Source organism: Athene noctua, chromosome 2 (assembly GCF_965140245.1).
Source record: "Athene noctua chromosome 2, bAthNoc1.hap1.1, whole genome shotgun sequence".
Classification (NCBI taxonomy): Eukaryota; Metazoa; Chordata; class Aves; order Strigiformes; family Strigidae; genus Athene; species Athene noctua.
Window position 1 is genome coordinate 107,842,210 of NC_134038.1, and position 71,905 is coordinate 107,914,114.

The following is a 71,905-nucleotide window of genomic DNA, read 5'->3' on the forward strand; positions in this document are numbered from 1 at the left end:
TTTCTCTTTGCACCAAACAGCTGGTCGAGAGAGCAGACTCTTCCCTCCTAAAGAAGGATATTTGTTATTCAGAACAAAATATTATGTTGCCGTGTTATTTAATCAAGTCAAAATTCATAGGCAGTATCTATGCAGGAGATAAAATGTTTCGGGACAGCTTAGTCCTTTTCTTATCTGAATGATTACGGTTATGTAAAGATTTTTCTTTCAAACACAGAGATGGAGTTCCATAAGCAGGGGACCAAAATAGTGCCAAGTAGCCAAGCATCTCCCCTTGATCATACTGGATTAGTACAATTAATCTGTAGGTATTAGTGACAAACAGGGTTTTGCCTGAAGGCTATAATATATATTTATTATTTCATATCTGATTTCCCCCAAGAGGTAGAAAATTCAACCGTGGGCTTTTCTTTTCTTTGTTACATTTTTGCAAATGGGGTTGTGGGATTTGGAAAATTACTGACAGGCTCCTGATCAGAGCAGGGACAGCTAGCAAAGGGAGGAATGAGACCTCTGCTCATATTTTATATCTTCTGAGAAGGATGCAATTGGGAATTGCCTGCTGGATGAGCACAAATCGGTGTGGGACCTCAGCCAGGACCTGCTGGGGGTAGTGGGAGGATAATAAATATCCACCAGTATAACCAGCCCTAAAAGCACTTTCCAGACACTCCTAGTACTGCTGTCCAACATTGGAGGAAACCAAAGCTCAGAAATATGGAATTATTTACCTGGGGGAGGATCAGGAATCCTTATTCTCATGCTCCTGCTCAGCTGCTGTTAACAGCATGTCTTGTATAAATACTCTTTTCACTATCATGAAGCCTTTGAAGAAAGAGTAGAGCTTTGCTCTGTTCCCAGAAAGAAAACTGAAAAGGAAAGTCCCAGACAAGGTTTCTTTGCTTTGGCTTTTTGGGAATAGGTGCTGAGGCTTTCTTGCTTTTCTTACTGCAAAACAGCTGCATTTCTCATCAACTTATAAATGAAGATGTAAAGGCCTGGTCTGAAGCAGCACCTGTTTAACCTGATTACAGATCAATTGGCTTAAATGCTACTCTTCGCACTATATCAGTTAAAGGTTGGCAAAGATGGATTTAGCTTGTGTGAGTTGATTTGTGTGATGACTGCTGGGAAAACAGTTGATTATAACTCCAGTTCTTCCCTAACCTCCAAGTAAGTCTTCATAGAGCGACCACCAGAAGATGCAAAGCAAAGAGAGGAAGAACAGCACAAATATACACAGGGATCTTTCCTCTGAGTAGGTATTCCAAAGCTGTCACCTCCCAATTTTATTGATTATTCACCACTTCTTGTATTAGAAGACAAGATTAACCTTTCTTTTCTACTTCCCTTCTTCACACAGTTCCCAAAATTGGGGATGACCCCAAGTGCTGTCTAAATCCAGAGCTAGCATCCCAGTGTTGCAAGCCAAGATATTACTCAGAAAAGACCAATTGGCTTTGTCAGTGCTTTTCATTTTTTGCAGCTTTATGAAATGAATGAGAAATGTTCTCCCATCCTCTTGCAGGGAAGATAGCTGCAGATTATAGCAGAAAGCGGCATGTTACATGATCAGCTCTGATAGGAACATGGAAATGAGTGTGGCAGAGTGGTGCAGAGTTAGATTGAGGTTCAGCAGCCCCCGCTTATAAATACTAAACTCTGCCTATCTGGCGCAGAAGGTGAATCATAGGTCACAGCAAAGATAGGAATCAAAAAGCTTTAAGCTGAATTGTCAAAGTACATCTGTTCAAGCAGTCTTTGTTAGGATAAGCCTGTCACCTTCAGCTTTTTTTTTTTAATCAGGAGGATTTTAGCAACACGCAGCCTAGGTGAGGTTCATGATGCTACCTTCAGGTGTTGTCTGTGCTCACGGGCTCCCCACCATCCTACTCTGTCAGCAGAGCAAAACCAGCAGTTCATGATGCCTATTTGCAATGCCCACTTAGGACTGAGACAAACTGTGCCCCAGACTCCACTGATCACGGAGGCTGCCCAGAGGCTACAACCATCTGTGCTGTGAATAATTGCATTTAATCAGATGGATCCCCCCAATTCCATAAGCCCCTAGCAGGGGGACCCAAACTTCACTCTTAGACCCCAGCTGTGTGCTTCCCTGAAGATGAACTATTATGAACTACATTACTAAGACTTTCTTAGGATTGTCATCTTGCACTAAAATCACGGCTGCAACATCATTTTCAGTCATTGAATTAAAAAAGAGCAATGCAGTGCTGGAGGTCCAGGGCTGCAGCACAACTGAAACACCTAGAAGAGTTAAAAATAAAACATATGGTTTCAGCATCTAAATACCTTCCTTGTGCTTGCTATTTTCTGCCTGACAGCACCCTCTTCTGGGAAGCGGGTGCTGCTTGCTGAAGGGCGTGCCACACTCAGCTTGCATCAGATCCTCAGTATCTGAGTACCATCAGACAAAGGGTAGAGCCCTCCGGGCTGAATTTTAGGAGAGTGGCATTATACGATCTTTTCTTAGAACCACATACTGGTTTGGGTTGGAAGAGACCTTATAGATCATCTAGTTCCAACCCCCCTGCCATGGTCAGGGACACCTTCCACTAGACCAGGTTGCTCAAAGCCCCGTCCAACCTGGCCTGAACACTGCCAGGGAGGGGGCAGCCACAGCCTCTCTGGGCAACCTGTTCTACCCTCACAATAAAGAATTTCTTCCTTTACTCTTTCAGTTTAAAACAGTTACCCCTCATCTTATCACTACAGTGCCTGATAGAATCCCCTCCCCATCTCTTCTGTAGCCCCCTTTAAGTACTGGAAGGCCACTATAAACTCTCCCTAGAGCCTTCTTTTCTCCAGGCTGAACAACCCCAACTCTCTAAGGGAGGTGCTTCAGCCCCCGGATCATCTTCATAGCCTCCTGTTGACCAGCTTCAGCAGGTCCATGTCTTTCTTATGCTGGGGTCCCCAGAGATGAACGCAGTACTCCAGGTTAAGTCTCAGAAGAGCAGAGTAGAGGCAAAGAATCACCTTTCTGAGATATTTTCTGCAGTTCCCTTTGAAGTAGTTTTAAGATTGCTGCATGATCGAGTGCTGGTCAGTCACAGCACCCAGTTATTTGGTACCCACTAGCTGATGGGTGCAGCTCCCAGCAGCCAGCAATCAGCATGGACACCAGTGAAGCCTGGCAAATCACTGCTTTGAAGTGCTGGAGCAGCAGGTAAAATCTGCACCATTCTGGTGATGACTGCCCCAAAATGTTTAATTAAGTATGTCCTCAGACAAGTCCCAGATTTTTTAATTTGTTCTTTTGAAACATGGGTGAGCAAGCATCTTTTTGGAAATGATATGTGTATTAGTCAGGACAAGAACACGTGTGTTCAGTTGGCTACATCTCATAGCAACACGGGCTGTGAGCTAAGAAGGGGCACGAGCAGCTCTGCTTCCCAGGGACACCAGGCAGGGCTGGGGCAGCCACCATCAGCATCCATGTGGCAGGGTTCCAGATTCCACCTCCTCCAAAATCATCCTCATCCCTTGCCCCCTGCAACAGCAGGAGCGCCTCGCTTGTGCCTCCACTGAACAGATTTAACATTGTGCAGCTGGTTCCAGGGCTTGTTTGTATTTTAAATAACAAGGTCTTTAACTTCAAACCACATGCAGGGCCTACCGGCATCCTGAGCTAACAGTCTCATTTGAAGGCCAAGCAGGAGTCACAATTTGCTGTCTAATTAGTTCCCTGGCGATGGTTTCCTGCTCATGGCTGCAAACTTTTATCTGTTATCTGTTCTTACATGAAGGAAATCGTACTACTGCATTTTCCACAAGTGTGGGGCTAATTACCTTCTTCAAGCATGGACAGCAGGAGGGGCTGGGGACATGGCTGAAGAGGAGCTGACTTGACCTCCCAGCCACTAGTCAAAAGGCGACGGTGGGCAGCAGAAGCAGTTGCGGGTCTGACACCTGCCTGGAGACAGGCAGGTCCTTCAAAGTAGCCCAAAACCCGGGTCATCTCAGGGCTCTGCTCAGATCCTCCAAAATGGGGACACCCCAAAGCACTGATCACTTTGGAAGGCCCTGCCTGCCCTCTGTACTTCTCCCTGCCTGTCAGTTGCTGGCTGAGTTTTTACAGCATCTGGCACACAGACACAGGGGCTTGTTTATCAGTGTTTCACTCTAATAACCAGGCTTCATTTACTACATTAACTCTGTGTGTCTTGGAACATTTGCCAAAGAGGATGAGCTTTGCTCACCCCAGCACAGAGGAAACTGATGCTAAGAAAGGCTCCTAGCAGGGATTCACAAGCATACATCTCCATGGCTTACACGTTGCAAGTACCTGAAGCAGCCCCAAAGAAACACCCCAGTGTACTCACCTTGCTTCAGGTCAGGCACCTCTTTCAAGCACAAGACAGACCTATAAAACTGCAGTTTAACTCACGGATGCAGTTTGAGGAGGAGAAGGACAACTTAAAGTGGTGCTGTCACCACCAGGATGAATTCATGCAACCAAGCCCAGCAAAACAAAACGAAATCAGCACCACAGCAATTTATGCGCATGGTGAAACCCCCACCCCCTGCACCAGTGTCTGCCCCTCCTTCTCCAATGCCCCCGATCCATCTGCTTCTGAAGACTAAAACTAAAAGGAAGTTACTCAGATATGTTCACTAATTACTGTTTGCCTGTCAATCTGGAGAAGGTATCAGCCAGTAGGACAGCTAAAGCAGCTTTCAGTCACACAAATCAATTGATGCTTTCAAGCATCCTCTTCTGCATTTCTGTTTTTAAAGCCTTTCCTTGATGAGTATCAGACCTGCTTATGCAGGGCTAAAGTTTGCTAGGAGGTTTACACATGCACAGCTGACAGACCCAGTAGTGCCAGATGCCTGATTTACCCCAGAGCTAAAGAAAGGTGAGGATCAGGCCTCAGATTTAGCTAGGAGGGACAGACAGGCAAGGGCTGGCATGTAAAGCGCAAGCTGTAGCTACGCTGCTCAGGTTCTTCCCCTTGAAACACCAACTCTGCTTCTCCCCACTGGGAATTTGGGGAATGTTTTAGGGCATCAGAGCAAAACCTCTCAGGAGCATCCAATTTATTTCATACTAAAGGCTCTGTGATTCAGAGAAATTTATTATTAGTTATTATTTTGGCTAAAGCTCTCAGCTCACCATCTGATTTCACTGTGCAGCATTGCCTGCAGTCGTTTTAAAAAGAGCTCTTACAAATGTGCAAAAGACTCAGCCAGTGCAACAACTTCCAGCTCAGCTTCCCCTGCAGCCATGTCGGAGTCACTCCCGGGAGCCAGTCATAGGCACACGGCAGGGAGAGGGTCATGGCTGAGCCATGCCTGCTGCCAAGGCTCCTCGAAGCTGCATGGTGCCTGCTCTCCCAGCCCAGCACATCACCTACCCTAGCAGATCTCTAGTCAGCTACATCCAGCACAGCGCTAGAGATCATTCTCTAACCTCTCTTTAAACGAGTGTTTTAAACTCAAGCAAAAGCTTGGAGCAGAATGCTTCCCTACCCTCTGAAGGGGAGGTTTCTAGCCCACAGACAGAAATCCCTGGGATGGCAGTACCAGAGCCCTCTCCAAGGGCTGGAGGACATCCGAGCAGGCTAAGAAATGACACAGAAAGAGACAAGACCTTGCCTCTTCGCTTCTCAGTGACGAGAGCCTGAAACACAAGTGGGTACAAGGCCTCTCCTAGCTGGTCCGGGGCAAGTGCCACTCCCACCTCCAGCTGGAGCAAGGCATGCTGACAGCACACAGCTTTGAATTTCCACACTGCCCACGAAGTCAAAGGACAGTCTCCAGTTTCAGTCCTTGCTGCCAGAAGACATTTAACGAATAAGTGACCCTGCCAGCGCTCCTACTCTCCGTGCTCACAGCTACTCACTCCCTCAACCAAGCAAACCAACCATGCCAAGCAAGAGCAAGAACTGGAACAGGATTTTCCATCCCCTCTCTTCTCCTGCATGCAAATGCTCCCAATTCTGCAGAAGCAGGTATTAAACACCTGCAGACAGAAGAAAGCACTGAACCCATCTCTTAAAGCAGCTGCTTGAAGCACTGCGCAATGGTGAAAGGAGGACTGACACCTTCATCAGCCCTTCACAAACACGAGGCCAAGCAACGAGTACCATCTTGCACAAGAGTCCAAGGTGATCTGAATCCAGATGAAAGGATGTATGGTCCCTGCATTCTTGAGGGGCTGTAATAAACCTTTAACACCCACAAAAACCCGTAACCACCACAAAAAAAAAGAAGACATCTCTGAAGAAAGTACAAGGCTGCATAAGCACAGAGAAGCAAGCATATATAATGGCATTTTTATTCATAATACCTTTAACTTGGACTGCAATTATTTTAGTTTTTGAAATTAAATTCGGGCAGCAATTGAGAAGAAAAGAAAACAATAGTCCCTGTGTGCACAAACAATGCAGCTTTGAATAATACACAGTAAGTTTATGTCATATTAACATGAACAGTAAAAAGTGGACATTTGACAGGATTTTACTTCTGGTCCTTTTCTTTATTCCTCTATTGTGTCCTTTTTGCCAGTCTCTTGTCCCTCAAATTGTGGATACTTTGCCTCAACGTCAGCCCAAGTTAGATAACCGTTCGCCAGGTCACGAATGATGGCAGGAAGTTCAGAGATCTGCAGGCAAAGTCACAAAGACATATGAAACGCAAAGTCATCGGAATCAAGTTGCTCTGTTGGATACTTGGGGAACATGGGTAATATTTACATCAGCAACAGAACAGGTGCAAGGTATCTTCCTGCAAGATCATTTTTGGAGAGGAAAACCATTAACTAAGAGGACATCTTAAATCACAGTCTGTGCCATTTCAGCAAAGACTGCTCAGTTATTCAGGGTGACCCATGAGGGAAATGCAACTGTCACCATAGTGGACCCACAGCAACGTTCATCCCTGGTACTGTTATATTGCAGTTTTGAAAGGGAAAGAAACCAATACACACATCCAAAAGATGCTGTAATCCATGATTTAGCCAGGTCCTCTTTACTGTAAGACCAGCACAAAAGCAGCTGCCAGTTGCCTTTTCTTTGTTCCTCATAGCACGCTACCATTGTGCAAAGGATCAGCTAGAAAAAACTAGAAAATTTGCAGAAATTGAAGGAATCATAGACTGGTTTGAGTTAAAAGGGACCTTAAAGATCATCTAGTTCAACCGCCCTGTGAGGGGCAGGGACACCTTCCACTAGACTAGTTGGTCAAAGCCCCGTCCAACCTGGCCCTGAACACTGCCAGGGAGGGGATCATATCAAAATTTCATTTCTGCTGCTCAGCAGTGAGAGGTGACCCAGGTGATACAGAGACAGATGGGTGGCCCTGAGGAACTGGCACTGCCCCTTACACAGAACCAAACCCATAGCCAGCTCAGTAGCCTCAAGCAGTACAGGTGTTTCTGTACAGAGCAGAGCTAGAACTCAGCCTTGGAGGTGAGCACGAACTTCTCCTCCTACAGGAGCCAAACTGTTCCTGGTGGTGGCCAGGGAGAAAAGGGCATGACAAGAGATGCCAATACTACGCATCCACAGCTCTGAGCAGGTTTTGCTTGCAGACTATGAGATCACCATGGGGAGCTTTGCTATTTGTCTATTATGGCCGTACTAGCAGAGCGTGCTTACAGCAGGCGTGGCTTTTGGGCAATGGTTCACCAGATCCTCTGGTGCTGCACAGGCGACACCAGCAGGAAGCAAGCTTTAAGGAGTCATGTCTAAGCTGTGCTCTGCTAGCCAGCCTGTAGCAGGCAAATATCTTCTGCCTTTTGCTGTCTGTGGATTCAGAGGAACCATGCCTTTGAAGGTGAGACCCAACCCAGCAAACACATTTACTCATCAGCCGTCAGTCAGAAAGAGGCATTCTAAAGAGCAGTGCAATTGGCACAAGGCATGGCTTCCAAGTAAGATCAACACCTCTACATCCAAGAAAAACAAAAGCTTATCCTCACTTTAGCAGGAGGGCTGGCATTTTCTGTTTGACCAGTATCTCTTCCCCAGGGATTTCTTAGAATAGCTAAATTGCCTACGGGAGCTGGAAGCAGCTCCCACATAGACCCGAGTCATTGCTGGATCAGAAACAGCAGCTAATGCTCTCCCCTAGCCTGTAAGAAACAGACTCAGCTCTGTCAGCAGCCCAACCCGTCTGCCTGCCCTTTACCTCGGCTCGGATCTGGCGCATCGAGTCGCGGTCTCTCAGGGTGGCGGTGTGAGGCGTCCGGTTAACGGTGTCAAAGTCAATTGTGATCCCGAAGGCCACGCCGATCTCATCAGTCCTGGCATAACGCCGGCCGATGGATCCAGAAGAATCATCCACCTTGTGAGAGATGCCGTTCCTGGTGAGTGCTTCAGCTGCAAGGAGTAGACAAGGGGGGGATCATCAGGAGTCATTACATACTCAGCAGGCAACACGATCCTAGCAGAGGCCTCCCATATCCTCATGGCACTACCTGAAGTGAGGCACCGTGCATCCTGGTTTCAAGCAGCATCACAGACCATCATTTTTATTTTGATAGAGGATCCAACGTTCCAGTCCCTGCCAAGACTAGAAGCTCGAACCCATCCCACAAGTCTATCTCTACTCTCACAGCTCTCTACATTGTATTGCTCAACTCTTACCCAAAGAACAGTCACTGACTTCTACAACCTGCCATTACAGTCCCACAGCTCTGCTTTAACCCAAAAACACGCTAGCCTTACATGTGTGCAGGGGCATGTCCAGCATGAGGAGGTGAGGTCCCAGGCAGAACTGATGCCAACATCCAAAGGCACTGACTTGCAGCCAATGTTCTATCCTTCACCTACCTATTCACTTTTAGATGGTACACCTGGTTATTCTGACAGAATGTTTGGAGGCCCAGCAGCACTAGGACAAATTTAGTAAATTAGCTGGCTAACAAAAACAAAGAAAATAAGGTTATTAAAAAAAAAAAACAAAACCCAAACCCAAAAAGAAATCAAAACCCCACTGCTCCTGATAACTTTTTCTATGCAACAGGAAGATTTCTTTTTGACACAGAAGGGAAAAAAGAAATGTCTTTTACACTGAAAACCATCATGGGGAAGGGCAGGGAGTTGGGTTTGAGTCCAGACTGAAGAGTTTGATAGATAGCCAAAGCTGACTGATACCAACCAACACAGTTGTTTTAATTTGATGGCTCTCCCACTGCACACTAGAGCGCCACATGATCCCAATGCTATTTTCTCCCTGTAGCACTGAGGAAGAAACCTCTCTTCCCAGTGCACGTCTCCATCAAATCCACAGTGCTTAATACACTTACATAATTCCTTGACAAAAGGCATGAATTCCTGATTCTGGCTTAGAGGAAGAACGGAGCACTTGAACGGTGCTACAACAGCTGGGAAGCTGAAGAACTAAGGAAAAAAGGAAAGCACAAATAAATACAAGTTTAATGGTTACACCATGTTCTTAGGAGGTGAGAATAAGCCCTGACTGAGGTTGGAGGCAGGGTGACTGTTCCAGGGGAGTCACTGGCCTTCTGTAAGCCATTAGCACTCAGGGCCCCAGCCGTAACACCTCACACTGCTGAAGCAAGGTTTTCTTTAACTGTTCTCCACTCCCTCTTCCCTTCCAACAGCCAAACATTACCTCCCACCAGAAGAGGTCTACCACAGCCCTCCCTGAAGAAAATGAACCTCATCTGAATTACAGAAAAATGAAAGGTAAAGGGATCTTTCCAGGAGATTCAGTCTTATGCAGAGTCTAAAGGGAAAAGTTCTCACAATCATCTTCCTGTGATTCCCACAGAGACTCTGCACACACATGGAGCACATACAGCTCTAAGGTTTCCAGAATCCTCCACAGACACACTCAGAAAAGAAAAAAAGTGTCAAAAGGGGGTTGGGGAAAAAAAATTCTTTCCTGTCAATCAGCAAGGCTTGTGTAAGGGTACAGAAGTAACGTAACGGAGACAAACCACAAAACAGAGCAGCCTAGGCTACACAGAAAGTATATGGGTACTTAGAAGATAACTACAATATTTTAGACTTCATGAGCAGTTTGTGATTGAAAGACAACTGTGTCCTAATTTTTGGCTCCCAAACCCTGTTCCTCCCACTCATAACTGTAACTGGAGACACTAAGGAGTGCTGTTGTTCTTTTTTATGAACACAGTCAGAAATAATGAACAGGAACCAGCATGAAGTTTACAGCCAGCTTCCCATGGGCCACCAGCAGTGGTGCAGAGCATCAGTTTGGACACTGGCTGAAACAGGCTGGTGCTCTGTATGTTAACACACACTTCCCTCTGGCCCCTGCTACAGCAAGTTTCAGGACCAGACTTAGGGGTACCCAGAATAAGAGAAGGCTGAATTTCATGGGGAACTGAGGAAACAGTCTTGCTACACAGAACTATGATTCCAGGAAAAGCAGCAGAGAGAAAATAAAACACTGAAGAGATGCCTTTCTCTGAGCAATGGGACATTGCCAAGTGTGAATCCAAAAGGAGGAATTTCTCGCCCCTTGCCAGTAATACAGTGAGAGCCTCATGCAGACACAGCTCCAGAATGCTCTCAGTGCACACGTATAAATAACACATATGCTGGCAAAAACAGCGATTCAACAACCCACCTGGATTTTCCCATCTCTACTCTGTAAAGTGCAGTCTTATTTTAGCCCTTCCCCTGGATATCAGGAAAAGTCAAATGCTTGCAGCTGGTTTAAGCTGAGGCTCAGCCACAGGAAAGCTCACCGTTCTCTGCTCATCTCCGTCCCGAATGTGGAATGTGTGTTCAAACACTGTGTACATGATCCTCCCAATACCAAATGATGGTTCAATTACATTTGGGACGATTTCTTCCACTGGAACACAAAAGAACCCATGTCATCATTAAAAAATAATTCATACACAAAAGAAGATCTATTTACTGAGGCTGCCTTTCTGCTCAGAAGTTCTGATTACATGCAGCTGAGGAAATGGAAATAAAAGATTAAAATTTTCTGCTCTAAATACAAATACCTGAGGTGGAGATTTGGACTTAATCCATGTGCAGAATGTATTTAGGCTGTAAAACACAAGCCAGGGTCCCTTCTCTGGCCCTAAGAGCAAACAGCACAGCACAACTTGCATCCACAGAGATATACCCTCTTCCACTTGACAACAGTGATACCTCATCCAAACTGTTCACTGGGAACAGTCCCTGCTCCACACTGAGCCATAAACTGTCCAGGCATTGTCTGCGAGAGTGCTATCTGTCACAGACCAAAAACTCTGCCAGGGAACAGGCTAGCAATTAAGCAGCCTGGGTGATGGCAGGGCAATGCTCAGTCCCTGGCCCACTTCAGTTGAATGTACAGACACTGCCCCAGCATCCAGCAAGCTGAGCAAAGAAGCATTGAGTTGGATCTGAAGCTCCAATTCCAGCAAAGACTCTCTCTGTACTCTTGAGCCATTCAGCTGCCTGGTTCAGTGCTGCTCCTCTCCCTGTTCTCCACCTCCCTGCAATGTATCACAAGAATGGGAGTGAACAAGGACCAACTAGTAAATGTTTGCAAAAGCTCTCAGAAGACGTGATGTGTTATGTTATTATATACCCGTCATTCTCTCCAGTCCTTGCTACATGTCTGCAAGAGAGACTTTTTCCTCCTTCTCTCCTCTGTATGAAAGGAGCTCAGTGGACAGCTGTTCTGCTCAGACAGTGCAGCTTTTTAGAAAGAGCTCAGATAGTTACTGGAGAAGAAACAACAGTTATAGACATCAGCTGCTTTTGAAAACCAAGGGTAGCATCCAGCTCTCCAGCAATCCACCCTGACTTGCTTCCCACTCTATGTGCCTAAAGAGCCAGTGCTCAATTAAACACCCAACCTAGGGTGGGACTTTACCTTCCAAAAGGTCTTGTTTTATTTATGCATCGATCAGCCAGTTTTCAAGACAAGAGAGAAGAAAACTACAAGCTTTGCCTTCTGCTTGCAGACAGCAGCCAAACTGACAAATGGTCAAATTTAAAGCAGTTCTACTTGCTGGTCCCAGCAATACCACAGTCACTAACAGTTACAACTCTGATTCCTTCTTTGAACCGATAAAGGCAAAGTCAGCACACGCTTACTGAAAGACACCTGAACAACTCAAAGGCTCCGCAGCTGCAAGAACAAATACATTCTGCACATGCTACAAGTTGATCTACTCATTCCTAGAAGCATTTATCATGTTCTCAACCCTGGGCAGGATGATCCACTAGTTACAATATGAACTGGGGAAAAATCTACCTCAGTCTCCAGCTCTGTCAAAGACTTCCCAAACGACCTTGGGTGAGGCGCTTACAGAGCTGGCTGGAAAGACAAGACTTCTTTGAGGAACTAAATCCATGCATTTTGGAAAGTTACCTTCTAGCCCCATTTCCCGTATCAGGACAACAACTCTATGGAGAAGCAGTCACTGACCAAAGCTGATGTGATTATCGACTACCAGAGGAACTGACTGGACTTGTCAGCTTAAAGAGTCTGGTCAGGACGGCAGCCTGGCGAGCTGGCAGATGCCAGAAGACTCGGCTCTAGGCAGCAGAGTGACAACAGGAGCTCTGAGCGCAGAGATCTGCCCCTAGCCCTACCAAAAGACTGCCACATCTGCTGCACTGTAATGGACTTGAAGATCAAAGCTTCCAAAGCTGGTGCACTTTCTGCAGCTCCTCCATCACTTACATGGAACCTTACAAATCCCAGAGCAAGCAACTGAAGCAGCATGAATATAATAATATGCCACTCAAAGTCTATTAAATGAGTTACTGAGCAGACCAGGTGAGAAGCAGGCAGAGAGGCATGCATCAATGGTTGCTGAAATCCCACTGCTGTGTGAAAGCTTTCGAAGTCTCTTAAATTACCAAATTTCGAGGAAATAACATATGGCATTTTTCCTGTGCCATGGTACAGCACTAACAGGACAATGCAACTAGTCAAGTTCACATTCAAAATGTATCCTGATCTGCCTCTTATTTTTGATGATCAAACAACAAAGATAAAATTTACCATGTAATGTTTTCTGAAATCTCTTCACAGTAACCATGTCCGTTGTTAATTTAAAAGTTTTCCCTTCAGTTTCAACAGTGAATTCCCTGCAAAGAAAAAATAAGTCACTTATAACTTGTTTGTTTATTGCTGTAGCTTTTACTTCCTTAATTGCATTGGTCAGTTAGTTGACTTTAAGAGTGGGGTGACAGAAGCCAGGGCAAACCCCCAGAGATCAAAGAAACATGTGGCATACCCATTAAAAGAAATTTCTGTTAATAATAAAATTACTCCATCTACATTAAAAACAACCACTTTCATAATCACTGTGAACTTAGTTGTGGTTAAGAGCCCTAAGCAAACTCAGTTCGGAAATGGAAGAATCTCAGGATGAAGCACATACAGCAAAAGAAAAAAAGGGAGGCACACAAAACAGGCACTTGCTGCAGACTGTACATCTTGTCGAGTACATGGACTTCTCACAAAAACTGACTCGTGTCAGAAAATACCCTGCATTTTCACAGATACCAAAGGGGAAGATACAGCATAGTTATTTCTAAAGCTTTTGATATGGTCCTTTAACTACTTTCTCTTGCTCCTTGCTAACTTCCAACTAGCGCACACTCCTTGCCAAGGAGAATTTAGGCTGTATTGACCTATCCCACTCACAGGAAGCAAATATCTTTATTATTATGTGTCCTAACAGAAAATTGCTGCTGTAAACCTGAGTGCTTCACAAGATTAATTTATATACATATGGTCACATGAAAGGCAGGCCCAACACCCTGACACTGTCAACGTGTACTCCAGCAATGGTACTCTCCCTGCTGAAGTGTTCAGATCAGAATAATACAAAATCCAACATGTTTAAGAAAAGTTTGTGGCTAATCACCTGCATTTGGACCCAATACCAAATGGGCTGAAGTTTATAAAGGCTTTGCTGTGAATACAGCTACAACTGGATGCTGAATTTAAACAACAGCCACAACTCATAGCCCACTATGAATTCAACCTGGGATACTGCTTATAACTCATCTATTGAATCATTTCAGTGGGATTATGAATGAACTAAGTTTACTTTCTTCTGTGTACACATATCCTGCAATAGCTTCTCTCTCCATCTTGAGTGCTACTGTTTTTTTCTACACTTTCACATTCACAGAAATGTAAAAGAAAGAAATCTCAGCTCAGGGGAAAAAAAAAAAGCTAAGTGTTACCTAGAATGTATGCATTGATCCTACACCTTGAATCATTTCCTGTTTGCAATGAAGTTTATTTGTTATTGTTGCACAATTAGCCTTCACATAACATATACAGCTGTTTGACTGCTTCAGTCAAATTTGACAACTGTAGATATCTCTTAGATTTTCAGTTCCTGCATGTGTTCGGAATACAGGCAGACAGGTCAAGGAAAGACATACAAACTGCTGCCCCAATAAGGCAAAGGTTGTAACAAATCCTAAAGCATGTCACTAAACATCGGAAGATACTCACACAAGTTTTGGTTCTCATTTAACTATTTTGTTCAGAGAATTATTTGATTAATATTAACATTAAGTTCAAAACCATCCATCAACCCTGTCAACTCTCAAACCAGAGTAGGAAAGCTGGTAAACACATCGCATTTCACTGAGGTATCTCTTTTATGGGATAATCCTATTAAAGCCAGAATCTCATTCCCATGCAAATAAACAAATATTTGAATACCATCATTACACATTTATGTGCATATATCAAGAGATATGTTGATGGATGGCCAGCAATTACTTGGCAGAAGGGACAGCACTAAAACATTTCAGATGATCCACCCATCCTACTCTCAGGAGGAAGCCGTTTTCTGGTGGCTCAAATTAATCCACCAGCACTTTGGGAACCCTCATCGGAGATGTCAGAGAAGGGTCCCACGCACACACAGCCAGCTCACCCTTTCTCGTTGAGCAGCTGCTCCATCTCAGTGATGTAACACTCATCACACACGGAAAGGTATTCCATCACCACCTTTGCATCCTTCTTATAAGCTTTGCCAATGGCTCCCTTATTTGCCTCAAACTGAACAACGTTGACTGTTCTGTACAAGGCAGTTAAGGAGTTTGAGATGACAGAAAGCAGGGCCTGGTTCTTTTGCTATGTCAAAGCTAATTGCCACACAACACAAAGAAATCTCCCCTGCTACTGGATTAAAAATTCCCTCCAGGACAGGAAAGGAACAATAAAAAGTAGTGAAGGGCAGAAGGTCAAAAATTTTGAAAGAATACAACTTTTTTTACGAGTACAGCTAGCAGCAAAACCATGGAATGACATGGAGTAACCTGGGAGTAACCCCTTGTTCACATTTAAACCATGCTTCACAATCAAAGCAGAGCCTAGCATTAAGCTAGAAAACACCAAGTACAATAGTAAATCCCCTTTGCCCACCTGAGTCACCCCCATGCTCAATTCTCTGCAGGTTACTTCCCAAAGTCATGCTGGTCTGTAGCTCTAGGTCTCCCTGTTAAACTTAACAGATGTAATTTAAAATAGAGCTGCACAGCTCTCCAAGACATCTCACTGTCAAATCACTTTTCACTTCAAGAGAATCTGGTTTATTCTGAAAGGATATAGGTTCTTTGAGAGGCTTCTCAGCTATAAGAGGAACTTTGGTGGCACGGGCATGGCAGGAGAGGTCATAGCAGGAACGATCAGCACAGCCAACAATCTCAATCCAACCCTGAAAAAACAAAAGTGGAAGCTTTCACCAACTCACTTTTTTGTCCACTTAACCATCAAATATGTTTATTTACCCTTAAGCCCTCCCTGCTCCCATGACTCTTTTTTCTACATAATTAGCTCTGTTAAAATAAGCAGCCCTCTCTCACTAGTTGCTCCTTCATTTGAATGGTTCTATTTGTTTCCAGAGGAAACGATCAGTTATCTAACCAGTGCCTGTGTTCAAGGCCAGGTTTTCCACATGGCTTGGCAGAACACAGCACTGTGCCAAGAGCTTGGGGCTGGGGCCAGAGCACACAGTCCTATCACTCATATGCTATAGGCACACAAGACAGCATGCCTCCAGGGCTTCACCACTCCACGAGTACAGAATAGACAGCAGGCAAACAGCCACATTAGAGTGGCCAAAAGCTTGGCTTATGAGCTAGTGAGACACAGATCATATGCAAGGGAAACACTTCTTTCAACATTTCAGCATGTATGGCAAAAAAGAATCTCAAAATATCATTCACACACAGAGAACTGATTAAGTCTTCCAACACTTGCAGAAAATACAACCACCACCTGGCTTTTCCAAAAGACAATCCCATATAAGAAAAGGCACATCAGCTGCTTTCCATTCATTGTCACATCAGCATGGACATACACACAGCCAGATGCTGTGTGGTCTTCCATTCTGCAGCGATATAGCAGGCTGTCAGGAACGGTGTATGAACAGAAGAAATCCCTGTGCCTGAAAAATTAAGGTGTTCTGGAACCTCTTGGGGAATTCTTACACAAATTAAACCATGAGGGTACTACAGCTACTTCTCAGAAAACACAAAATATAGGTTTATGTAATAACTTTATAGAATGGATTTTAAGGCATTCAGAGCAGTTAACTTCTTACTACTGAGTGCTGCAAGTTGGTATAAACATTTTTGGTCAGAGTTAAGTGAGAGTGAGTGTGAGTCTAGCTCACAAAGTGGCTTTGTCATGCCCCTGGGATTTCTGTCTTCACTTCTGAGTGAGGCTGTTGGACATACTGCTCTATGAGTGCAGTCATGATCCGTGACAAGGCTTGCAAAGTTTATTAATCTTATTTACATGAAGTGGCCCACACATGTCCAGCCTGTTTTGGGCTGGCTGGGAAGAGAGGCTGTGGAGTTATGGAAGTCAGCTATCTACATTCAGAGGAAACCATTTCTTCAATCATTTCTGCAGGTCTTTTCTACGTGAAGACAAATCACTCATCCAAGCCGCGTGAATTTTTTTCTAATCTTAAATTTGGTAGGATTTTACTGGCTGCTATTCCTTTAAGTATCTGTAACAAAACATCACCAATGATAAGACTGTTTCAGCTCCTTAAAAGAAAGAGAGAGGAAAGAAAAGAAAAACACATACCCCACACAGACAAAAACACCCCAACCACACACAACTTCCTCACCCTCTAAGTTGTAGGAGGTTCCCCCTACCCATAAATAAGGCTGTCTGAACCATCTGAAGCCTTGACCTGACCCCTGTTTGGCTGTCAATCTGGTCAGGACTGTGGATAGGGTCCACCCATATAAGGGTCACTGCAGTGTCACAGGCTAACCCCACAGACCTCAGTAAAATCCCTTCAATCTTTCAATCCTTTATTGGAAGTAGACCACCAAAGTTGTCTAGATATTTTCAGAAATCTGCACATACCCCAGACTCCTAGGAAAGGCTAACCAGGCAGAAGAACATGTGTTTAACTACACATGAGAGAAGAATAATGAAGTACCTTTTTTTTTTGCACTTCGATTCAACCCAAAAAGTAGATTCTGTACCCTGAAGAGGGGAATGGATTCACAATCAATACAGTCTAGTTACTATGCCTTTTAAGACATTTCTGTTGAAACTATCATTCCAACTGATAACACTTGGCTGAGACTTACTGAAGAGGCTGAAAGCTCTCAAGAAAAATCTAAAATGAGTCTAAGAACCTTGCCCCTAGCTACCTACTGCTGGTTTACCTTAAAGAAAAAAAAATGACACATTTTTCAAAATCCAGCCAACAATACAAGATAAAAACAAAGCACTCAAGGCCTGAACTGAAAAGCTCTTAATGACTCAGCAAGAAGACAGAAAGATCCTTGAGAAATTTTTCCCCCAGCACCAGCTGTCTGAACTGGCAGGAGTGAACTCATTTCTCACAGCTTGGAAGTGGAAAACGAAGAGCAAGAATTCAAGCAGGAAGGAATCTGCCTTGGAACAAGATCTCCAGCAAAACAAAGCCCTCTCCACTGTTGTCACAGGGGTTAAGTCTTTGGAAAGCACCAGGACTTGACTTCCTTTAACACTGGATGAAATTCAAACAGTGAAAAGTCCTGAGGCAACTTCAAGTTTCCAGCAAAGGAGCATGAACAGTTCATAAACTTGTGCAAGCCCACTGCAGAGAGCTGACTTGTCCCCTTAGTCCTGGATTCAGAATATCTGCACTGCAATGTGTTCATACGAACGTGGGACTGGACAGAAACATCAGACTCACAGCCCTAGTTTTAAAAAACAAGAAATAAAACTGAGTCCTTTCCTGCACTATCAACAGATCTGACAGGGAGTGACACTTGCTGTTTCACTTTGCCACTTACATACGATGTTTTGGACTCTGCATCCCAGCAGTCACAGGCATAATGAGCCATCTCATTCTCCATATGCTGTCGGAAGCGCAGCTTCTCTGGGGATACACCGACCTTTACAAGGAAGAGGTAGATTCTGCCAATGAAGTAACCAAGAACGGAGTTATTGATCACACCCTGGAAAAAGGAAAAGCAGGAAGAAAAAAAAAAAAAAAACAAAAACACAGAGCCATTAATTCCTAAGGATGCAAAGATCATGACTTCTTGTACTTCTGCAGACAGCCTGACACATTACAGACAGAACTTCTTGCAGCTGCCTGCAATAAAGTACTAAGTCTCCCCTGAAACTATTACATCTTTTCCAATTCACCCAGTGCCACTGGCAATATCTCCATCTGAATTAAATGGTAAGTTATTATTACTCTAGAACTCATCACTGTCTCTGAAGATCACCTACTTGACAATACCCTGGCTGTATACAACAGCACAGTCACTGGTATTACAACAGTGCATGAGAATTGCAGTTATGGCTCAGGACCCCACTGTGAGCTGCACCCTACAGTTCACAGTTGCAATACAACAGGAAGTGGTGGGGGTTCTTTTTGCTGTTGTCTTCTTTTGTGTTTTTTTTTTTGTTGTTGTTTATGTTTTGGGCAGGGCTTTGTTTTGGTGATTTTTATTTGGGGTTTTGGGGGGGGTGAGGTAGAGGGGATTGGTAAACTTACTCATTTGTAACTTGCATGGATGGAGAATCAGGTAGTGAAACCCCAACGTGCAAGCCACATACTGATGAAGGTCAGCAGCTGAGTATTAGATTCCCAGTCACTGCTGAGCTTTTGGCAGATACTAGTATTCCTTACTGTTCCCCTCCCGTTAGCTGAGTGTGAAGCTTAACTAACCACTATCCCAGCCCCACCTGGAGCCTTTCACTACCAGTAAAAAGAGCCAGGCTTGGATATCAGTCACACCAATTCACTGACTCTTAAATCTGGGAGCAAACCCCAGCTGGCACAAACGTGGCAGTTTGCAGTTTAGCCTTAAGAGCAATACTCAAAAAAGCAAGCTGCATGTGCTTGCAAGAGGAACATTACCTGTTCAACAGCATCTCCCAGCCGCATTATATGGGCAGACTGCCCGCTGACCTGGGCCTTGGAAGAGTACAGGAGGATGTTGAGATCTGCCACATTCTGAAACTTGGTGTGATTTTTCTCACTGGGATCCACAAAGTGCTCAATTTCTGCCATGGTGAATTCCCTGACAGAAATGCAAATGAGCATGTGTAGTAAATACTTCATGTGTCAGCTATAGCCCCTCTAATAAATGATTATGCTTTAGCCTTTCACAAGGAAGTCAGCAGTTTAAAAACATGCAAACCAAGAGACAAGATAATGTACAGACTGGAACATGAACCAGTCTCGACACTGGATTTAGTTCCATCTTCAAATTTCTAATTAAACATTCTACAAATTCATCTAGAGATCTCCAGGCCACAGTTATCACCACTGATTCAGAGCAGGGAACACCACCTTTGGAAATACTTCCAAAAGTTCTCTGGAATTTTTTCAGGCTGCTATTATGCCCATACTAGAAATATATGTTTCCTACAGGGTCAACAAAGACTAACCCTCTGATTAATTCAGTAGCCTTATCTCATATCAGAGGTGCCCAAAATAGCCAGGTGAGGTGACAGTTTGGTGTACATTCCAATTTAAGAATTTTGTCTTTAATACATCTACACTCATACATTGATTCGTGGCCTTATTGCTTGAAATCACTTTACATTGAATTAGCTTGTTATCAAGAACCTTTAAAAAAGCTCTAGGTAATCATTAACTTTAAATCACAGACATCAGGATGTAATTTGCTATGATAGCATAATAACACAGTCTCCAATAAATGTGCCACAGGCATATAATTTATATTTGACTGAAAACGCATTTCAATGAGAAAAGTTCTAATTTCCAGATGTGCAAGAGAACAGGAGGACTGAGAAAATTTCAGAGTTCTCTTAGTGTTAATGACACCACTGCCTCTCAGTGACATTTATGGTACCATATTAATCAATTACCAAGTTTACAACACATTCTGCCTGTGTGTATGGCAGAACCATGCTGACTGCACAAGAGCTCTTGTTCCAAATAAAATGGAAGAGACCCGTGTTCAGAACAGTTCAGTTAAAATACAGACTATTCTTAAAGAAATGCAATAATCACTTTTATCCTGAGATAGAAAGCTTTGAAATTAATTCTCAACAACCCTGAGCTTTGCTGCTTGACTAATTTTGGGACACAAACCCATGTCCTGAGTCAGGTTATCTCACAACTTCCTCTGTCATAAGTTGCAGAACTGTGGAATCTGCAGAACTAAACCAAGGAAATAGTGTTGCAAGGTCAATCACGTTTTGATTCCAGATTTCGGTTTTAAAGGAAATCACATGAACGTAATTAAAGAAGCAAAGCTGCACATCTTGTAGAGAACACAGCTACCTTTAAATATGATTTGTTTAGATTATGATGGAAGCCAAATTTTCTTAGTAAAACTGAGTTTCAACCAGGTGTTGCTAACACAACTACACACTACACAACTATCCTACTTCTCACCAGTCAGGCTTAGATAAAATTCTGCAGTTAAAACCTTAACTGTATGAGTTCACCCATGAACCCTGAGACTCACTGGGCACATTAATCAGGAGTCCTCTAGGAGAAAGCACTAAAGTGAAAAAATCATGTACAAACACTGGAACAAAAGGAGGTGCAACCTGCTCCCAGGTACCCTTATGTCAAAAGAGGAAGTGTGCAGTACCTCACTCTGATAAGGCCGGAGCGGGGTGAGATTTCATTTCTGAAGGAATTTCCAATCTGGGCAGCTGCAAAAGGCAGTTTGCCTTGGTTAAACTCCAGAAGACGTTTGAAGTTGAGGAATATTCCCTGTGCAGTTTCTGGCCTCAGATAGCTGAAAGGAGATAGCAGGAAGGGAAAAATCAGGAACATAAAAGGGTGTGGAAAACAGTGAGAAAAGTAGAACACAGTTACTACAAAACTTAAAAGGTGGTACTTTTTCTCTAGTCTTTTATCTCCAGACACAAAACAATGAAGCAATAGACTGAGGGGGAAAAAAACAAGTATCAGCTGCAGCCCAAACACAGGACTCCCTAGTTACTCCCAAAAGTAAAGTGGGTAGCTTGGCTGCTTTGGAGACGGAAGCATGGAACGGAAAAAGGTGTTTGAATGAAATACAGTGGCCAGTGACATCAAGGAGGCCACAGGGAATGCACCCTCTCTGCCTTTCCTATGTAGGCCTGAGCTATATGAGGCTGCTTACAAATGTGGATTTTGCAGGCAAACCATGACTGCACCTCTGCTGTTACACCAACTGTGAAGTGGCTTTAGTATGAGGCCCCTACAACCCCTAGTGATTTGATGCTTCCACACAGAATACTGCCTACTCAGGCTATTTAATGTACTACACTGGAGAATACATATGATGCATATCTCTGATACCATCCCAGAGCACATGCAAGAATCATATTCTCCACTCTTCAATGGAGGTCTCAGTTTTACTTTCAGAGACCCCAACTCAAGACAACAGCCTCTAAATTCTCACACACTAACTACAAACACCTAGTAAATGATGCTACCGCTGGATCACCCTACTAAGTAACTTCATCCTGAAACAGGTACACTGAAGTACATTCTCTATAGCCATGAAATTGCTGACAACTGGGGACCCAACATTAACTGGCTTTATGGAAACAATCAGTAAGGCCTTGCTGTGATCCACAGTCTGGGTGCTTCGAGGACTTTCAAGATCTTGCAACAGCTCCTTGTTTCTCCTCCCTTTCACTGAGAGTACAAGGAATACCAACCTGCCAAATAAGACTTGGACTGAAAGGCAGGGGAAGGCTACTCAAAAAGAAATTGTATATTTCAATCCTGTTGAGACTTCATTTTTATTCAGTGATCTATGAAGAAGGGAGAGTGTGAGCAGAATGAAACTAGTACCTACCCGGGCATGTTTCCTCCAGGCCCAATGGAGGTCTTGAACATCAGATTGAAAGAAACGGGAGGGGACAGGTCATTTCCAGTGATGGGTGATTTCACGTTGTAGTTCACAAAGAGATCTGCAAGTTCCTGCTGGCCATAATTGTCCAACTAATAACAAAACACAGGAGAATTATTTTAATTACTAGGCAACATGAATTAATTATGTCCTCTTCATATTTTATTGAGCACAATCCACAGCTCTGCATCACCTGCCCAAACTATTCCCTTTTAACCTAAATTTTCAAGCAAGCTAAAGCTTAAGCCAGTGATAGAAGAATACACAGCACATCTGCAAAACCATTTTAATAATATAGGTCCACGACTCAGTCATACGACAGAAAATCTGAAGTCTAGAGAAAAACACAAGCACTGAGCATACGAGTGGGTGTAAAGCAGAAGAGTCACTGGGACTGCATCACCACCCACCAGTAGCTTCTTTTGAACAGTTTCAGCTAAAACATAGGGAGCAGTATTGGGAATGAAAAAATACAGCAATAAGAGAAAAAAGCTAAAATTTCTGCCAGGCTTTGTCAGCATTCATTTATTTTTCTGCTGCTGCATGAAACACAATATTCAAGTTATGCACTAGATGCTCTCTTTTTAGAGCTGTTCTGCATTTTAGTTAAATAGAGCAAAGCTGCAGCACTGGGCTTCCTGGTGAAAGATCTTCCATTTGCTCTGAAAACAATTTGGTAACAACTGGATACTTTCACAGGTGGGGTAATGCCAACCCATTCCAGGACCCTACCTTCCTCTTTCTCTGGAAGATGGGAATCAAGCAGTAGAGCCACAGATCTAACTGCAACCTAACTGCACAAGAGTCGCAATTTCTGGCACTGTTTTGTGTGTTTATGTACTAGCCTTTTGCACATGTACATTTAAATGTAGCTTCTAGACTTCAGTACCATGAATCATCTATAGTGAACAGTACAGCAATGATTTAACACTCAAGTTTAAAAGAGCTGTTTCTAGCATGATCACGATCCCTCATATATCAGAGAAAACTCAAGACAGGAGATAAAAAGAGTTTATTAATAGAGATTCCCCTAAAGGATGGTCAAAGTTCAGTGTTGTAGTGTGGAAAAAATAATGACAGCTGCTCAGTGACGTAACACAATGGAAAAAAAACGTTGCTCTTTCTAGAAAGAAACATTCATTCTATGCATGCCTCTGGAAGCATTTATCCTAGAAGTCATGGGAAAAAGACATTAAAAACAAAGTAAGAAAAACAAATACAAAAATAAAGGCAAATGTCAGTACAGCTGCTCAGGACTGTCAGCCTGAAGGACCAACTATTCTCATGGTAAACACAAGAAAAATCTGTGCGGTGTGCTACAGACAGAGGAACAAATCTCAAGTGCTTCAATGCCAAGACAACTTTAAAACATACCAATTCAGTGCAAAGGTGATTCAGAAAAACCCTGACAAAACTTCTCATCTGTCTCTGTTCCTTTGTATCATAATCCCTCAGTGAGCAATTTACAAAGGTAAAGGGGGGACTCAGAAGAAACAGGCTTTTTGCCAAGATGTGAAGTGGAAGAGAGCAGACCAGCTCCAAGCAGAGAGCTTCAGCCCTAACAATCCAACATCCAAGACATTACTATAATAGCCATAACTCTCCAAAAAAGCAGGAGGGAGATGTAATTAACCAGCAAGTTTACAGTGTTGGTCAACCAGCAAGTTTTCAGTATTTAGGAGGTATCTCTGGGGTAAAGACTTCTGAGCACATTCTGAGACACAGATGGGACATTGCCGCTGGACTTGGTGGACTGCCATTCCCCTGTTAAACACACACCCCAAAAGCATTAATCTCCCCATGCGGGCACCTACCTGTGTAAGAACATTTTCCATTTCTGCCTTTTTCTCTGCTGTGCACTTCTTGTCAGACATAAGCTTTGACAGGTGAGCTGTAAACAAGAAAAGTATGCAGTGAGTTTATACTACAACCCCATCACTGACACCAGTCTAAAGCTTGACAGATCAGGAGGATCCTCCAGCATAAGTGTAAGTATATGTTCACCAGTTGTTTTGCCAGTGTGGATCACGGTAGTTCCACTCACGTCATCAGGGCAGTGCTGATCTACAGCCGAGGAGCTGCACCAGTGCGCTGTACTGGTGTGCCACAGGGAAAAGAACAGGTCCTTATCTAGTTTCTTTCCAGTACTCATTCCTTTAAACCCAAGCAATGGCTTTGTAGTCCCTTTCTCCTTATTTTCTTTCTACACAGACTAGAAATTAAAAGCAACATCTGAACCCAAGCCAGCAAGGCTCATTTTATCCAAATGCACTCAGAGGCACGTACTGAGTTGGTACAGTAGGGTTAGACTGCATTCCATTTTAAAGCACAACATCCTCCATGAGATACAAAGGCAGAAAGTGATGCCAAGACTTCCCACTCTCATTTGAAAAAAAAGCCATCTGACTTTTTAGTGGCAGTAACAGCAGGTGGCTGTTCACCAGCAATGGGCTGCAGAAGAGACAGGGACACCCTGTTTATGATGCTGTTCAGTATGCAAAGCAGGCAGAGGTAAGATGGGCTTCTTTTGCAATTTTTAATAAAACAAAAATTCTAACTATTATGAAGACAGCTTTAATGCCAGTATAGATTGTTCTACATACTTTCAAGGAAAAGGCTAGAAAACTAGAAAGCACAACCCACTTAAATCTAAACTGGAACAATCCTTCCTTTCACAACAGATCTGTACATGAAAAAGTTTTAAAATGTTTCTTATTTCTAAGATTCCACCATGTGATTTTTTTTGTTCTTTTTTTAAACAAATGTTATTCAATAACCAGAAAGAAGTGTGAGGACTTTGCAAACCTAAAGAACACCTGGAGTCTCTTTAGCATTCCCATAAGTCAGCTAAGTTATAAGGTATACAAGTCAGCAGCTGCCGTATAATCGACCTGTGCATAAGGAAAGTCCCCTTATATTGTCCCCTTATATTGTCATTAAATCACTTCTCAGTTATCAACAAAAAGTAACTGAAATTCAAGAAAACTGAGAAAATGGGAACCTTGTTATATAGGGAATCCTTAGCTTAGACAACACAGTAATCTTTCATGGCCTGATGACACAGGATTTTATAAAAAGGGACCCAACTACATTTTTACTAGAGATCCTGTACCTCATTTGAGATACTAACACAACATTTGTGTGGAACTGAGAACTTATGAGATCTTTGCTATGGTATGATCAATGAACTACAAACACATGTATGAAAGACTGGCTATACCAACTGGCCTTCCTTGAGAAAGATACTCTTTCCCCATGTTTGTGCAACTGTAAGAAATCCCCAAGCCCAGCTAGCCTTGGAACAAAACCAAACCTTTCAAGAGATGATCAGCCCGAAAACATTCTCCATTTTTCACATCTTTTACCATGAAGTCAGCAAACTTGTCTACATGGCCAGAAGTCCTAGAAAAGATGATACAAAAAAAGAACATGAAAGCTGTCACCAGACAGCCCCAGGTACTGTGTAATCCCAGTGGACAGATCATTATTATATTCTTCAAACTATATGCCCAAACTGCAGGCTCAGCCTTGATGCAGATTATAGTTTCACATTAAGCAGTATCATTTCACAGAAAATCTGATCTGTGAGAAAATATCAATATATCTAATTCTTAAAATGTGTCACTAAGATGACAGTGCCTTTAGGAACTGCATCATGACTGAAGCAAGACAAAGATGCAGTTGTGACAAATAACCAGTAGTTCAGGTGGACAGATTCCCACTATTTTATACTAGTGATTCATGAAAGCTTCTGTCCGTTATGCCTCAACCCGTACAAAGTAATGCAGTTGACTCAGCTCAGGCTCTCAGTCCAAAAGCACCTGACATATTTAGAAAATCTGTGAGTAGTCTTAGCGGAGATATGTGGAAGCGAAAGGGTCCAGAGTCTGAACTACGCTCTCACCCTGGAAGATGGGTCCCTCTACCTGGTCTGTGGATAAAAAGAGGACTTCAATCCCCAGGGCTACAGAAGCATCATTTGCATTCAGAGCTCAACTAACACACTATGTACTGCCATCCCTCCACAGAGGAGGGAAGGACGGTCAAGCCACACGTCCTAAACCATGACCCAGGTGTCCCAGATTTAGGCAAGTCACCTAATCCTTTTCGTTGTCGTCTTTTACAAGAAGGGATAATGTCAATGTCTTACCTAATGGGACTGCTAGGAGACATTAGACTCTCAGACACAAGTCCCACTGCTCTCCCTGATTTATGGAAAAACAGCTTCTCACACTGACCCATGCACTGATATCTAATTATATTTTGCATTGCAGTGGGGTATGAAATTGGGTGACCCAGTCTGAAGATCCCTGTGGGTAATTTTACAGAAGTCTATAAATCAACTATGACCGGAAATTCCATGCTGCAATTAAAAAAAAAAAAAAAGACACGTATTTACTTCAGAACTGGCTCTGGCGTGAGCATGGTACAGTCAATCTCCAGGATTTGTTCTTCCTGAATAAAGTGCTGTCTCCATGCCTGGATGATGTTGTTCTTCAAAGCACACCCAACAGGCCCAAAGTCATACAGACCACTGACACCTGCAAAGAGAAAAAAGGTAAAAAAATGTGGGAGGTGCAAGACTGTATGAACCTGTATTGTTTGGAGGAAGTGTGCTCCCCTCTCACTGTTTCCATCAGCTGGTTTAATCGGAGGTCATTTTCTGAGTATGAAGCACCAGCTTCTCTGTGCTAAAGGGAATATAGAATGTGGCTCACTGTAGAAAGCTTTTTACATAAAGACTGAAGTAAACTCTATGAAGCACCTAGAAAGACACTGCCCTATACACCAACCAATATAGTTCAGTGGCAAAGCACACTGGGGCATCAGGTAGTGGTAGAAGCTGGAACTGATAAATAGCTGCAACCAACAACTGTAAAAGCCACACGCCCTCCACCAAATTAATTATATTTTGTGGAGAGCTTTGTGGGAGCAATCTGTCTGAAAGAGGAATCTGAATACAGAAGTGACAATGCATGAGCCAAAACAGTATGTTATTGTCAGTAATAAAACATATCTGCTGATCACCAGTTTAGGCACAAAGATTAGAAAAGGAAGAAAAAGCCAATAAAACGATCCAGAGTATTTATTTTACTATCTTAGGAGAAAGAGCAGTAACCACTGTGCTGCTGCTGCCCACCCCAAGCTGCCTCAAAGCAGCTATCTGAAGTTTAACAGCCACATTTGTCCACCTGTTCAATAAAGTTCATTGACAAAGTTCACTAAGGTAATAGGTTCTAAAGTTCACAGTAGTTTCGAGCATTACCTTGTCAAGGAAAGCTCGGATAGAGATGAACGCTTAAAAGGAAATAAGCTGATCACCCCCTCAAGGGCAAAAACACCCTAACCTTCTGCAAAGAAACCATCTTCTACAAAGTAATGCTCAGAACACGCAACCTGAAGTCCACTCATTTACATTCAGAAAGCAAAAGACAACATTTGATGCTCCTCCCCACCCAAAGACTGTAGAAAGGGGGAACTTTCAAAAGGCTTATAGACTCAAGCAGGGAAGTTTAAAGCCAACTTTAAAAACAATTATTTTATGCTGCATTAATGTAACGTTGCAAGAGTACTGTGTTTCACACCGCTAGAAAGACCAGAACATCAGCCTAAAGGAATTAAAAGTATATTTCTTCAAATCCATACCTCCATAAATAGAAAAGGCTTGATCATAGAAAAACCTTCTTTTCAAGGTGTCTTCCATTTTAACTCTGTCCACAACGTCATCTTTGGGCTGTAAGGCTAGCTCCTGTAATTCAAGCAAACCAAAAACAGTTAATAGATCCCATTTCTGGCAGGAGGAAAATCCTCTCTATTCACCACGATAAGTCAAACGTCTGTAAAGACCATTTTGAAGCAAAGGTACCCTGCCAACATGCTCATTTTCCAAAGAGGAATGGTCACACCGAGATTCAAGTGCTCAATTACGAACATGATTGTCTGAATGCAGCATTTTACACACTCAAGGTGGACTCATCTGCCCTAACTTTCAGACAACGACGTCTGAGCTACTTATCCTCAGTTATCTTTACAATCACTGGAAAGAAATGCCAATTTCCAAAGCAATTCTTCTGGCTTATTTCTCTCTCCTGACTATAAGAAGAGCCTGCAATGACTAGCTCAGACTACAAACATCTAACACTCAGCATATATTAAGCCTTCAATAAAGTCTTCCTGACATGAAAGAATTTTGACTAGAAAGATTATGAGCATCATCATCCTTGTGGTCTGCCAAAGGTATGTATTTAGCTGCTTATACAGAGAATACCTATTTGCAAAACATAGGCTTTCCCAGATACGGCAATTTAGTTACAGAGTGCCTAAATGCTCTGACTAGATTCTGTGAAAATGTTTTACAGCAGGCTCACTATTTTATCTGAAAATCTATGATTTTGCAACTAACTCCATGAGCGAAATCAACAGATTGGAGAGATTTTCTTCAAGAAAGACGTTTTGATAATTAAAGCAGTTAAGTGAAGAAGTTCAATAAATTAATTCAGCTTCTCCTAAGTGACTAACACTATCATTTTTAACAGCATTTTGGTTACAAAAAGTATTGTATGACCAACAACTTAAAACTTCTCTTTTTTTGGCATCTATAAAGACAAATAAGCACAGTCTAATTTTAAAAGAACTGTATCTCTGCTGCTCCCATGAATTAGCATAAGCCAAGGAATAACTCTGCACAAGAGACAGGAAGAGTCAAAGACAGAGCACACATGACAGCAAGCACCAGGACAGTACCTTTAAAGCATGGAAAAAGATTCCATTTGGCATTCTCTGACTAAAAACACAGAATCACATTTCACCAGGACCAGGACTTCTTAACAGAAAGAATGGCTTTTACCCAGAGATGGACAGAAGGAGAGCAACAGTGACAGAGCCCAGTTCTGAACTGGCAGGGAGAAATGGCCAGCAGCACAGGAGTGCCTGGAGTAGGTATTCTGTAGAGCCCCTCTTCTACTACCTAAACAGAACAGTTAATGAACTGGCACAGAAGTCAAAAAAAAAGTCTCTTCTACCCAGCATAAATTCATAAACATAAATATATTCATAAATAGAAGGCAGAAAGGTGCCTGTATTAGCCTTCAAGGAGAAGAAAGACCCTGTATAGGAGCAGAATGATCTACTGACTTAATGATACAGTCTGAGGACATAAAGCCAAGGAATTTTAAACACTTAACTGCTCCAGTCTGTTCAAAGCTTCAAATTCAGAGCCATTCTGGTATCTTTAAGTAGGAATCACAGGGCTTGTAAACTGTACCAGCAGCTGTTAAAGCTAACAAGCATTCACAGTGCTGCATTCTGCAAAAGGTGCAAGTGACTGCAATGCATTTCTGGAAGCACCATCAAGAGAGAAAGACTCTATCAATAGAGTGCCGCACTCACAAGGGCAGATGCTGTGTTTGCAAGGTCATTCTCGCACTGACAGGGATAGAGCCCACACAAATTGCGTAACTGGCAAGCACACCTCCACACCACATCCTACAGGCGCTCTTCCAACAGAAAGGTGGGGCTCACAGCGATACCAAGACTCCTAACCTGCCCTGCTGCATCACTCTACATCACGCTTCCGGGGGCTGGGAAACAGAATAGGGAAAACATTTAGAAACGATTTACTCCGGGACAACCTAGCTCTCAATCCAGGTTTCACACAATGATTTCAAAGCACAGTTCTGTGCTGAATAGTAAGCAAAAATGACATCTTTTTACTTGGGTCAAACGTATGCAAACAGGCAGTCGTAACGCCAGATCTAACAGCACTAACTCACGTGACTCTGCCTGACAAGTAGTGTAGACTGATTTCAATTCAGGTATACTAAAATTCTCACAATCAGTTAGTTGCAAGCAGTGGTGCATTTCTTTACTTATTATTCTGTTTTTAAGAGTACCACTGAAGCACAAGTAAAATCTTTTTTATATGAAACACAAATTAGAAGGAACCTCGCAGTTTCCTGGGTGAATCTGCACACCTGTTCTTATGCTTCTGAAGTTTCTTTTTGTTGTTTCAGTCTGAGAAGGGGAGGGAAGCTTGCAGGGTAAGGAAGTGTATTTTTACTTGTTTATTGATCTAGCGAAAAAACAGACTTGATGTTCCATCGTTTCATTTGCAGAAAGACTTTTCAGAGCACAAATGAATTTAAAAGAGAGGACACAATTTCAATACATCCCCCTCTTTAAGGCTGAGGAAAACCATAGGCTATCTGAAACTTTTTAAGCTGTAGCAAAGCTTAAACTGTTTAAGCTGTAGTAAAGAAAATGGTTTCTAAAGAAGCACGTTCTATGCCAGTCTGGGCATTTAAATACTGAAAGTGAAACTTACTACAGAGTACAGCATATCCTCTCACTGTGCACAAAAAAGTACAGTAAACGAAGATTAGTGACACATACACTGAATTTTGGCTGATTATGAACAACCTGAACTCATATTTATTTGTTCGCACACTGTGATTTGATGCTAACAGATATTAGCATAATAGAGAAAGAATGAAATTGCCACTAGTCGGAAACTTGCAAATTTTTTCAGAAGTGATTCAGTCTACCCTGCTATGACTGTTTAGCCCAAATCAACACTGTAAAAAAGGCATTAAGTAGAGATTTCAAGGCTTTTCAGACAAAACTGTGGAACTCAAAATTTAATTTCCAGACTCACCTTCGCTTCTAGGACCCTCTTCCGAGCTTTGAGCTCTGCTACAGCTTTGTCTATATCCACCTGGGGAGCTTTCTCTTCCTTCAGCTTCCTTACCAGTTCTCCCTAGGAGACAAAACACAAGATATACAGATTCTTTCTCTGAATGCCACAGACAAGAACTCTCCTTTCAGCGCCCCTGGCAATCCAAAAGGAGTGTTTTGTCCTGCCTCCCCACTCTCCATGCAGGTCTCAAGAGGATGCTTCAATTGGTAAAAACGAGAAACACGCATTCAAGAGTCAGCAGAACTAGACATCATTATAGAAATTCAACCCCCCCTGCTATTATTAAATCCCAGATCTGTTATTAAATCTCAGTGTGCAAATATGCTCCCATATGCACCACTTCACAGCGTATTTCCACAAATCCTAGATTTCAGTCTTTGAGGATGCACTAAGTGGATTCACAAATGGTTAATACAAGCTTTGTGTTCTCTTTCTCAGCAAGGTTTCTCTTCCTTCCATCTCTTCCCTTTTCTTCAAAATTTATGTCCATTTGGACTTCTCTTCCTCTATCGTATCTGTTCAAAACTGACAAGTACACAAATCTTTAGAAGAAGGTCTCACAAAAGACAGACATTTTTAACCTAATGTCAAAGCGAAGGAGGCATTACATTATCTGTAAAAACTGTTATTGTTTTTAAAACTTGTCCAGTAACTTTGGGAAAGAATAGAGTTTATAAAATACTTTAGAAACACACCAAAAAAAACCAAAAAGCCTAAATATTTCAGAGTAGCAAAACTCTGGAGTGGGCCTACACTGAGGTCTTGACCCAAGTCAAACCACCATCACCTTTTATGGTTCCACAAAGGTCTCTGCCCTGTGGGGACCATTCTCCCCTTTCATCCCAGGGAACTGCTCAACCCCTAAATACCCAACAGCATGCTTTTCTGAACATGATCTTCAGCTGTCACGTCCAACTTGCTCCTGGAGATAAGTTAAGTAAAAGTCTTCCTTTCAGCCCACTCTTCTCCAGCCAAAACCAAGGTCTATCTTGAATTACTGAGGAGGACAAAGGAACTGACCCAGGAGGAAAAAACATAAAGATGTCAATGTCTCCTCAAGTGGCACGTTCTAAGAATGGGAAGCTCTAAATTAATCATTTTTCTTGCATCTTGCACTTCTCCATTGAACAAAAAGAAAAAAAAACAATCCAAAGACATTACATTTCCACAATACCAGCTTTTTCATAAATTCTGAGTTTTTCTGACATTAATATTATAGGTAACTGAGAAACCAAAGAGAAGAGAATACACAGATTGCCATACAGTAATCAGATTAGAAAAGCTAAAAGTACTTCAGAGACTAAGGGGTTCAAAGGCTAATTTTATTAATAAAAGGAGGAAGACTGCATTAAAACAAACACACACAAAGAAAGAAAAATCAGATCCTGTCAGGCTTACTAACTACGTCAGCTACAAGAACAGAATAAACCTGCCGTTTCCTTCCTTTGTTATACCTTTCCCTTCTTTGTTATTCCAAAGCAGGGAAAGTTTCACTTTAGGGCTAAGGACCTCAACTGCCATTCCTGGGTAACGTGGCAGAGGGAGGGATCTGATCTGTTGTGGTTTGGTTTGGTTTTTTTTTTTAAAGTAGTAAGTCCAAATTGCCTTTGTTGAGCTAGGGGGTCGGCAGTGGAAAAACATCAAGGCAGCAGCAAAGCAGCTATACTGCTGACTCAACAGAGCTATCACCCTGCTTACTGCTGAGCATCTAAAGGCAGCACACAGCAACTCTTTGTCCTGATCTAGAAGTGAAAGAGTACTCAGACATACACAAGGGGAGAAAAAAAAAAAAAAAAAAAAAGACAAACACAACCGAAGAAAATAATTACGTTTGCTGACAGGACTCAATCTAATTAAAGCTACGATCTTGAGCCCAACCCAGAGGAGGAGTGCACAGCAGCACTCGATGTGGCAAATTTTGCTGCAGCTTTGTCCCACAGACCAGTAAAGCAGAGAGGGATCCACCCCTGGATCACGGCAGCTTATTGCATCAGGCACTGCTGCAGGAAGATATGCTGCTCACTTTCCTCTCCGTAGGTTTAGAGTCCCTTAGGTTTACTTAAGCCACCTCTCCACATGCTGATACACAGGGTCCTCTGCATTGTAAGGTATCAACTACCCTAATCTTCGTTACTACTCCTTATCCTCTTATGCAAACATGACAGTGAATTACTACTGTCAGCTGTTCGATACAATATCCATGGTCCCAGCTACACAAATTTACCCACAAACCTCTACTCGGCACCCCACACTCCTCTTTCAATCCCACGGGCAGACAGAAAGAAGGGGTGCATTGATACTTTAAAGGCAAATGACAGCACCCAAGATACAGGATTTTAAATAAATAATTGGCATGCTCTAGGGATCATCACCTTATTTATAAGAACCTCTCTTGCCAAGGTATTATGATGCACAATGATTCATAATAAAAACTCACTGAAGTACTGGTGTAATTAGAGGGCCATAAATCCACTCATTTAATGGGCAAACACATGCACAGATCTATGAATACATGGGACACACACGTAGCTATGTGTGCAGCTAAGCAGAAGGCTATGGATTCAACCACTTCAAGGAGGCATGTGGGGAACCCACAGGCATAGGTCTGGCTGCTAAAGCGGGGAGGAAGGGGAAGTCCCATGTGCAGCGAGGAAGCACCACTGCCATGAATGTACACAGCAAGGGTACCCGAGATCAAGATTCACTTAGGAAATAAAAAGACAACGAAATCCTTCTCGGGGAAGAAGGAAGCTAAGGATTAATAGCTTCATCCGAGGGAGATGGAAAGAGAATGCGATGCAGTCCAAGCTAATAGGAGACGACTACATACCTGGACAAGTAAGAACGATGAAATGGAAAACGTGCAAAGGAATTAATATCCCTAACTGCATCAAGCAAATATGCAACTCTTAAAAGAATATCGTTTACCTCCCAAACCCCACACAAACTCATCTCTAAAGGGAAGTCACCATGTGACTCCATGAGAAGAGGGAACTATCCAGGCTGTTTTATGAAGAAAACGTGAAGAGCCAGCTACGGGGCCCTAAAAGCACGACAAAGTCGGCCCCAGCTTGCACACAGAAAACACACCGAGCCCAGGAGAGGAAAGCCGGGTAGCCTGACGCACGGATCCTGTTCTGCAAGACCGCTCTAACACACACCACCGCTACCGGGAAGGGAAAGAAAGGGCTGTCTACGGGAAACCTCCACACCCGCGCACTCCCCGCCAGCCCGCTCCTCCAGGGCAGAGCGACACCCACCCGAGAGGAGACACCCGCAGGCCCCGCGCTTGGGGGCCGCGCCAAGGGCAGACCCACAGGGACCCCCCCACCGCGGACTCGGCGCTGAAGCCCGCCGGGCACCGCAGCGCCCGCAGCGCGGAAGCGGCGGGGGCGCACGCAGGGCCCTGGGGGGCAACACCGCGCGCTCCCCGCAGGGACGGCGAAGCCGCCCACAGCACACCCCACGCCACCGGCAGGGCTCGGGGGCAGGACAGGGGGCACCTCCCCGCAGACCCGAACAGAGGCACCGGCCGGCCGACGCGGGCCCGGAGCGGCGTGCGGCTCTGTCACGCACCCGACCCCCTCAGCGAGACCCACCCCCCGCTCCGGCGGGTCCTCCCCGGCGGTCCCTCCTCGGGCGCCGCCCGCCTCAGCGGGACTCCCCTCAGCGTGGGCGTGTGTCCCCCCCCGCCGCTCACCTGGTGCCGCACCGCCTGCCGGAGGGGCGCGAGCAGCGCCTCGGCTTGCGGACCGTCCATGGGGGTCGCTGCCGGGGCGGGCCGGGAGCGGAGCGCGGCGACGGGCGAGCGGACGAGGCGGCGCAGCAGGGCGGGCAGGGCGCTACGGAGCGGCAGCGGCATGGAGAGGCGCGGCGCTCCGCCCTGCCCTGCCCCCCCTCCCACCCCGCATGATGAAATCCCGCCCGGCGTAAAGCCGGCACGCGCCCCGCCGCCGCACTTTCCGCACGGGCAGCGGCCGCCGCCAGGCCGGGGCGCGCGCCCCGCCGCAGATTCGGCACGGCGGCGGCGGCGGGCCGGCAGGGGGCGCGCGGCAGCGCCGCGTCACATCCCGGCACCGCCCCCCCGTGCCTCTGGGCCGGGCTGCGCCTGCGCGGGACCGCCGCGCGCCTGCCGCGGGGCGGCGCTGCTGCCCCCGGGGTGAGCGCGGGGCGGGCGCCGTGCCCGCACCCCCCCCCCCCCCCCTTCCTCCGGTGACACCCCTCCGGGCGGCGCTCGTCACCCCCAGAAGCGTAGATGCCCCCGGGGGGTGGCGGCGCACCCCGAGCACCCCCGTGGCAGCCCCGGACACCCCCCACGGCTCGGCCCCTCCGCGGGGGCTCTGTCCCCCCAGCACCCACCCAGGGCACCGCAGCGCGGTGTCCCCTTGTCCCAGCGCCGCGTCCCCGCGCGTACCCCCCGCCGTGGGGCCGGGAAGTGCCGGAGGCCGAGGGTGGGGGGGTGGTGGCGGGGGGAAGGAAGTGTTATTTTTTCAATCAGCCGCAGCGTTTGAGCTCCAAAAGCTTTGTAGGTTTTGGGCCCGGCGGTGTTTTGTTTTTCACTGATCCCACGGTCTTTCGTGCGCTGCGTGGGGGCTGCGCCGGGCTGGGCCGCACCCCGCTGCCGGACCCCTCGGGCTGGGCTTAGGGCCGCAGGCTGAAGGCCAAATCCCGCTTTTCTCTGCAGACGCGAGCGTGGTGGGGCTTCCCCTGGGAGGAAGGACACCACCATGTCAGAAAGAAGGGCCCTTAACGAGCGCCGGTGCCACAGGAGAACTTCGAATCCCTGGGAATTAAAGCCCTCCGTGAAGGAGAACCCAAACACCGGCTACATAAAATTTAAGACCAGTTCTAAAAAATAGCGCTTCCCACACACGCTTTCCCCATTGCCCCCCTCCTCCTCCCCGTCTCCCCTTCACCCCCTCCCACTGCCTGGGACCGGGAGCATCAGCGCTGATGGGATTTTGGCATAATTGGGAGTATTCAGGCTGCTATTTTGTACCTGTCTGTTTATTTGAGAGACAGCCTCAACCTCGTAATGAATGCATCTGAATATTTATCCGCTTGTTCTGAATGGTATATTTGTATTTCAAATGCTTAATTGTTATTTTTATTTAGCTGCAAATTGCTGTTTTTATTTCGCTGGCGTACCTACTTGGAAACCCCTCTAGCATGAGGTTTACACTGAGCTTTTCTCTTTTCCTGATTAGTTTTTTTAATTAATCCAATGTTGATAAGAGCATAAGGACTCTGCAGCCCCCGTCTAACTTGTCATGGCTATCTAAGATGTGAAGATAGTGGAATCAGCCCCAGAAAAATATGGCTCGAGTGGAGTAAAGGGGAGAGGGCAAACCAGCTGGGACTGTGGGGGAAACATGGGCAGGACCCAGGGAAACGGGAAACCCCAGTGATGGGGAGCAGCTTGGTTCTCCTGTGCTGAACCTGGAGGAACAGGTAGCAGTGCTTCTCCAAAATGCACTTTTTCACCCCCTCCTAGAAGATTTCTTCCGATCCTCAGTGTCCAAGCATGCTTGGTCCCCAGGGCAGCACCCCTCTGCCCTCCATCAGGAGGATGAAGATGGGCCAGGCTGGTGCCTTGAGCGTTTTTCCCTCAATAAAATCCTGCCTTGCACATGCTGCTGAACCCCAGCAACGTCTCTCCTTGCAGATGAAACAAATCTGGGACTGGTTCCTGGGGCTGTGGCCGGCTGGTACAGGACAACCTCAATGCAAGGGCCAAAAAAACCTCCCTGTCTATTCCCATCTAGCTGGGGGTGCTGCTTTTCCCCCAAAGGACTGTAAAGAGCATCTGGCTGAGATCACCTACGGAGCAAGACTGAACTCTAAGACCTGGCCTTGTGAATAAATCCTTCATGACACCTTTGATTGCCCACGCTCTGGGCTCGCATGAGGATTGGACAGTACAGTAAACATGAACTGTTAAAAGTCGTGTTGTTTTTTTAGTTAAAGGAACAAAGCAATAAAAGAAGAAAAAAGTGAAGAAAAAGAGGGCAGACGCATTTCCTGAGTAAGGTTAGAGGGTGAGGAGGGAGTACACAAGGGAACCCCGACTGCCCCTTTTGCGATGGTACTGCTGAACACTGACAGAGTGATTTAGGGTTCTCAGACCAAAGGCGCACTGCTGGATCCTTGCTACGTTGTGCAGGAAGGGAGGAAGATGAGGCAGCGTTTTGCACTAAACCATAGCTGCAAATGAGAGACCGTAAGCAAACCGGACCCCCAGAACTGGGTCACACCCAGGGTTGGCTGGAGCCCATCTCGAAGCCAATTTCAGTGGGAAGGACTAGATAGTTCTGGGAATCATCAAGAAGCTAATATCAGAGCTAAAAATAAAGCTTTATGTCAGTGTGGAGCTGCGTGGAAGGGCTTCGTGCATCCACTGCCGACAGAGGGTCTGCGGACCAGGGCACAGGCCCAGTATGTGCTTGTATCACCTCCCCCACTCCCTTGGGTCTTGGGGTGCTGCCGAACTCCTCAGACCCACTCCAGCGCAGAGGATGGCCATTGATCTGGCACTGCAGAGAGCCCTGTGCCTCATACCGGTTTGCCAGGAGGACCTAGTGCTGACGTCATTTTTGGCACCCCTGTGGATGGGTGAACCACCCAGCGCTCCCGAGCACACCACAGCCACTTGTGAACGTCTCATAACTGTCCAGAGCCCGGCTTTTTCCCTTCTTTTAAATCTGATCCCAGTTCCTCTGTGCCTCTTTGAAGTCAGTAAGCACCTGGGGGGGGTGGGGGGGTGGGGTGTAGTTTGAGGATGCCTATGTTGGGCATCTGCTCTGCAGCCCCCCAGAAAAGACCCCACGGGACTGTGAGGCAGGACGAGATGGTAAGGAGTGCATTACTCCATCATCTTCTGGGGCGGCCTTTTTAAAGCCATTTCCTTCCCTGGGTATGAGGTGATGAGGATGAAATTGAACATGTCACCCGTGTGGCACAGGGGACCCCACAGCATAGGGGGTGGGGGGTAGGGGGTGGAATTTACTGCGTGAGGGAATTTGCAGGAAGAAGCAAAGGAAGAGGGGGTTCAGGCATATCCCCTCCCTTCAGCTTGCAAACTTTTGAGTGCAGAAACAGATGTATCAGCATCCCCTTGAAAGGTCGGGGGGGGGGGGGGGGGGGGAGGGAGGGTGGTGGTGTTAAAAAGATATGAGCTCACTGAAGGGAGAATGTAAACGTGGCTGTGTCCCCCTCTGCTCCCCCCCTCTGAGTCCCCACTGGGGCCAGCGGCAGGGTGGGAGCAGCAAGGCCACAAAATGGGAGGCAAGAGGGAGGCTGCAGGAGACAGAAAGGGATGGAGAGGAGGGGAGAGCCCTGTTCTGGCATTTCTTTGGCAGGAGGGAAAACAGGGAAAAATCCTCCGCAGAGACGTGAGGAGGGGGAAAAGAACCGTGCAGGAGAGGGAGAAAAATACACACAGGCAAAAGTACGTGGCTCTTTAGTTCAGCCTGGCTCGTCAGTTCACAAATAAATTTCTGCTCCACCGCACTTACGTCTCAGTCCATTTTCCTGGCAGAGGGACAAGACCCCGCTGGCAGACACCCCACTCTCCCCCGAAACCCCCCGAAAGAGAAACGGATCGCCCTGCGTGCAGAGGGATGGGGGGTGGGGGGAGTGTCGGAGGGCTTTGGGCTTTGCTTTCGGGGTGTTTTTCCCTGCCTGGGTGCCGCTAGATGGCGGGCGGCCCCGCGCCAGCCGCCCGCTCCGCTCCCCGCAGCCCTGACGTTCTTCCCGGCCCCGACACGGGGCCTCCCGGCTTTCCAGCATTCCCGCTGGGTTTTGGGGAGGTGCAGCGTGGGCCAGAGTTTCCGTGCAGGGATGCCTTACAAAACCGAGGGGCACCCCAGCCCTAGCAAAAGGGTCTTTCGCAACGTGAGGCGACGACGAGGAACCGTCCTCCGAGGCTCCAACGCCTCCGGGCTGCCTTTCCCTGAGACAAAATCCTCCCTTTTCCTTCCCTCCCGCCCCCGCTTTTGTTTTTTTTTTCGGTTTTTCTTTTTTTTTTTTTTTTTTTTCCCTCTCCCTCTCCAAAAGGCTGCCTGCTTTTCCCTAGCTCATTTCAAGCATCAAGGTAGCAAAATGAGACAGATGCAATGCTCCGAACACGATCTGAGCCACAGCAATGTGCATACAAGGTTCAAGATGATTTCTCAGCACTGGGGGATTTTCAGGCTGGGCCTGAGGCAGGCACATAAATGGCTTAACCTGGCTTTCCTCTGCAGGGCTGCATTTTTTTTAGCCTTCAGAACAGGGTGGCTGAATCCAGCCTGCTTCTAGGGTACAGCCCCCAGCTTGTGGTTTCTCTCAAGCCATGCTTGGGGGCTGTCTGTGGAGGGAAATAGCTGGCCCCATCCAAACCTTTGGCAGAGAGCATGCAAATAACCATGGGATAAATCTGTCCCTGCGCCCTGTTTTCATCTCTAGGTGTAAAGTTAGCTGCAACAACCATCTCTGCTCCTTTCCGTGCATCCCTCCCCCTATGAACTGTTCAAAGTGTGATGCTGCTCTGCCCCTGGGCCCCAGGATGCTGCAGGGAAGGATGCTCTGAGGGTGCATCTGCATTGTGGGGCTTCCACATGCTTTACTTTCATCACCCCTATTCTGGATACAAAGAATTGGACTATCGGGGGGGAGGAGGGGGGACAGACACACTGGATGTTACTGAAACTAACCCCCTCCTGGGAGAGGCTTTTTTTAGACTGAAATAGGAAGCGCAAACCTCACCCTGAGCTTCCTATAGGGTTTGGTTCTTCCTAGAGGCTTCTCCTCGCTGGAAATTTCTTTTCTGCACCTCTGGCCCTGATCCAGCCAATGCTTAAGCACACACTTAGCTTCAAACCACCTAGCCCCCTGCACTCCCACAAGTGCCTTCTTGGACAGGTCCCCTTGCCCCTTCTCTCCTTGGGAAAGCTCGTGCCTCTCCATGCTCCTGCTGCAGGATGGTTAGTCTCCTCGCTCTGCCAGCAGTGGGAGGCAGGAATATCAGCTTGCTTTGCTGTGCACCAGCCACAATGCTAGTCCTGTACCTCTGCAGGGGGAGAGTTACTAGATCTGTGGCATATGCCATGAGGGCACATGAATGCTGCACATGAGGATCTGGGGTCGCCAGATATGAACACCTGCAGCCCTGAGAACTGATGTCTGTGGGTCAGCCTATCCTCATCCTCTCTGCTCTTCTCACCATGGGATGGTCAGGTAATGCTTAAATTGCCAATAGTGCCTGTGAATATTTGATACTGGCTGAGATGGACGAGCAAAATGCTGGTTGCTCTCACCAACGGGGACTCAAAAACTTAGCCCCATGTCAATGATGTGCCCTAACACCTGTTCTCCAGGGACTGGGAACTGGGACCACCAGTTCATTTTGGCACAGGCCACCAAAAAGGTCTGATCCATTCGGTCACACCTGCCAGACAGCTTGGACCCAGGTGGTCTCCCAGGTTTGGCTATGCAAGAGCTCTCATAGAAATTCAGGTTGGTTTCCCGACCCTTCCACTGCTGTGAATTTAAATTCTGCAAACCCTAATGCAAGGAATTGAAATGCATATTGATTAAGGGCCTTTTATGGATGCCTTGCAGAGCATATTAAAAATAATTTAAAACTTGCATTCCAGTATTAATGACTCTTGTCTCCAGTACTTTGCAGTGATTCAGTCTTGACTTTCAATTGAAATGCTTTAGTTAAGACAAATTCCTTCAGGCAGAGAAGATGAAGTGCCCCTTCAAGTGTGTGCTGTGGAGGGGTATTCAGTCTCACATTGCAAAGTGACTGTGACACTCCTGTAGAAGGGTCTCTGTCCTTCAAGTGGGTGCATGTGGGTTGTCCTCCGAGAAGCCACTCTTTTGGACTTCCCCTCCGGGTGCTGCTGATTTGAACACAGGGGGCTGCAGAACAAGCATTTCGCTGTGCTGGCACTCAAGGCAGTCACAGGGGAAAGATTAACAACCTCACAGTAACTTCACCCGTGCGCAGCACTCAGAAAACGGTGGCACATCCAGCACTGGTGAGGTTGCTTTTACATCCCACTTCTGACAGCACCAGTGCATATACATGAGCCAAACAAATCCGAGCCAATTATTGTTGTCACCAGGTTGAACACCTCATGCCTCCTTAGTCATGTTCTCTTCTGCCTCTACATCTGATCCCAGGTGGCTTGTTCCTAGCCTTGAAGCTCAGTTCTGAAAGGGCACCTTGGCCTGAAAACATTCCCCAGAGAGGATGTGGCATTGTGTACAAGAAGCGGCAAGAGAGGTCACCTTGGGGCTCCCAGGATTAATACAGCCCAGCTTGGTGAAGACAGCAGCCTATTTAATATTTGCTGGCTCCATGGTGGCCGACATAGGAGACAGGGGTCTGCACTGTGGTTTGGTGTAGAAGAACAAGATTTTTCATGTTATGGAGACTTATTTCAGTGTTATCCTCCTGCTCCATGACTGGAACCTTCAGCATGGCGCAGGAGGGCATTTGTCTCTGTATTCCCTTTGCCTCCAAGGAGACCCCAGCCCACAAGAAGGGCAAGGCCCCAGATGGGTGCTGTGATGTCAGATCCAGTGCTCAGCCCACCAGGCTCAGTGTCTTCATGGGAAGCTGGAACCCTGACAATCCTCACTGTCACTGTTTTGTGAACAGAGACAACTGCATCTGTGAATCTGCCTCCTCTCCTGAGCTCTTAAAAGGGATCAATATTTTCCATGCAGTCCCTGGTGGGACAGGCTATTGAACATCAATCAGTGCCTTCACCTTCATGCACAGGCCCAGAGCTGGCGGGGTGGCTCTGAGACCACAGGGATTTCCAGGCTGTCGCCTGACACATGGCATCAGCCCAGGGTAAGAGAGTCCCCCCGTGAACTGGAGGGCACCTCTGACCATGAAAGCTAGATTAGTGACTGGCCATGAGCTATTACTGTTCTGGTTTACAAAAACCTTATTCCATCCGCTGACTGCATGCTAAAGGGTCATTTGATTTTTTTTTACAGCTACACATAAAACATGAGCCAGCTGGGATCCAGTGTGCTTCTCTCCACCACAAGTGGCTTTCCTGTAGGTCTTATCAAAGCCAGCAGTCACCAGACACTTCCCTAGGGATGGAGTTTTCCATCCAGACTATCACAGGTGCAGTACAGCAGTGCTTCATATGTACATCCTCAGAGGAGTCATGGCCACCAACATAATTCAGGTGGTGAATAATCATTATCCCATAGAAGGATATAAAGAGAAAATACTTTGCCGTGTGCTGCAATTGGGTTTTTTTCAGAGGCATAAATCTTAGTTTTGGTCCTTCTCTGGTTTTAGCTTTTTGGTGACTTCTTGTCCACCTATTACAAAGAAAGCTCCTCCTCATATCAACCCAAAAATTAATTTCTTGACAGCAGCTAGGATGAGCCCCCACATTCAATGTCCTGCTCCGCACAGGGACTCTCCTGAGGCACTGCAAACCCATTGTTCCCTAAATGGACCCATCCTGATCAGGCAGAGAAGCTCCTTGTGGGGCAGCAGGGAACCCCTAAACTTGGAGGTAAGCTCCAAATCTATTTAGGCTGAATCTGCTAGAAATACAAAGTGGTTTAATTTCACATCCATTTCACATCCAAAGAGAGTCCATGCCTCCTTTCCCCCCAAGTGGTAAAAATACTGCTCCATATCTGATTGTGCCACTGTGGCACTTCACAGGGCAATTGAGTCAGGCTGGGTTTCCAAGGCATTTTTTTGTTGTTAATTTTACCTGGTGAGTCACACAGTAATGGGCTTGACTCTCTGGGTCAAAAGCTTGGCTTGAAACCGTGGGGTTCATTGGACAGCAAAGCAAGTTTACCCCTGTGATGGCAAGGAGATAAAAATTATGAACTAAAGCTTCCAAACTCAAGTTGAGGCATCCTCCAGATCCACTGTCCACATATTGGCCTAATTGTCTCTGATTTTTAACCAACAGTAAGAGCTATAAACTCCAAGGATAGCCAAGAGTGCATTCACATTTAGTTTGACTCTCTTAAGGAGTGTGTGTGGTGCTGTACTTTGGGTGTACAAAGAGGACCTTGCCAAAGAGTGCCCAGACTTTCCAAATCACAGTGCTTTGTGCACATGAGTAGATCTGAATGTGGCCCTCATGAATAGAGCTCATCAAATAACTAATATATATAACGAATATCCTATTCTCTTCTCTTCCCCAGGCTCCAGTGCTTACAGATGACAACAGCATTAATGCAAGGCTTCCAGTGGGCAGTAGGTTATGATTAAAGATGGTGGCTATTTATAATAAACGAAGCACTCGGATGGACAAGTTCAACTTACACCTCCAATTGTGCCCAAGGGTGGCTGTATGCTGGAGGACACCCTCCTCTTCGCTGTTGTACCACAGCTCTATACATCATGTTCCAAAGTGATTTCAAAATGCAGTGTCTTCAGTTTGCTTTTGCTTGGAGTCAGAGAGTTTTGTCGTTCAAGAAGAAAGCAAGACTGCCCTTTTTTCCTTTTTTTTTTTTTTTAAAAAAAAGGTAGTATTTGGAGTTGCTTTTCTATGCACAAAATGGGGGTGCTGGTGTTAACCTTTGAGAGATGGTACATGTTATGTCCCAGTGGTCAGTGCCCTCATGCATCTCCCATCTCAGAAATGCACACACACAGCCCAGGATACTGCTTTCCTCCTGCCTCAGGTGCTCAGCAGCAGAATGTGGTAGGTAGGATGGAAAAGTCCTGCAGCTGAAGGAGCAGTTGGAGGACGCCCTACCTGAAACTGAAGACCAGCCACACTATAACACATGATGTTTTCATCCTAGAGATTCTGAGATTTTTTTTTAAGTCTGGTGAAAGTTGAGTGGAGATACAGCTGCACTGCTGTAATACTAAGCTTCCTCAAAACTTAGACCTACATGCACATCCATGTTTTGCTGAAGAATCTCACCTTCCTAATGACCCATGTGAAAGTACTCAGCCCAGACACTCCTCACCACTTAGGACAATTCAGAAACCAGAAGTGAAGTGTTGTAGCTTGAACTCATCTTTAATTATCTGCAGTTTGTTCACACTAAAATCAAACAATCAGAGTGAAATGTCCTACCAGCATGGCCCATAATTCGTGACTGTGTTGATCTCTCTCCTAGGCTACAGTGACATCAGTAAATAACAAAAGTCTGAATCCTGTCAAAGAAATCAAGGAGGAGATATCAGAGGTAGTGGGCTTGAAAACTATAGCAGCTTGCTATCACCCTGGAAGAATAGAATGAAAGCACATGAGTTTTAATTGATCAAAAATGTGAGTTTAATGCAGATTTGTGTTATATATTGTAGCATCTGAAGTTTCCAATGAGTGTGACCACATCCTCTTTGAATTCAGCAACTCTTTAAAAGTGAACCACAAAGGAAACACAGAACTGATTTATTTAGGGAGAAAGAAAAGCTTTTGTTTTCTGTTATTTTACAGAATGCTATTCTGACACAACCCTGCTGCTTCTGTGACCTATGCTATGTAAGCAGATCCCTGTTGTTCCGAAGGACATACCCCAGTCTCCCATCTTTAAGACACATTCCACTCTCCTGCCTTTAAGACAAGGTAATAATATTTTCCTGATCCACCAGAACAGCAAGAAAAAATTAATAAATGCTTTGTGTTATTGTATTGCTAGAGCATCTGAACAGCCTGGCAGAATAAGGAAACTTGATCTCACCTCTCTTCAAGCTACTGACAGACCATGTCAGGGCATCTTCTTTGATTTTTCTATCCCTCAGCCTCCAAAAGCACCTTGTCAGCAGCCCATTTTTTGGAGAGAAAACCCATTTGGCTCTGCTCTGTAGTTATTTAAGTAAAGGGATCACAAATGCTTACATCATTTAGGAGTCTGAGTCCCATGGGAAACCATCAAGTTTTGATTCTTCACTCACACCATGGACAAGTAAATTACTGAGACCAAACTTGAGCCTTATCTGTGGTTCAAAGCTGTGGAATATGTGGTCCCGTGGCCATGCTTTTTTGCCAAATCTAGAGCACGTGATGCAGTGCTCATGGTGACTGGCAGCCTGTCCATCCCACCAGCCATTGCAGCCAGCACTGCCATGTTCCCTGGTACACCAGGACACATGGGCGCTCTTGCACAGTGGAGAGGTTTGTGGAGGGCGTTGCCATGAGGATAAGGCGATGTTTCAGAGCCATTGCCTTAGCAAAAGCCTCAGAAAAATCAATGAGACAGGATGTCATTGCATTGCCAGGGCATGTCACAGCACCATTTCCACAGCTCCACTTGCCAGATGCAATCTTCTGACAGTGGCCCCAGGAGTGCCCTTTCCCCAGGAGACAGGGTAGTGGAGATAAACACTGAGTCTTTGTGCTGGGGATGGCTATCATGAACAGCAGATGGTGCAAGAGAAAGCATAGCTGGCAGGATCAGCCAGCATTTTTCCTAGATGATGATGAATCAAAGCCAGCAAGCTGCTGGCTCCTGCCTCGCATGATGTCCAGTCCAGAAGAACAGATAGGACTGCAGGCAGAGGGTTGGGCCGCGAATGTGGGAAGATCTCTGGAGGAGGGAGAGCCTTGAAAAGCAGGAAAGTGAAGCTAGGGGAGACGTGCTGAACTCATTCTAGACTGGGTGGGGCAGAAGACCAAAACATGAATCAGCTACTAAGCACTGAAACCAGGCTAGTCTTGGTCATTTGGAGTTGGCTGCCACTGCCTGGACTCATTGCCAGTCAGTTCAATGCAAGCTGGACAGGATATGCCTGGCAAAGAGCCTGCTTAAGTTGATTAAATCACCATGCTGTTGCTGCCTGGAACCCTTCCTATACCCCTTTCTGGAGTGGCTTGTGCAACAGTACACTAGAACCCTTGAGCATCTCCCAGATATCTTCTCATTCTTCCTGGGTAGCTGTAGGACAGCAATGGAGTGTGTGCTTGGTTAGTGTAAAGGAAAATGGACCATTATATTGATAGTTGCTTCTGTACTGTGATCCCTTCTGTTTTACCCTGCAGGATGTAAGAACAAGTACTGGAGGAATGAACCACAGCTGAGGAGAACCAAAACCACCAAGGGCTTCAGTGTCTCTCTCACTGCTCCATGGGAACCAGGAAGGATGAATCATGAAGCATGACAATTTGCTTGCTCATGGGATTTGTGGGATACCTGATGCCCCTGAATAAAGCAATGTTCCAGGGAATCCCTGGCCATACTCTGGAGTGATACATCTAATCTAACATAGTGCTCTAGAGACCTATCTGTGTTAGGGACAGGGCACCCCACTGGTACCAGCGTATCTCCCAGTGTCCTTGGCCTTCAGACAGATCAGCCATGACTAAATACTTCTCCAAGTCTCTTGGTCTACCCCGGAGGGCATGGGTAAAGGTGAAACAGCCGTCCCATGTTCCTAGTTCCAGTGACCAGTGGAGAGGTGGCCAGCAGGGACAGCTAGCTGAATCCATGTAACCCAGGTAGCTCTGCCTGGCTCCTAAGAGGAACCTGGAGAACATCAAGGAACAAGACCTCCCTGCAAGTCCTATCCTACTGCTCCACAGAGGCTGGCCTGGGCCTCTTTCTGAGACTTACCAGCTCTACCTCATTGTTCTTTGTGTAGGTGAGTTGAGTTGCTCAAGATCCAAGTGTGTGGGATGCTATTCCAGTGAGTTTCACAGGAAGGAACGCAGGCAAGGACAGTCCCATCCTGAATATGAGCAGAGAGCTTTATCATGGCTGGTGGTTACAAAAAGTGGGGGAAATGTGGCAGTAGGTCAGGAAAGTTTGAGTGAGCAGAAAAGGACAAACCCAAGCCAGTTTGGAAGGAATGACAGAGATTTCTGGAGATTTGGAGTACTCTTTTCTGCTGAAAGATAGGCTTGGGGGAGATGGGCTAGCTGCAGGGTGTCCCATTAGGGAAGTTAGCAGAGCAGCAGAGAAATCTTGTGGTCACAGATCTTTCAAACCATAGAAAATGTTTCCAAACAATACAACAGAGTCACTTTATATTGAGTTAAAGATCTGGTTCTTGTTGCCTTAGTGTGTATCTGGCCCTAAAACTCAAATTACTGCACTGTCTGATGATGATGGCTTTAGGTGGCTTGAAAATCTCACATATATTCTACCGCATAATTGGTCTAAAATATGTTTTCCTCATTCTTCCAGCACCAGCATCAGAGTCAGACCTCTTACGTTTTGTAACCTGCTTGTTTACACTGCTTCAAGTGAGATCAGAGTCAGCCCCCTGGATGTGGTGGTGCCTTTCACCACATTCTTCCTTTAGTCTTTTCTTCTGTCTTTTCCGCCCCATCCCTGACAGGGGAAGCACTGTTCTTTCCGTGCTCCTTGTTTCTGTTTGAAGCAGTCATAGAAAAAGTGACAATTAGGAAATAAAGAACCTACAGTATCTGTTTTGGCAGGGACAGCACATGCCACTGCTGAGCAGTGCCGAGTCAAAACAGAGACTGCCTGCCTGGGTCAGATGGAGATATTACTGCCTTACATTCTTGGAACTGCCCGAGATAGCATGGTGCACTGCCACTCTGCAGAATGAGTAATAAACCAATGTCAAAGTCAAGCAATACACATTTATAGTAGTCCTGCGAGAAGCAGGGAGTTGATCCTTATGGGTCCCTTCCAACCTGAGATATTCTATGATTTCAGGAAGCTCAATTGCAATTCAGAAAATAATGCTGATTAGAAGCAAATGGCAAGGACAGATAACTTATTATTTGGGAGATCAAGTAACCATCTGGGGCAGGGTAACACATAAACTTCAGCCTTCCCAGATTATTGTCATCTGCCAAAATGATTAAAGGTTGCTAAGCAGTGTCAGTGTTATTTCCCCCAAACTGAAGGAGCATAACAAAAACAAATTAATTCACTGCAGTTGAACTGAACTTATATCAAACCTAAATACATATAATCACCGCTTATGATGATTTCTGTTCCTTAAAGCATACCGGGCACCTGAAGGATCTACTAAAAGCCAAGATCCTTTCTTCGTGTCATTTATTGTGCAGAAGCCTTCTGGATCAGCCAAGGTGGACCTGCAACCCCTTCTCCATGTCTTGTCTAGCCCTGGTTCAGTGTTCAGGGCTGTTGCTAAACGCTGCCTCAAGCCCCCTTTCCCTTCCCTTCCAAATCCAGGGAAAATTAAACCCAATCTCAAACCATCCTGTGACTTCTTCCACCCCAAATGATAAAACAGAAAATCTTGTCAAAGCATAATTTTATAAAAGGGAAGCAGACAAAGAGAGCAGGGAGAAAGAGAAAATAACATCCTAAACCATGAAACAAGCCTCATTTTCCCAAGGATCCCATGCAACAGCTTCTTTCTCCTTATTTTTACGAGGCAGCAAGCAGCCTCTTTCTGTCAACACATCATCTTCACACTTTGTGGGACCTCCAACCCTCTTGCCTGGGGGAGAATGCTGGGTCTGAAGGTCCCCCTGGAGCTCTTGCTCTCTACTAGTCCCTTCTGTCCCTGCTAGTCACCTCTCATCTCCACAGGATGCTTTCTGGTGCCTCCATAGGACCACAAGCCTAGAGAGGACCCCAAAGACAGAATTTGCCACAAAAGGGGGAATTTCCCACAGAGGCTTTTGAACCTATGCTGGAATGACCAAAGAAGTCTGGAACTGCACATAGAGAACACATAACAAACGGGGTTAGTAGATGATGGAGGGTCCAGGATAAGAGGTAAGGACCTGAAATTGTCCCCTGTCATGTCTCACAAGGCCACAAAAAGGAGTCTGCAGTGCACAGCAGAAAACTACAAGAAGCACAGGGACCATCAACGCTTGCTGGAGGTTCACCTGCCCCCTCCGGGTGAGGACCTGCCAGCAGTGGAGATGTTGAATAATGTGGGGCTAGTGTGTACTCCTCTGCTGCAGCCAGATCCACGCAGTTCATCTCTCCAAATTTCCTAGTATTTGGTCTCTTGTTCTGGGAAGAAGAGAGAGCTGCAAGAGGCCCATCTCACAGGGATGTTTAGGGAAAGGAAAGTCCATTGTGTGAAAGAATTTGGTATTTGAGGGTTTGTTTTCATTCTGACACTGAACAAAACACTACCATGTCAAAACCCTCCATAAGGCAAAACAGAACAAAAAAAACCCAATAGAACAACAAACAGTGGTGTTCAGTTTCGACATGGTCTACGGAAGTGTTTCTCTTTGCTTTTTCAGTTTTTTGATCTCAGGATACCTACTACTGCAGCTATTTCAGGAAAAGAGAAGAAAACAAGAAAAAGAAGGAAAACAAAATCTGTGCCAGAGCAGAGAGGGGGGCTTTCCATAGCACCAGTGTCTAACACTGCCTCAGTGGGTTTTCTGTGCGGTGGCACCGGGATCAAAGCGGCTCCCCTCTTTCCACCGGGGAACAGGCAGTGCAGCAACACTGCAAGACGTCAGCAGAGTTGTTTTACACCAGCCTTCCCTGCACACAAGGACTCCTACAAAGCAGTCAAGAAATTTTAGAAAGGTTAGACGTAAGGGTTGGCTCCCAGCAACAAAACTGGGAGAAGGTCACTGATCTGGGCAGTGCTTTGGGTCAGACTCTGCAAATGGCCTTCACATCCAGAACTCCTAAGCCAGCTTTCCCAGGCACCCCGCCGGACCTGGATAGGCTCGTGTCTCTCTTCTAACGCTTCCAGCCCCCATGGCATTTTATGGGTACTGGTGCTTGGATGAGTTTCCCCCGTGGGGCAATCCAGGGTGCCGATGCCTTCAGCGGCGGCAGAGAGCAGCTCGCCACCACCTCTCTCTCTCTCTCCCCTCGAGCGTTTCCTGAGCGCTTGGCATGGCGCCGGGCCGCCTTTCACTGCTGCCTTTTCATTCGCGTTAATTCAGTGCGTTTCCTTTCTTGCTCCTTGCGAGGAACAGAGGGAGAGCTTGTTCCAGCAGACGGGCCCCATCCGCTCCACCCAGCTCTGCTGGAAAAGAGGGATGGAAGCGAAGGGGTATCTCCCACCCCTCCGGGGCCCCGCGAGCTGCCTGCGTGCTGCTTCCCAGCAAATACGGTAAGCGTTCAGCCTAAAAATGTAAGTCTGATCTCATGACACAGGGTGGCCCTGCATTCCTCACCTCTGACATAACCCGCTGGGAGTGTGCTCGGCAGAAAAACACAAACAAGATGTACTCGCGGGCTGGCGGCGGGGGCCAGGCGGCTGGCAGATGTGCTCCAGAGCCCCCACGCAGCCCCCTGGGTGCCACAGCCCTGCTCCAGCACGGCCTGTCCCCTCCTCGGGAGGGTTCAAGCACAGCCCTTGCTGTGAGGACAGAGCCGTCCATTGCCTCTTGCGCCTGGCAATGAAAGGGTGAGTGCCCCAGCCTCCCCCCAGCCCCGCTCCCCAGGAAGGGGGGGCGCTGGGGAGGTAACTTGCTGTGGTTCAGTATCGCCCAGGGAGGCAGCTGACCTCCCCTGGGATTTTGCTTGGCGAATGCCTGAGGGCGTTTTTAAGGACTTACGGTGTTTATGCAGCCGGGTGGTGGTTGTTATTTTTTTGCCTTGCTTCTGTTTCTTTCTGCATCTGAGCCTCTGGGACGGGCTCTGCTCTGGGTCTGCCACGGCCCTGGCTGGTGCAACTGCTCCAGCACTGGCCTCCCATCCCTGTTAGCCTCCCACTCTTAGCAGCAGCATCTCTGCAGTGATGCCAACGGCCCCATTTGCTCTGGATGCATCACGCCCAGGTACAAGCTGTGCCCCACAGAGCTTGGCACTCAAACCCTTGGGCGTCACGGGGTGGTGATTCCTCCCTGCACCCAGATGGGGCACTGGGATTAAATGATTTGCCAGGGATCACGTGGAGAATCAGGGCAGCGTAATGATCCAAGTCCCACTGCCATAAACGCAAGGCTGACTTTCCTCCCAGCCAAATCCTCCTGCGAGTACAGCCTTGTCTTGAGCAGGGGGCAGATCCTGCTCGGCACTGAGCTGACCTCCCATCTCACCCAGCCACGCCACACCACTTGTTTACGTTCTTTTGCAAATGCCCTAAACCTTGACAACGACCTATTTTCCCTTCTGTTGCGCAAAGCTTCTTTCCTAGAAAGAGCCTTTGTAAGGCTCAGTCCAACCAGCCCAGCTCTTCTCTGTGTATGTAAAAGCAAACTTAAAATGACTGGCAGGTTTAGTTTAGCTCAAACACACCCAAAACCCACACGCAGATGAGTTGGGAGACTGGGTTAGATGATACCTGAAACCATCCTGCAAGACTGCCTGCCCAGTTGGCAGAGGAATCAGATAAGCAGTAAATCAGCCTTCAAGTCCACTCCTTAAACTTACTTTTTCTTATTAGTGCTTTTCATCCATCTGCTCCTGCTCCAGCATTCTACAAAGCTAGGATAAAGGGGTTTTTTTTCTCCAGATATTTCTAATCTGTTTCTGTCCTTACCTCTCTCTGGCAGTGAAAACATCTGAATTTTTTTTTTTCAAATGTCACATTTTAAAAAAGGAAATTAAAAAAAAAATTCTCCTTCCTCCACAATACTTCTAGGTTTTCAGGATTACTACTGCTCTGGCAGCGGATGGTTCTCAAGAGAAAACAAGACAAACAATGGTAACAAGAAACAGTGATAACAAGAGAAACAATGGTTCAAATTTACTTCTTCAGAGCATACATTTGATCCCAGAGCAGAAGGAGAGTGCCTTTGCTCATGGGTCCAAGACTCTTGTCAGCCACCCCTTCACCTTGGGGCTGTCCATCCTTTCCTTTTTCTCAGGGAGGTGCCCTGGCCATGCTCAGGCAGTTGGTAGCACGGTGTTGTCTCCTTCTCCCCACAATGGTGATGGTGTACAGCTCCTTCTACAAGTTCTTCTTCATCTCTAATCTACAGCCCAGCTTTTTTAACTTAACCCAAAGTCAGTGCTGGTTTATTTTAAAGTGCCAGAATGTAACCTGAAGCTAGAGACATAAATTCAGCCAAGTTCCCTTGGCCAGCTGAGAGCACAGGTTAGAGATTAAATCAACAGCAGCAAATAGTCTGAGTTGAACGCTTGTGGCTTGCCCATGGCTTGGTCTTTCCCATCCCCTTGGTACCTGCAGCCTGCCTTGGCATCTAACCATGCTCTCGCCTGGACAGATGAGCTGCTCTACACGAAAATAAAATGCATTACGTGAAGCCTTGTGTGCTGGGGACAGGGTCTGGTTGTGAAACAGCTCATGAACCCGACAACACCTTCACAGGTGTACACGTGCATTTTCCAGCAGTTGAACTCATCAGACTTCAAATCACTCCTCGTGGCTCCTAACATTTCGGTTACTTGTGCATGCAGGACAATGATGCTGGTGAGGATTCTCTTCAAGCTGGAGAGGCTCTTTTGCCAGGTCTTATCCCCATTTCAAACCAGCCTGAGATGATACAGTGAGTGGAGATACTGGGGTAGGTAACAGATCCCCTTGCTCCTTGGGAAGCCACGTGACTGATGTTTAGAGGAATGAATCATCCCATAAGAGACCTGGTATTCCCTGGATGTAAGACTTCAGGTTGAATCCCTGGATGGGTTCTTGTGCTCAAAAAATAATAAATCTCCATTTCTGTCTCCCTCCCCTCTACCTGGCTGCCTGTTTGCACAAACCTTGTAGGCTTCAGCTCTCCAGGACTGCAAAAGTACCATCAAACAAGGTCAGAAACAATCTCCTCATCCACAAGCAGTGAACTGGCAGCTGACAGAGAAATATCCTGATCTCATCTCCCTGATTTCCTGCCAAAAACCCCAGGGACTACTGGGATGGATGTTAAAAACCCAGCACCCTCCCAAGGTGCTGATGAATACTTCATGTATGTTACCTGTAAACCTGTAACAGTCTATGTTAAACCCCCAATTTTTCATGCTTCTACACCAATGTGGTCACTATGGAGGCAGCTGGAAAGTCAGCATGAGTAAAAGTCATCATTTAATTTATCTGGAGAGGTATGAGGTGGTGGACATTTCTTCCTGCTGTGGACCTGATAGGACAGTCTGTGGGCCATACGGAAGCCATGAGGAAAGCTTTCCCTGGTGTGAGGGTTGTGTAAGGCTGACATAATCCCTGGCATGAGAGCTGGGGATGAAATAGGGACATAACGAGAGGGGTGCTGAGCTGCAAGAATAACGCAGATCGGAGAAGGTCCCAGGCACTCTTCTAGGTCTTCCTATTCCTGCTTTCTGGATCCACATAAGAGACATGCAAAGCTGGGCTATGGCACCTTCCCCCAACATCAGCTGAAGACACTCACGAGGAGCAGCCTGGAGGGTAGCCTGATGCCCATTACAAAGGAAGAAGCCACTAAAAAGGCCACGTGTAAGACATCTGCAAGTCTTGCACTTAAAGATATAGTGGATTATAAATGGACTGAGGGGCTGTCTTCTCTCTTCCATCTATGCTGGAATTAAAGGGAGCGATAATTTCACTAGTAGTTCTGGAAAGCAACACATGAGGGTTTTCCATTAGTAAGAGCAAAACTTGGAGAGGATCACCAAGGCATGGTGACTTCCCCGGTGCCTCCTGCCTGGCTGAGCAGAGCTGCTCTACTCTCCTCTGATCCTCATGCTCCAACCCTGACCAAGGCAGGAGGTCTCACACATGACTTGGAGAAGATCTAATATACTTGGAGGAGGGTGCAGCCTACCAGATGGGTCTGTAGGAATTTTTTGACCTGTTCCAGCTGACTCCTTTGGAGTGAAATGAGGTGTGCCCTAAAAGGGCCATCCCTGGTTGTAAGGGGAACACAGGGAGACTAACCCAGGGACTGCAGCTGTGGCCTGGTGGAGCATCAGACAGCCCATGGTAGCACCCCTCAGCATCAGGCCACTTCTGCAGGCTCCTAAGAGCTGAGAGAGTCAGCTCTTGACTGCTACTGTGATCAGGAAGATGCAATAAGCTCCTGGTATTTTTACATAAGGACCCAGGTGTCCTGCCTAGTTCCTAGTGGCAGGACACAAAACTGCTTTCAGCATCCACCAGTTTTTCTCCCTGAAACTCTTTTCTGAAAGATAACATGATCCCTGTGTCAACTGCATAAGCCCTGCTCGTAAACTCCAAGGAATAAAGGGCCCTTGACTGGAACCATTCTTTGAGCTTCACTAGCCCTGCAAATAATTTTCCCAGGTTTGCAGGCAGGTTTTGAATATGGCATTAGGCTGAGGTGATATGAAATACAAGTGGTCTTCAAGAGAGTGTTATCCAGTCACGGTATTTTACTTTTTGCCTGCTTCTAAATGCACACTGAATGCAAACAAGTAAGGAGCTGGCTGGTGAGCTGATGTCTGTGCTTGCTTGTACAGGGATTATTGTGCACCTGGGATTTCCAGTGGCACAACACTGTTACAGATAACAGACACTAGGCATCTTTGGGGATCTTGGCTGTGAGCAGAATCAAGCCCCTGAGCCCCTGGCAATGGACTGCTTCAGTGTCCCCATCACATGCTGAGATAAAGCATCTTTACAGGCAGTCAGCATTACTGCAGCAGTATCTATTTTTTGTAGCTGATGTGCTGTATAGGGTACTTTTGCCCATAATGATAAACAATAAGTCCCAGCAGCCCATCTGCAGAGACAGAAGCTAAAAGTTGGATGCTATGAACAGACCAGGGCTGGGACATTGGCAGGTGACATTACCACTGAAACAGCACTAATGTATTTCCCGTTTCAATAGTTTTCTCCATTTTAAAGCTGAAACCCTTGGAATCAGTAAGTAGGGGAATGCCAATGTTAGAATTAAAAAAAAAAAAAAAACAAAAACAAAAAAACAAATCTTATTTTGAGCACCCAAAAGACACAGAACTAGAGGGAAACAAAGCATGTCCCAGAGTTATTATCTTGCTGTAATTCCATGCACAGCTACAGGATAAACAGCCTATTCCTGGAAGCGCTCTTTCCATGGTTGCATCTATGGACTCAGATTTAAGGTCAGATTACCCGATTTAACAAACTGAGGAGTATCATCTGATCCACAGTAACTAACCAAGTTCATGCAGAAGTAATGCCATGCCTCCTGACCCTCTACCTCATTTTCTGAAATCATCACCCCTAAACCAGTAGTTCTCAAACCCCAATGCCTGGGCTGTGGTTCAGCAGTATAAGGAGCATCCTAAAAGACAGCCCCTAAAATATTCAGGCATAAACTAAAACCTATGCTTGGTCTCCATAGCAAGCTTTAGATTTCCTTTCCCATTCACTTCTAACTAAAGGGTGCAAGAGAGAAAACACAGCCCTACCTATAGTCAGTGCTGGACAGAAATGTCCCATTACTGCCTCCTTCAGCAGGCAGGAAGGACCTTCAAATTGATACTGGAAGGTCACATATTTCATTCCTATCTTGTTTTCTGTGAAACTGCAGCCCACTACTTCCCAAGGCTGAGGACCCAGCCCCTCTGGGCTCACTTAGGAGATGTCACAGACTTGCAGCCATACACAGGTTTCTTTGATGAGAAGTGAGATGGCAAGCTGCTGGTCTTCATATCGGCTGTGTGTCTGGAAATCTGTTCAGCTTTACTACAGGGCAGGAAACCAGCACAGCATCATGAGCCCAGGATGCACATAGTGGCACTGCAAAGGTCTGCCATTTTAAATTTTTCACTCTGATTTCCTTTTTCTAAACCTAAATGTGCCAACAGTCGGGTTTTTTTCTCCCCGAGTTTTTCAGAGGCATGCAGCAGTGCGTATGGGAATCAATTAAGTTTGTGCTGTTAGTTGATCCAGGAAAGGACTGATGTAGATAGCAAGGCAGTTTTCAAGATCTGCAAGGAGAATTGCATGGCCAGTATTATTGTGTTCGAAAGGTAGTTTGGTTTCTAAACCTCTTATAGAGAACGAAAATACTACCCTGGCCATCAGAAGACCTCGGATGTATGACACGGAGGAGAGACCTGGAGCCAGGAACTTTGACACCATCAGCTGGATTGTGCCAAATGTGACATGAGAGGCTGGAAAACCTCAGGTAATCGCTTGGACCACATTCAAACCACTTCCTATAGAGTCTGATAAGGCCTTAAACATCAACAGGGCTGTGGGGTAGGTGCAAGCAGTATCGTCTAGAACAGCAGTGGACCTGGGTGCTCTGCAGCTGGTGGGGAGCTGCAGGGCCCCATTCAAACAACCCTCAGATGGTGCTTTTATTTCTAAATATTTCTAGGGGTCCAACAGCCCTGGAAATGCAAAGTCCTGAAGTAATCATGGTTTTCATGATGACAGTAGGTACCAAAGTCTATAACAAACTCCACATCTGGCAGTTTGAGGAGAGCCCTTGGTTTTACAGTGCTGTATTTTGGTGGGCAAATTTGTTCCAGCCCTACATGGTGGCCAGTTCTCCCTGATGTTTGTAGCTGGAAAACTGCAAGGAAAAAGCCTCATAGTGCAATATCCTAAGCCATTTGCTACAAAATAAGGCAATTAAGGACTGGAAACACTTCCAAAGTGCTACAGAGACATGATGATTTTGTTCATTTTGTCTGGACCTGAGCCCAGGGCCTGTGACTAGACCTGTTGTATCCCCACACCTTCAAAGCCAGAGCCTGGTCTGTGTTTGTGCTCTATCGCAGGGTGAGAGCTTTCCTGGAGTTGCCGGAAGAGCCCAAACACTTTCTTCTGTAATCTCCTGTGACTGTCAGGATGCCAAGAGACATGCCAGACCTAGACCCTGAGCCAAAACAACTATGTAGACATGCCCAGAAAGGAGAGCTGGCACAAGGTATTGTATAAAGTGAGATATGTGAAGCTGCAGGCAAATAGTTTGGTAATCACACGGGTAGGTTGGGCTTGGCAGAGAGCAGAACATGTCCGGTCATCAAGAAAGAAAGAGGCAAAACTTCATCAGCTTGGAATAGGGTTGAAGCCTGTTTTAATGGCAGCTCAGGAGAGTTTCAAGGGGTTGAACAAAAATAACTGCAGCGGAAGGGTTGACGTGAAGGTCTCAGTGATGTCGCAGTGAAGGCATAAACACCTTTTCAAAAGAAGTTTTCCCAGAAAAAAAGATGTCATTTCTGATAATGGATCGCATTTCATGATAAGGTTCAGGAGTGACTGGAGACAGGACTGTGTGCCTTGTTCAGTGGTTATATGGGGGGACCCTCCACATGTCTCTTCACCTGTGTTGACCTAGAAAGTTAAACCTGAAAGGATGGGAGAGGACAATTTGGTCCCCACAGCTGTCAGAGAGGCAGAGCATGGATGCACTGCACAAAAGTATTGCACCTAATTAGCTTTGGCAAGTTGGGGATATATTTCTGAAGAGGTTGTTACCGGTGGTCATGGCCATCCAGTCCCCTGCTGAATATTTTTGATCAGAGTCTTTCCAAGCTGATCTATTTTCAGCCTAACCCACTCAATACCTTGATTGCTACACAGCTCTTTTAGCTGCTCTTAGGTAAACATGCTGTCGCTCCTTGGCATTTTGCCTCACTAAGCCCAAAAATACAAATGGCACAGAAAATAAGAGAAGTTGTTCTCCTTTGCCAGGAAAAATTATTCTATTTCTGAAATAAACTGGTTTTAATATACCTCACTGGCCATTCACATATACACATATACACATACATAAATATACTGGAGGTATAAATACACTGGAGGTATATAACAGCTGGAGGTCCAGCTGTTGGCATCATGTATGCCTATATGGAGACAGAGGCAGGGAGAGAATTATGTACATAGAAACCTGGACACACCTTTAGTCCAGTCTGTGTCTGAATGCAGAGTCTTGGTTATGCTGAGATATCAGTGTTGGATTCCCATTAAAACAGGTTCACATGTGCTGGTCCAAGCTCAGACCAGTGGGTTGTGGTCTGTTCTGGAGAGCTGCTTCTGCTGTGGCTGTTCTTAGGGAGGACGAGCACCACAATGCCCATGCTGGGAAGTGCTTTTCACCCTGTGATGGAGCGAGGAGGTACAGAACAGATACTTTGGGGACGACTCTGAGCTAAGAGCCATAACTTCACTGGTCACGGCTGTGCACACCAGACTGCTGTTGTCCCTTCCTGGCTTGCACTCTTGGTTCTCTATGGGCTGAGGTGGCCCCACTGCACAGAAAGCCTTTCATGGGTCCTCCCTCAGTCAGCATCCCTGGGCTTGAACCAGAGCAGGCTTGAGCAGATCAAAATCAGAGCTCAATCCATGGCAGATCTTATTTTTGAGGAATGACAGTGACACTGGCCAGATCTCGAAGTCACGCTTTCAGTTTTCCCCTAGTAAGTAAAACATAGAAGTCAACAACAAATAGAGCATCACATGGAGTTATGCAGGTCAGCACTGACTTCAAAGACCCTGTGAATCTGAAGAAATAATTTGGAGGGGGGAGCAGCTGGGATATTATTCTCAGAGATTGAGAAAGAAAGCAAAAAATAGTCATGAGCTGCCTCTGCTGAGATGCGCAGCTGAAAATTTCAGTTTTGTGGAAGAAGACAAAGATGGGCAGATAACAATACAAGCCAACAGCTTCTGGGTAGGAAAGATTTTTTGGTTTTTCTGTGGTTGGAGACTGGAGAATGCAAGTAAAAAGGTGTTAAACTGATAATGAAATGGGCAGGAGTAAAGCAGGCAAATACAAAACAAAACCATATTTTGTGTGACAAGAGCAGATTAAAGTGATGCGACAGAGAAGAAGGAGAGCTTTTTCAGTAGTTTCTATAGTACTGCGGGGAGTCTGGGGTGACAAACGCAAGTGACTCAGGCGAGTGGAGTGCTGCAGTAATGGGCTGTTAGGTGTGGAGGAAGACGGAAGGGAGGAAAGGGAGCAGAGGACATCTATTAATAAAAAAACACATTCCATTTAAGATTTATTGATAGCTCAGAGCCAGGGAGTCTTTCATGCCTTTGCATCTTTGAGCTAACATTACCCAAGAGTGGGTAGTGGCAGGGATCCGTTATGAGCCATTGAATTCAAGTGGAGAAGAGCTCCATCCTTTAATATGCAGAAATGAAAAGCCTTTGGTTAATAAAGATTTCAGTCTGAGAAACCTGTGCTGTAATAACAGAACAGCATTAGCTATTTCTAAAAACACAGCTGGTCATTTCTGAACACGCAATATCATGCATCGAAAATGAAATCACTCGGCTGAGGACCTCAGTATGGTAGCTATGGATAAATTCAATGCTGGACAAAAAATTAATGGTTGCCTTGGGACCGGTGTTTACTAGCTGGTGACATTCAAAGAAAGGACAGTCCCATCTGGTCATGGGGAGAGCAGTGATGATGCAAAAAGCCATCGAGTGATCACCACGGACAAGCAGCAGGCCATGAACTCACCCTAAAGGAGAGTCAGAGGGAGGGTTTTTGCCTTGAAGGTGGAGGGCTGAGTCAGTACAAGGATACAGAAGTAAGCTTGCTTCCACAAAGGGTGTTAAAGAAACAGGTACCGTGAAGTTCCCAAATTTAAAACAATGCTGGGAAGTTGGGCATCGTGAGTCACCAAAATCATCTGAGAGCTGGAGGTTATCACAAAGAGAGGGTTAACAAACAAGCTAAAATTGGAACTTAGTAACAGCTAAGGATTGCCTCTGAGGGGTGAGAATACAAGATATAGGGCTGCCTAATCTATGAAATCTGAGAAAAATGTGACAGTAACAGAGAGTTGGAAAGCTGAGGTCCAGGTGAATTTGCATTAGAAAGGAGGCAGGTTTTTTTAACAGGGATGGTGACAAATTATTAGGACACACTTAAAAGGCAGCAGCATATGTTCTCAGAATCACAAAATCATCTAGGTTGGAAAAGGTTGAAGATCACCTAGTCCAACCATTAACATTGACATTCCCCACACCAAACCTTGTGTGTAGCTAGCAGACACCTTGGCGGGCCATGGGGGGAAAGCAGCACTTTGGAGGCATCCTGACTCATCTGGTCCATTTTGGATTTCTGCTGGAAGATGGGAAAAGTGTGTCCTGTACCCCCATCAACTGATCCATCAGGATTTCAACAGATTTAGGTAGATGAATCCAGCACCTGATGCTTTCAAATCAATGGTGCTCACATGGCAAATTGAGCTTTAAGCCAGAAGATGGGGTCCCCAGAGGGGTAACTGCTATCTTTAATAACCTGTGAATGGTCAGAGGTTGGGCTTTTCCTGGCTCCAGCCTGTGCATCCCCACTCACGCTGTGTGAGACATGCTGGAGGTAATGCTGGGCAATTTACCTATCAACAGCTCGTCATGATGAGAAAATATTTGTCTTATCATGGTTTTAATGTGCCCATCTCAGTGATAGCTAAATGTAAACCACAAAATAAAGCAGCGCCGCCTGGGGAAGACCCTGCTCTCTGCTGCGCGTTGCTTGTGTAGCTCGAGGTTTTATCGGTATGTTGGGTGCAAAGTCCAACAGTGAAGCAACATGAAGAAACCCTATATTTCCAAAGGTGGTGTTTGAGGGGAATTTGGGGCATTTTGGCTCACTGAGGCTGCTGTTGTAGTCCCTGGAGTATTAGTATTGGGTATGCCGATCAATAATGACCATGAGACCGAGCCCCAGCTTTTCACCCCCTCTCCCTCTCATTGCCAGTGGCTCTGTTGTTTCACACACTGATTTGCTCTCTGGTGTTGGAAGCCAAGTTTCTCGCCTGGTGACAGTGTCCCCTGTCCGGAAGGGGCTGCTGCGGGGAGCTGTGGCTCCGCTGTGACATTTGGAGTGACCAAGAGGTCACTCAAACGGAAGAAAACACAGGCAGCAACCGTCCTGCAGTGCACAGCAGCTGCAGAGCTGCCTCTGCAGAGGGGTAAACACAAGCAGTATATTTAAGACCTGCACTTTGCTTCACACTGCATTCCATATATTAACTTTTTAAATCACTGGCAAACTTTTCTTTTCTTTTCTTTTCTTTTCTTTTCTTTTCTTTTCTTTTCTTTTCTTTTCTTTTCTTTTCTTTTCTTTTCTTTTCTTTTCTTTTCTTTTCTTTCCTTTCCTTTCCTTTCCTTTCCTTTCCTTTCCTTTCCTTTCCTTTCCTTTCCTTTCCTTTCCTTTCCTTTCCTTTCCTTTCCTTTCCTTTCCTTTCCTTTCCTTTCCTTTCCTTTCCTTTCCTTTCCTTTCCTTTCCTTTCCTTTCCTTTCCTTTTCTCTCTTCTCCTCTCCTCTCCTCTCCCCTTCCCTTCCCTTCCCTTCCCTTCCCTTCCCTTCCCTTCCCTTCCCTTCCCTTCCCTTCCCTTCCCTTCCCTTCCCTTCCCTTCCCTTCCCTGGAATAGGGAGGACTGAAGGACTGACCTTGCAGTTCAGAGGGAAGCGGTTGCCAGCTCCAATTTGATGGCAGTTGGTGTTTGTGTTATAGCAAGGAGGAGAAGAAGCAGTTCTGGGAAAGGGCTGGGGAGGGGTGTGAAGTGAAGGAAAACAAACTGGCAAAAAGCTTGAGAGGGATGCAGCAAGGCTGACATCTCTTGTGCACCTGCCTCTCGACTGGGTGTAAGGTCCTCATTCATCAAGCAATTGTACCTCTCTGGGGAGAGGAGGAAAGGAGAGTCTGTGGAGATGATCTGGGACATCCCCAAAATTAAGCCAGATTCTGCTGGAAAAGTCTGTAAAAGCCCAATGTTGTAAAGGGAACCTCTACCTTTCTGTAGGATCCTTGGAGTTATATGTATATTGTGCTGGAGCGCATCCAAAGAAGAGCAACGAAACTGGTGAAGGGTCTGGAGAACTAGTCCTATGAGGAGCGGCTGAGGGAACTGGGATTGTTTAGTCTAGAGAAAAGGTGTTTCAGGGGAGACTTTATCTTTCTCTACAACAACCTGAAAGGGGGTTGTAGCTAGGTGGATGTTGGTCTCTTTCTCCCAAGTAACAACTGATAGGACAAGAAGAAATAGCCTAAAGTTGTGCCAGGGGAGATTTAGTTTGGCTATTAGGAAAAATGTCTTCACTGAAAAGGTTGTCAAGCACTAAAACAGGTTGTCCAGGGATGTGGTTGAGTCACCATCCCTGGAGATATTTAAAAGACATGTAGATGTGGCACTTAGGGATATGATTTAGTGGTGGACTTGACAGTGCTAGGTTAACAGCTGGACTCTATGATCTTAAGGGTCTTTTCCACCATAAATGGTTTTATGATTCTGTGATATTCAAAGTCCAGAGAAAGATATTCACCATGGACTGAATTAATTCTGATCTTCACTTGCCACACCCTCTTCATCATCCTTAACACAATATGTACGAGAACTCTGGAGAGCACATTGACTTGCGCTCATAGCATAGGAGACTAAATCAAGTGGGAAGTGACCTTAGGAGGTCACCTAGCGAGATCTTCTGCCCAGAGCAGGAAATCACTAGACATTAGTTGTTAGGTATGTTTGCCCCTCTCAATTGGCAAGAACTTCTGTGTGAGCATTCTTGTTATTAACAATTTGTACTTGCTGTTTCAGGATGTACCTAGAGCTGTACAGACTCTGGACCTGAGACCTTGCAAGCTGCTGTACATATTCTGCATGCTTAGGTGACTTAAAGACTGGACTATATCATGACCCATTCTTGCATTAGTGAGTTCCCATGCCCTGCTCAATTTGGTGGCTTTCCCAGCCTCACTGCCTCTGCTCCTGCTCTCTTCCATGCTTTCCCGAAGCTCCCTCTCAGGGCTGATGATCTTTCACTCTCCCTGGACTCCTAACTCAAATTCCACATCTTTCTCTTCCTACCATGGGCTACCTTCTCAACTTCTGTTTTGGTTTAAAAATGGTTTAAAAATATTTCCAAGTATATACAATGTGTTTGCAACATCCTTTGAGTCAGAATATTGTTTGTTGTTGCAGCCTCTGTCCACGTTACCTTCCTTTGCCTCCTCATACTCTTTCTCCCCATGACATACTTCGCCTTGGGAAGGGCTCTTTGCAACTACTCAAAATAAGGAGAAGGAAAAAAGCTTTGGTAGGTTTTATTGTTATTTATTTCTCCAAAGTATTTTGAAAGGTTTGTGATGGTTGTTGCCTTTTAAAACTTTAATGGCAAATTTCAATACTGAAGGTTTCCATCCTGGTAATGGGGCTTTTGCCAGAAAAAGAAGGGAAGGGAAGCCTGAAGGAGCAGTTAAATTTAGTTTTCCAATTTCATTACATAAAGAAACCTTGACAGCTTTTACCAGCATTTTCACTTGCAAACAATTTGTTAGTGATTTGTGGGGTCTGTTTTAGTTTAAATGAAGACAAATAAAAGCAAAGTTTTTGCTACAAAACAGTGTGTTTATCTTTTCCACTACAGGTCAGAGGACACACTCCAGCCCAGAGAACAAGGAGCCACATGCAGGCCTTCTCCTCAGCAGTGGAGAAAGGTGTTGCTTTAGCACCAGCAGTATTCTGTATTCAGGTGCATACTCCACGTTTTCCTTCGCTAAGTCTAACAAAGACTACAGGCCGCCAGGAAGGAAGCAGGCCCACAATGCTAGAAAAAGAAATCAGAGTTCAGGGCTTTCAGCTACAAGCTCATCAACTTGGGGCCTCATTCCTGGTTCTTGGGCTTGTGTGAGGATGCTCTTCGCAATGTCTGATCCATCCCCGTCCTGTACTTCGAAAGACTTCCAACACTTTCAGCAGTCTCTGGATTAGCTCCATAGCACACTACAAGAAATACCCAGGAAAGATGTGCTGCAGCTGGCGCTGAAACCCTGCCAGAAGCAGCCAGATGATTATGGACATTGCCTTGAAGGACATGAAGTTCACCATGGCTCCAGCTTTTGAAATCCTAACTGTGCTTTTGCTGCTAGGTTACTTAGGCTGTGGTTTCACAGGAATCTCATGGAATCATAGAAAACAGGGTGTGTAAAGTGATACCATATGTCTATGAGAAGCAGCTGAACCCCGCCTCTGGCTGAGGGTGGTGAAGCACTGGAATCACCACAGGGAAGATCATGGATCTCCATCACCAGAGGTTTCTAAGGATAAGGAGAAGAAATGTCCATCAGGAGTGACACAGGCTTAGTCAACCCTGCACAAGGACAGAAACTGAATCCTGCCCAGTCCTGCCCCTGCAAAGGGTAGTACGTGAGCTCAGGGTCTGCCTTCCCATGATAGTCACTGGGGACCTTGACAGGATTCAGAGGCCCATGCACAGGCATTGAGGTCTGCTGGAGGTGGCATCAGGAATCCTGACATGACTCTAAACCATACCCCTCTGTCCCCAGGGAACACTTATCTCAGACAGACAAGGTGACTATGCCAGTCAGCCCTTGGCTGTCAGGAGCTGTGGAGGATTTTCCTGACCTGTGGCTCTTGGAGAGATAGCCCGGACAAAATAAAGCACACCAACAGAAATCCAGCTGCTCCTGTCCAGAGGGAGATGGGGAAACAGGACATGGCATAGGAGGATCCCAGGAGGAAAACCCACCCAACAACCACAGGCAAGGGGATCCATAATAAATAGGGAGGTAGCTGGAGAAGCAGTGCCCTTGGCCATGACAGTGCAGCTGTGTATAATCACCAACAGCATCGTACAAGCCACGTGTGGCCTGACCCAAAGACCTGTGGAGCAAATAAGGAAGAGGCTTGCTTCCAGGAACAACCTGGATGGAGTACAATCAGGGAAAAGGGCAAGAAGAGCTGTGAAACCATGTGCCAAGCATTTGTCTGGGAGAAAATAAATGCCAAGTGGTACTTGTTCCCTCCCCTATTCCCACCCCCTCCTTCAGGGAGATCTGCCCCAAAGGGAAAATCTGATAGTTTTGTATTGGGCCTTCAGGATGGAGACTGGACCCAGTGGCAAGGCAGCCAGCCCTCTGTGTGATGCCCATGCTGGTGATGCAACACGTGGCTAGGTTCAATTAAAATGTTTCACAGCAGTGAGACTGACAGGGATCACAGGCACAAGAAGCAGACTGACCTATTCACAGACAAATTAGTCTTATAAATAAAACAAATGTGTGCAGGACAAACAGTGAGCCTGTCAACCAAGCAAACCATGCTGGAGCACTGGGAAATATTTTATTGGGAAATAAAGTCTTAAATGCCATTATCTATACATGGTTGGGGGCTGTGTGGCTTTTCATCAGCAAGCCCCGCTGCCTGCTCCTGCATATTGATTCATGGCTAAGCAGGAAGATTCAATTCCCTTTGGTGGCTTCGGAGAGCATGATTGACACCCCTCAAGACAGAGTCTGACTTCAGCTCCTCTGGTGCCCAGAAACACAGAGAGCAGAGCTCAGGGCTGTACGGACAGCACCAACAGGAGTCATGTCTTCGCCAGGCCAGGCTGCAAGACCCCCAGTACTTCCCGCACATCTATCACACCATTTGTCTCCACTGATGCCATTAGCATGGGGTCAAAGGGGACAAACCCTTCCCAGACACGTTTTTCCCAGCTCTATCCTCAAACCCTTCCCTCTCTGGCCTCACAAAAAAAAAAAAAAAAAAAAAAAAAAAAAAGCTGAATTCCCATTGTTTTCCCATCGAGTTGATTCATCTTGCAAAGGGCTCAGGGATTGGGGGTGTTCAGCAGGGTCAGCCCCAAACTCCTGAAACCCCAACATAGGCCAGGTGGGTGTAAAAGAAGCTCTGCTGACGTCTCCAACCCCAGTAGACATTTAATGGCACTCGTACCAGTGCTAATTACATCTTCACATTTTCCCTCTGTATTTTGGTATTTATTTTGGAAAAGCTCCTCCCTGGAGTAATTTTCATCCTCAGCTTTAAAACAACAACAATAACACCACTGCACTTGTTTTTCCCTTGGCTGTTTCCCTCATTATTATAACTCTGCCATTCTGCTCCTGTACAGTCAGCAGAGGAGTTCAATCAGGCTGATGAGTAAAAGTGCATAATTTTATGGCTGCATATCAACTGCCTGTTATTAAACTAATCAATCAGCTTCAGTGCAGCTACCAGCATGGGAGAGGACAAGGCAAAGGAAATGCTATGCTGTTATTTTTCCAAAAGGAAAACAAAACAAAACAAAACAATGTGGCCAACCAAATTCTTCAGCTTGCCCTTCTTTGCAGGGAGAAATTACTCCAGTGAGTTATGGTCACCTGCAGCAAGGTTGCAAGGAGTTTGCGCTGGAGTTTGCACTGCCCTTCTGGTCACCTACAGTGCTAAGCCATAACTCTCAGCAACTGCCATGCTCCAAAGCCCAGGGAAGTCATCAGGTGCACTCTTATCACATCCTGCAGTGACCCACAACAGATGTCTCTGACCTCCTCCAGCAAAGCATTTAGGCATATGTGAAGTTATTCCTGTTGAAGCCAGTCAGATCATCACCTATACCCATTTTTGCTGCACCCGATTTTGGCCTTAGGGTGAGCACTCATGGAAGAAGTTGGGAGCAGGTTTCCAGTGGCCTTACAGTAGTCATCTCCCCTCATGGCCCTAGCAAGACTTCTGGGGTGGCAGAAGGAAGGAAAAGATGCATGAACCTCCTTTCCAGAAAGAAAGTAGACTCCATGTATTCATTACCTGGAAATGCAGAACTGACTTCACCATCCTGTTTGGGGCACAGCACATGGGCCAAGGTCTGCTTCTGAAAGGCTGCCGAGGGCGGAAAGGGACAGTCTGTTCTCTGTGTCCTGGAGGGCAGGACAAGTAAGGGTCATTAGTGGAAGGAAGGAAGGAAGGAAGGAAGGAAGGAAGGAAGGAAGGAAGGAAGGAAGGAAGGAAGGAAGGAAAGGAGGAAGGAAGGAAGGAAGGAAGGAAGGAAGGAAGGAAGGAAGGAAGGAAGGAAGGAAGGAAGGAAGGAAGGAAGGAAGGAAGGAAGGAAGGAAGGAAGGAAGGAAGGAAGGAAGGTCAAGAACAACCAGATCACTTGTCATTTTGTCCCTTTCCTGTTGTATCTGGCAGACCTTGTGCTTCCCTCTCTCAGCTATGCTCCCTCCATATCCTACAGATAAATTGAAAAAGTCAAGTGGAGCAAAACAGAAGGTCAGTCTCTCTGTGCCGTATCCTCTAAATGCTCAAGGCTTTGGACATGCATCCTCAGACCCACAGAGGAAAGGAATGACACCCTCAGCCAGAGGGAGCATCCTTCCCCAGTTAACTCTATTCACTTACAAAGATTAAACTGCACTGGCTCCTACTTGGCTTATTATTTGTCACTCATTTTACAGTTGAATCCACAGGTGCAGACTGTTCCGTGCCGGGCACTGTGGAAGCATACAAATAAATAAGGTCCCTGTGCTGGAGCTTGCAGCACCGGCTGACCGAGAGTAACTTGGTATGGACCCGACCCAAAGGCTCTTCCCAGGCAGGGAAGGCCGCCCTGTAAGCCCCCACGCAGTCCCGCTGGCCAGGGCTTGGCAGCGGGGGCTGCAGGCTGACAGCTGACGTCCTCCTGAGCCCATTTCCTCTGGCTGCTGCCAAGCCATTCTCAGAGCACTTCTCAAAATGAATTTTCTGGAAAACAAATTAAAGGAGGGGTTACATCACGCAGCAGATAGCCCAACCGGCGCTCGGCTGCACTGACAAATCCTGCCCGTATTTTGGGCTGCGCCACACACACCACATTGCTCGCAGCTGTGGCTGCTGCGCTGGAATGTGCAGCTCGCCATCTAAATATACTGTAACAATAAACTGATCAAAGCAGCTAAATATTATTGTCTGCTCTCTGATGGGCGGAGAGGGATATAGTCTCCCGGAAACCTCTGGTTACTTCATTTTTTTCCCTGTGCAAAACCACAGACAAACAAAATCAAGGAGGGGGGAACCAGAAGGGGGAAGCAAAGGAGACTTCAGTGGGTGTTACGGCAGCACAGCCGAGGTCTCGGGCGTCAGGAAATTCCAGTCCCTGCAGCCTGCTGGTTGGAGTACGTGGAGGGCAGCACTGGTCAGGATGGGACACGACAGGCTGCCTGCTGGGAAACGGTCCTGAGTTAGGCTGGGACCTCAGTGGTCTGGGCTCCCTCCCCAGCGCTGCCACATCTCCTCGTGCAGCCTTGGGCATATCTCTTCAGCTTGTTGTGGTGGGAATCATCACACCCCATCAGATGTGCCCATCCATCAAGAGCTTCCTTAGGAAACCCAGTTTGCCCCCAAACCCTTACCCTATTGGGATACTAGTAAATAAAACAACCAGGGATGAGTTCACAGTGCCAGCCAGCACAGCACAGCCGGGTGAGGGCACGGCAGAAGCAGAACCAGAACTGGGATGGAGTTGGGGTGTCCAGTCTAGCAGGGTGCACCAAGCACCCAGTGCAAAGGGATCGTGCCAGCCCACACCTCTGCTTGTGCAAAACCTTCAGCCATTAATTCTCCCCCATAAATCTTTATTCAGGTGAGCTCATCGGTGCTGCCATGGAAAACAGGCACTGCTGCAAATGAGTAGTCATGAATAATCATGCTGGCTATTTTGAAAAGCTTTTTATCCTTTACGTAAGAGATCCACAGAAGCACTGGTTTTAAAAAGAAGACTGCTCCTTTGAAATGTTTGGTTCAGTCTCCAATCAAGAGATGATCTATAGCATCTTATCCCAGTGACAGCCGAGTCCCCTGCCATGCACTGCTGCAGGGTCAGTCAGGTAAAGAGGGAGGATAGTGCAGCAGTTACAGCACCAATGTATGATCACGCATGTCCCTGCCATCGGCTGTCTGTGTGACATTGGGTTTAACCTGCTCTGTCACAGCTCTACAACTGCAAAATGGGAAAAAGAGCAATGTGCACAGACTTTATTATTTTACAACCATTAAAAGATTATAAACTTCTCTGATAATGTGGGGAAGAAGCTCCATAAATGGCTGAAATCAAGGAATACAAATAACTTTTTTCATAAGAAAAACCTAAACCCCAACCTCTGCTTGTGTGTTTAACAAGGCTCTGGTGAGAGGCTTCTTGTTGCCTGTTTCCATTCAAGCTGAGTACATACCACCTATTATTCATAGAGATAATGTCTTAATTTTTTTCCCCCTAGTTCCTTCTCTCACTGCCCAGTACACCTCAGCCAGGAATTAAAGACAGAAATGCAAAATCTCCACTTGTTCTTTAATTTCTTTCCTATGAAAATTCCTTTCCAGCCTGCCCTGTCCAACCTGGGGATACTCCCAAAAAAAGGCATGCTAGCTGAGAAAAGGACAAAAATTAAACTGGAGAAAGTGCTCACCTTGCTGTAGTTAATCCTGTAGCAAAATATTTACTTTGCTACCTATTTATTAGCATTCTGGTACAGCAGGGAAAGGGTTATCAAAACATTTGGACCATGGGAAAACTTTTTTTTTTTTTTTTTTTTCTGAGAATGAGGGACTTTTGGAGACTTGCCTCCAATAGCATTATGCACTTCTGTTTTGAGGAATATTTTTCATATTCTCATTTTCAATGCAGGACAACTGTTGTGTTGGTCCACATGGTGCATGTCTGGTCTATGCAGAGTGGAGATGTGCAGGGCATGTTCTCAGTGTGATCCTCTTTCATTACACCTCCCCTTGAACCCAGGTATCTGTCATTACGCCCACAAACTAGCCACTTTCAGAAAAGAAAACCCGACCCAACTGATGTTAGCAAAAAGGAGTAAAAGCACGGATGGTGAAATGTAAGCTGAGAGAAAGTGCGAGGAAGAAAAATGTGAAGACCAAATAGCTGCAGAATGATCTGATAACCACAGAGCAGCAGCCCCTTATTTGTGAATGGCAAAAAAACCCCAAACAACAGAGAGCTGGTAAAATTTGCAGACAGTATGAAATAAAGATTGGTAGCATGTAACAATGAGCACAGGCTCGTTGTGCAGGAAGATACTGATGGCTGAAGAGGGAGCCACCACTAAACAACTTATTTCAGTGTGGTCATGGGAAAAGTCAGATGTTTTGGAGCAAGTGATGTGGGTCACACTTAGGAAATGGGGGGATACATCCTGGAAAGTGGTGGCTCAGAATCAAATCAAATGATCCTGGTAGACAATTGCCCATGTATGAACTCCCAGCAACACCTTAGCCAAGAAGGTTGGAGTAATCTGGCTGCACAGCCAACAAACATGAAGTGGGAGTGCTGAAGTGATGTTATCTCTGTAAACAGCATTAGTGAGACCCTTTCTGAAAAGTTATGTGTAGTCCTGATGTTCACATGTTCAAAAAACAAGATCTTAAGGATTAACATCAGAGATTTGGAGAAATGCTACTAGAGTGATTTTAGGCATTGGAAACCTGCTTTAGAGTGAAAAAAACATACCCAAGAAAAAAAGAAAAAAATTACTTTACTACAGTTTACCACCATCTGCACAGGTATAAATGCTGTAAATGACATCAAGAAAAGTTGTAACAAGATGGAGTCTGAGAAGCTCAGATGAAATCCAGGTGAGAGATCTGAACTGGTCATGCTGAGGTCAGGTTTCCCCCACCAAGTCCAGATGAAAATCCATCATCCAAGATGGCTAAAGATTGGCAGGTTTTTGGTGGCAACTGCTCATCAAGATGGCTAAGATCATGTCTGATTGTCTTTGACTCAGCAGTTTGCTGACCTCATATTTAGAGGAGTAAATAGGACTGGCTTTTGGTGGAAAAGCTTGGGGCTATGCTATTGGTATAATCCAGAGATGTGAACGAACCTACTGCTAATGCTATAGGTCATCATTTTTGAGAGATGTGGTGGGACTGGGTGAATCACAGCACACAAAGTCACTTTGTGTATTGAACAGAAGGCTGGCTAAGGGGAACTGTTCTTAGATTACTCAGCCAAAAAGGTAGCAACCAAGGTATCTGGGCACGAAAGCTCTTTTTTTGCTAACTGTTAAAAAACATGGAGTAAAACAGATGGATCAAAAGCTTATTGACATTGATGGGTATCTTTCCAAGTGACTTCAGTGGGGTTTTGGCTTAGGTACATATGCTCTTGCATATCAGTAGGCTGATCTCAACAGCAAATGAAATGGCCCCTGGATGTCACTGCTGTGCTACAGTAGAGCAGCAGAAGAGTCTTATTCTATGGGATGTAAAGAAGATGAAGTTAAGACCCAGAGAAAAGGCCTGGATAACTCAAAGTATTGGCTCAGGCCTTTGGTCTGCCTCCAGCACAGATTGCAAATGACTGCAAGTTATCATCTGACAGATGCTCTGTCATGGCTTCAGTCCATTTCCTACTGCACAAGTCTATACATCACAACCTGCGCTGTCGTCAAGCCTGCATGGTCAAACCAGCCTTTGCTGCTGATTTTTTTTTCAGTTTCTCCTCTTTCCTTTCTCAAGCCCCTTCCTTCTCCAGGAAAAAAAAAAAAACAAAAAAAACCAAAAAAAAAAAACAAACCAGTACACTATCCACGGTAAATTTAATTGATTTCAGTATCAACTCTGAGCCTTATGGTTGCATAGAAGATGTAGGAATCCAATTCATTGATGTCTCCTTCAGTTTGCAAATTTTAGTGTGAGTGATGCTGCTATTCTTAGCAGGTTGCTAACAATGAAACCTAACAGTGATATTTAAACATATTATTTCTATCAGCAGTTTGCCTAGGGTTCAGTTTGATGACATCTAAACATATAATTTTATCAACAATTTGCCTGGGGTTCAATGTGATGGAAAACCTTCAGATGAGTTGCCTGCTCATGGGAAGGCACAGGACTTGATTTTTTGGGGTGGAGGAGAAATAAGAACCCAAACTCTTCCCATTACCCCCACAATAATGCTCATAAGAAAAATATGTGTAGTCAGCACAAGAACTTGTGAGGAGTGCAGACTGTGAGGGTGGAATACAGTAGTTTGAATTTAATCTCAGAATAAGCAAGATGAGGAAGAATAGGCCAGTTGCATCAGTCATTTTCCTGTTGACTGCACTAAAAACCTTTAATTTAGCTCCAAAATTTCTGCTGAATTCTTGTTCATTGCACTGAAGTAAAACAGCATTGCTTCAGAATTGACTTTGACTTTGTGAACAAGTCTGCAGGAATTTCTACCCAGCTGACTGCTGTCATTTATTTAAACAGCTCAGTACAGGATTAAGTAGCCCTGGAGCCTGGGACAGCCTTTTATCTTGAAAAGTGACTGTTCCAGGTAAGAAACAGAGACGAAGCAGTGGGAGATGTGGGATTTCTCTCACCTGACTTCATATATCCACAACGCAGACATTTCCAGCAGAGCCGGTCACCCCAGGCTTCCTTTGTAGTCAGCAGA

The 71,905-nt window shown here is 45.8% G+C and overlaps 1 protein-coding gene across 1 annotated transcript; it reads right to left on the bottom strand.

Annotated features, from left to right (window-relative positions):
• Window positions 1–6,272: 6,272 nt before the first annotated feature.
• GARS1 (glycyl-tRNA synthetase 1) lies at window positions 6,273–34,920 on the bottom strand. Its single transcript, XM_074899840.1, has 17 exons — window positions 34,700–34,920; window positions 30,958–31,059; window positions 27,951–28,053; window positions 26,704–26,845; window positions 25,618–25,706; window positions 24,119–24,195; window positions 22,251–22,396; window positions 21,048–21,197; window positions 19,337–19,499; window positions 18,258–18,422; window positions 15,557–15,664; window positions 14,882–15,027; window positions 12,979–13,064; window positions 10,709–10,818; window positions 9,278–9,371; window positions 8,158–8,348; window positions 6,273–6,631 (listed from the first exon to the last, which is right to left on the bottom strand). The coding sequence occupies exons 1-17, from the start codon at window positions 34,859–34,861 to the stop codon at window positions 6,506–6,508; spliced, it is 2,160 nt and encodes a 719-aa protein (XP_074755941.1). The 5' UTR covers window positions 34,862–34,920; the 3' UTR covers window positions 6,273–6,505.
• Between the last annotated feature and the right edge of the window lie 36,985 nt (window positions 34,921–71,905).

Excerpts from the sequence above, each read along its gene's own strand:
- GARS1 (XM_074899840.1), bottom strand. The coding sequence starts at position 34,861 with ATGCCGCTGCCGCTCCGTAGCGCCCTGCCCGCCCTGCTGCGCCGCCTC. Across the intron at positions 15,665-18,257 it reads CAGAGTCCAAAACATCGTAT|GGTTGGATTGAGATTGTTGG; the intron begins GTAAGTGGCAAA and ends TTGTTTTTTCAG. Across the intron at positions 10,819-12,978 it reads ATTTCAGAAAACATTACATG|TGGAAGAAATCGTCCCAAAT; the intron begins GTAAATTTTATC and ends TTTGTGTTCCAG.